Source organism: Pelmatolapia mariae, linkage group LG17 (genome assembly GCF_036321145.2).
Source record: "Pelmatolapia mariae isolate MD_Pm_ZW linkage group LG17, Pm_UMD_F_2, whole genome shotgun sequence".
Classification (NCBI taxonomy): domain Eukaryota; kingdom Metazoa; phylum Chordata; class Actinopteri; order Cichliformes; family Cichlidae; genus Pelmatolapia; species Pelmatolapia mariae.
In genome coordinates, this window is record NC_086242.1 from 39,156,744 (window position 1) to 39,217,691 (window position 60,948).

The window sequence follows — 60,948 nt, forward strand, 5'->3', positions numbered from 1 at the left end:
AAATAAATAACCTGGAAATCTGTCCCCTGAGTTCTTGTAATTCTCGTCCCTTCACTGTAGTCACATTATTACACAGAATATGTTTTTTTAAAACAGGAAGTTGCAGAATCACGGAGTCCAGGGAGGCCACCATCTGCAGCACACGCATTTTCTAAGGTTACACAGTATTTCTGTATGTTTCAGGCCAAAATATGTAAAAATAAAATATGTAACATCACCACAAGCCCAACACAGTTTTTAATGCTTTGGAGATAGAGCTTATCTCTGCTGTCATAGAGTGAGAGGTGGGGTACGGGACAGGTCTATCACAGAGACACACACACACACACAGCCAGTTTGGACGTGTGTTTTTAGACTGTGGTTTGAAGCAGACATCACTCACTTATGAAGAAGTCCAAAGTTAGCAGATGTCTGTTACATCGTCACAGCTGGATCTCATTATGACATACAGCATGGTCTCTTTATAATATCAACTATAAGATTATAAACTTACCATGAAAATGAACAGCTGCTTACTTTGAATCCTGCTCTACTCATGTAAGAGGCCCCGCAGTCCAAGGGCACACAGCTACACACAGTGTTGGGCAAGTTACTTGAAAAAATAATTAGTAACTAATTACTGATTACATCTCCAAAAAAAGTGATCCCGTTACTTTACTGATTACTTATTTTCAAAAGTAATTAGTTACTTAGTTACACAGATTTGAAGTTTAATTTTTTGCAGTAGAAAGATGTTTTCTTCCCACGCAGAGTGTACAGCGGACACTAATGTTTTTGTCTCTTTTTACGGACTAAAATTCAAAGTAATGTGAGTACTTCCAAGCTTTAAACGCTGCATGGTCGTACTCTCTCCTGTGCTCCATATTATCCATTGTTGGTCTGCACACGTCTGTTGCTGCCACGGGCATCGCACACTCGTGTCATGAGACACTCTCACAAACAAAATCCCAACGGTTTAGTAACACAGTGTGCTTACAAGAAAGCAACAGTAAGCTAATTACTTTTTTTGCAATAGTAATCCCTTACATTACTTGTTACTTGAAAAAAGTAATCAGATTACAGTAATGCGTTACTTGTAACGTGTTACTGCCCAGCTCTGGGTACAGACATATTGTTTAAAAAAGTTTTTTATTTCACTCCAAAATATTAAAAAAACGTTTCAAAAGTAAAGAGAAACGTGACCTAAATGTAACAAAACAAGAACAAATGAGCAGCATGTATGAGAGGAGCCAGTCACTGGGACCATAAGCAAACCTGCTCCGGGCCATTTACCCTCTCTTTTTCAACCAGCCTCAACCCCAGTGTCCACTCTTACTGACACAGGAAGGAAAGCGTGTGTCCTCCATCACTCCATGATCATTGCCAAATCTTTTTGTCAGTGGCACGGCTGTGAATATGACAATCCACCAAAGCAAAGGGGGCGGGGTGATTTGTTATCCTCTGTGGTTTGGAAAGAAATGTTTCATCATCACCAGAGCATCTGGATCGTCTCACTCTAGGAGTCCAGGAATGGTTTTTGCTTTGATTTTGTCATTGACTTGATTTATTTTAGGTAAAACTATGGATGGAAAATGTTACATAAAACAATTATCAGGAAAAATAAACTGGCTGTGAGGGGGTCGCTGCACTTTTCCAAGCCTGTGAAAGTGTTTCGTGTTGCCTACTTGCGCAATCAGGTGCTTCTGTGATTAATTTCCTTTTCCTCATATTTTTTACTGATTCAAATTTAGCTCGCACACCTTATCTGCTCAAGAAAAAGCAATGAGAAACATGTCCAGAGAGCACTGGTAAATGCTGAATGACAAAACGTTTGAGTGTATGCCACAACTAGAAACAATCAATCTGCTCAAAGGTGATGCAAAGAATGCCTTAAATTACGGGGAGGATCAGCACCTTATCTCCCTGTGAATGGTACCATGTCTCAAGAGAATGTCAGAAAGCTACATGATAGCCCTGGAGAGAAGCGAGCAGCACCGAGGTGGGAGGTTTGAGCCTGGTGAGAAGGGGGGCAAGAGGAGATGTGTGAGAGCGATGCTATGCAAGATGCAGGGGAGGGTGTACGTGTGTGAGGGGGGTGGATGGTAGGGTGGGGGTATGAATCAGACTGTGAGTGTTTGAAGGAGACTCAGAAGGTGCTAAGGAGGTTACTGGTGGGGAGTTGTGGGGATGAGAGCAAGGGGAGTGTAAGGAAAAATGTAGTCTCACATTCCTGGAATGCCCACCTCATTGTAGCAGGCTAATGAGGCAAGGGAGGGAGCGAATGGTGCTGCACCAAGCCCGGAGAGAGGACAAAACGTGGAGAGTGGCGAACGGCACAGGGCGTCTGAGCTCACGGCGAAGGAATTCCAAACACCGGACATGAGAGCGCGGGCTCCATGCCAGCATCTCTCACCCTGGGATTTAGCAAAGCTGGGCTGCTCTGCAAAATCACACATCATCACAAGCAAACAAACACATTTGATTCACAAGTGTTTCTTTTTCTCTTAGCAGAGCAGTAGAACATCCAGAGGCTGTCTGCACACTGAGGGAGGCAGGGATGGTGGAGACAGAGGGCTTTCACTGACACCGGAGAAAGTTAACACAGTGCACTAAAATGGGAATAACATCCGAGGAAAGTCTAATGTTTAATGAATTGTTAATAGGTAGCTCCTGTTCAACTCATACTGGGAGAGTTGATGCATCTTTAGGCGTGTTTCATCTTTTTAACCACATTGTTACATCAGCAGCAGCAGACTCTGAATGAGACGCCAGCGTGGACAGGACACCATCACAACCCTCCAAGACCATAAAACAGGTGAAACACAATAACTGGGCTGTGACGTATCAGTCACAAACAAGACAGGAACACAGACATAGAGAGGTCAGAAACTGTTCACATGATCCAGTCATGATCAGGTTGTAATTAAAGCTTAAAAGGGAATATTTAGATCAAGACCACAATTTATATAACTGAAGACTTTCTCTGCTCGTGTCCATCTGTTACGTAATAGCCTTAATTCAGCACAGCAGATTAAAAGAGTCAGTTTTGCTCAAATTTTTTTGGCAATATGTACGTGTTAATATCACAGTAAATATCACAGTTCTAATGAAGTTTAATGTCTGTCGCAGCGTAACAGAAACAACATGGTACCTGCAATGCTTTATCTGGTTTTTTGCAGTTCTCACACATCAGCAACAGTGTGCCCCCCCTCAATTTTAAATGGGTTATGATCAGCAGTCTGCAGGGAACTAAAGTGAACATCAAAGTGGATAAAGAACATCCTTTCAACTTTTAGATCACAGCAGGGAGAGTAGTGACAAGAGAACAGAACTTCATCACAGTCAGGAAACTGTGTGACACATCCTTCCCTTTCCCCCATCACTCAGTTTACTGAAGCATGAACGAGTGTCTCACTGAGGCCACACAGAGGTAATGCACAGTGATGTGGACCTATGTGGAATTCCAGATGCTGTGCAGAGGCTAAAGCTAACATCAAGCATGACTGCCAGCTGTATGTTACACCAGTGCTCATCTGATGTCAGACAGTGGAAATACAACTGTTTTCTATTCTATTCTGTTTTTAAGTCCGACTGCAGCATGAAGGGATGCAGGGGAGTGAGGGAAAGTGTAAGTTTTACTATATTCTGGCTAAATTAGACAGACATACCCAAATATGAAATAACCTCTTTAATCTGTTTGTTTTCAGTGTAACGACAGTTATTGTTGTTCCAATTCTTGGGGAAAAATCAACAATTTTCCTTCTAGTTGATGATTTCCTCTGAATATTTTTGCTCAAATCATTTTCATCATGGGAGAGAGGCTGCTATGCTTCATTTTTTGGTTCATTGCTGATGTGGTATCACCAGGTTGTCCACCAGGACATTAAGGAGTCAGGTTCAGCTCCTCCAGTCTGAGTCTGTGGTGCTCCATGAGTCAGTGAACGAGTTACTGACCCGATGTAAAATTACAGTGGACATTTTCTTTATTTATTAAATTCTACTTGCACAGCGCAGACCATTGTCTATAAGGTTCTCTATACAGGAAAAGTCTTCAGTTAATCCAAAATGCTGCAGCAAGAGTCCTGACAGGGACTAGAAAGAGAGAGCAGATTTCTCCTGTTTTGGCTTCCCTTCATTGGCTTCCTGTTAAATCCAGAATTCAAAATCCTGCTCCTCACATACAAGGTCTTAAATAATCAGGCCCCATCTTATCTTAATGACCTTGTAGTACCATATCACCCTATTAGAGCACTTCGCTCTCACACTGCAGGCTTACTTGTTGTTCCTAGAGTATTTAAAAGTAGAATGGGAGGCAGAGCCTTCAGTTTTCAGGTCCCTCTTCTGTGGAACCAGCTTCCAGTTTGGATTCAGGAGACAGACACTATCTCTACTTTCAAGATTAGGCTTCAAACTTTCCTTTTTGCTAAAGCATATAGTTAGGGCTGGACCAGGTGACCCTGAATCCTCCCTTAGTTATGCTGCAGTAGACGTAGGCTGCCGGGGATTCCCATGATGCACTGGGTGTTTCTCTTCACTCTCTGTTTGTTAATAGACCTCTCTGCATTGAATCTGCATGTCTTTATCCTGTCTTCCTTCTCTCACCCCAACCAATCACAGCAGATGGCCCCGCCCCTCCCTGAGCCTGGTTCTGCTGGAGGTTTCTTCCTGTTAAAAGGGAGTTTTTCCTTCCCACTGTCACCAAAGTGCTTGCTCATAGGGGGTCATATGATTGCTGAGTACGCAACAGCGTGAGCAGACGCTGTTGTAATTATTATGGACTACATCGTCCTGCAGCACTTGGCAATAAATCCATTCGAGCTGCCAGATTAACCATAACTTTAGTTCCCTCATCTTTTTCTTTCTCAGTGCCTCTCCACTTCCCTTCCTTGGTAGAGCAATGATAGACTGACAGATGAGACTAATGTACTTTGAATATGATATGGTGGAAAAAGGTACTCCTCTCATTCTGCATGGAAGTGGTAAGTTTTCCTTTCTACGTGCTTGATATCCTGTCGTCGGTAGATATAAACTGGATGTGCATGATGACCTTTGTCCCATAGAAGAGGGTGGGGAGTTTGTCCTTATTAGGGAGCACAGATGATAGACTCAAATCTAAAAAAAAGAAAATTGTCATATGATCTACTCACACTAACTTTGAGATCTACTGGTTGATCACAGTCGGTGTACGGGGAGCCTCTGCTGAAGTAGTTCAATGCCCCATCATACTGTGTGAACACCCTGGAAGAAATGACTCTACCAGCATGGAAACGTTTCATCGTAGGTGATCAGTCAGAGCAACTTTGTATCAACTAACAGGGACTTTTCACCCTGAGGGCACAACTCAGCCCAGAGTGTAACAGAGGCATCACACTGTCTTGTGTCATTGTAGCGTCTTCACCTAACATTATAAGGTGACTGCTGTTGTGATTTAGTGCTATATACATAAAACTGAACTGAATCTTCTACAGGGGTCAGGGGGGGTCGGGGTTGAGATTTCCCTCACTGACAGCTCTCTGTGTCTTTAGGTAAACATTCATGAAGAAACAGGCTAACAGCAGGATACACCACAGCTCACAGGAGTGATAGCAACACACACGTACTCACACAGTTGCAATCCTGACATCATTTAGTGTAATTTTCACTGTCTTGGAGTCCGAGCGTGACTCCTGATTGGTGACTATGTCTCTGATGCTCAGGCTTTTCATTAATGACTTCTAAATGTTCCGTGGTAGGAAACACCCTTGAGAACCTCCACACCCCTGATCTTATCTCTCCTGTCTATGTTTCCTTTTACAGACGCTTCCCATCAACAGGCGGCAGCTTTGTGGCCCCAGAAGGTTTACTTTGACTTCATTTTTATGTGTAAAGCAGTTTTCAGTTACAAAATGATGAACAATAATGAATGCAACAAATATGAGAAGTTAAAAATAAATACAAAGGACACGAAGAACTATTTAAAATGTGAACGACTAAGAAAAGAGAAGAAAAACAGCAGCATACTTATATTCGTGAGTGATAAAGGCACTAGCATTTATAGAAAGCCAAATAATAAAATGATGTGTCAGGAAGAGATTTTAAAAAACAGTTACAAAATTTGCATCTGAGATCGTCAGCCAGGAAAGAAAGATGAATGAATGTGCTCCCTGTGTACTATACAAATGGTAAATGGCCTGTATTTGTATAGCGCTTTACTAGTCCTTAAGGACCCCAAAGCGCTTTACACTACATTCAGTCATCCACACATTCACACACTGGTGATGGCAGCTACATTGTAGCCACAGCCACCCTGGGGCGCACTGACAGAGGCGAGGCTGCCGGACACCGGCGCCACCGGGCCCTCTGACCACCACCAGTAGGCAACGGGTGAAGTGTCTTGCCCAAGGACACAACGACCGAGACTGTCAGAGCCAGGGCTCGAACCGGCAACCTTCCGATTACAAGACAAACTGCCAACTCCCCCTGCGATACTGCGCTCAAGTAGAGTAAAAAAAGTGCTACATTAGAACCAGAGTCTTTGCCACGAGTGGCCAAAGGTTTGTCTAAAATGTTGGATAACAATCAGTTTGGAGATGAGCCTAAAATGACTTCAACATGAGCTAGACTATTGCATGTTTAAAACAGGAGGGAAAAACCAGGTGACGGGGAGTCATTTATGATATTCAGTAAATCAGAACCAACAAACTGAAAAAGAGCTTTAAAAACTTGGTGGGGAAACAGTCAGATGGGCAGATGAAAGTATGAGAGCATGCCACAGTGTGCAGTGGAGCTGTGCATATGTCCAAATGCCAATAATTTGATTATATTCAGGCTTGTCCACTCAAGATTCAACATGATGCAGTTGTGGGGTACCAATCACACTTTGTTAAAATAAAAAGTATTTTGAAATTGTGACAGGTTGTGAAAGAAAAGTGTTTCTTTCTTCCTGGAGTTTCAGCTCATGAGCAAACATCACAATCTTAAAAGCAGACAGGAAGCATTGACTTCGTTCTTTTTCCGTTTTGTCTCATTTTGTAAATGTCTTAAATGTCTCATTCAACCAAAGGAGAGCATTGGATTTTAATATTCTAGAGCTGACCGGGGCTGCAGAGCACAGAATACATCATGTTCACTGCTCAACACATCGTGGGAAATCAAAGATCAAAGTGTTCCCTTTAACATGCCGAGGTGCTTCACATGTGGAACCAGAGTGAAGGACTCGATCTGTGATCGGAAAGTTCTTACATTGTATGAAAGTCATCTTTTGGAAACTGCAGATTAAAGAACATAAGAGTGACAATTCACACTTCCACATAAAAGCGACACATTCAAAATGGAATAAGTCATCATTAACACCCGAGTGCACTGTCACAACAGTTACAGTCTCACTTAAAGAAGTGAAATGTGTTTATACTGTAGCAGTTTCATTTTGCATTCATAGAAGGTTCTGGATAAGATCCAGAGCCATTCAAGACAGATTTGGACTCTTATGAATGGAGGCATAGTAAAAGTGTACTCCAAGCAATTCCTGGAACCTTTGTAAATATCCGTCATCGTGGCTACTTGGGACCGAGTCGACTCCGGGGTTCCAGTAGGGCAAGAATCCAACAAGCTGCCAGAGTTGAATCCAAACTTCAAACACAGCACCAGCGGGACCAGTGTGACCCTTTCTAGAGTCAGTGCTATTAGAGGATAACACCAAGGGACCAAATAAATATTCTTTTAAAACTTCTGCTTCAACAAAAACAACTATAACGTGTTTAAAGATCCACAGTGGGAGAGAATGGCAGTGATAATGAGGGTCTGGTCTCAGTGACAGATGGGTGCTTTTGATTGAATGCTGAATAAGAATAAAGGCAAACAGTAGGCCGATCAGTGTTTGCAGTTTTTAAAGTCTGTTTTTTACTATTAGTATATATATATACATATACATATACATATATATATATATATATATATATATATATATATATATATATATATATATATGTGTGTGTGTGTGTGTGTGTGTGTGTGTGTGTGTGTGTGTGTGTGTGTGTGTGTGTGTGTATATATGCCTTGACCTTGCTAATATGCATGAGTTAGACTAAGATTAAGATTAGGCTTCAAACTTTCCTTTTTGCTAAAGCATATAGTTAGGGCTGGACCAGGTGACCCTGAATCCTCCCTTAGTTATGCTGCAGTAGGTGTAGGCTGCTGGGGGATTCCCATGATGCATTGGGTGTTTCTTCTTCACTTACATCTTTATGCACACCACTCTCCATTTAATCATTAGTTACTATTAATCTCTGGCTCTCTTCTTAAATCTGTCGTTTGTCCTGTCTTCCTCCCCTCACCCCCAACCAATCACAGCAGATGGCCCCGCCCCTCCCTGAGCCTGGTTCTGTCGGAGGTTTCTTCCTGTTAAAAGGGAGTTTTTCCTTCCCACTGTCGCCAAAGTGCTTGCTCATAAGGTTTTGTTGACTGTTGGGGTTTACTGTTACTGTTATTGTCTTGGAGCAACTGTAACCCATGTAATTATAAATTTTTAAAGCATTCTGATATTTCCCTATTAGAATCTTTACTTTACAACAAAGTGTCTCAACTATTGGTGTTATTTGGTGTTCAAAACAACTGTCAGTAAAGCAGGTTTATGTATACCTTTAATAAACCAACAAACAAAGTAATGTAATACATCAATATACTTTAAGCAGATAAACTGCTCTTTCTCTTTTATTAAAGCGAGCCTCAGTAGACACTCCAGGAATTGCAGTTCGTGTCACTTACACAGGTTTCACTTTTCAGTCCAAGAGGTGGCCAAATCTTTTCTGCTGGGCACACACACACACACACACACACACACACACACACACACACACACACACACACACACACACACACACACACACTGACAAGAATCAGGGTCCCTCAGTGAATATAAGCAGGCATTTCCTTTGATCCAGCTGCATGTGTGACTTCACCCCGCGGCCTCCAGTCAATTTTGATCATTTTAAGTAATGAATCAAAGCCAGTGGAACACATTGTCTCACTGCTTCCTATGTTATCCAAAGTGTCAGGAGAAGCAGTGAGTTGTGGGACTGGACCGGTCGGGATCTGCCCCTGTTTTCTCTTGATAAGGGAGGCAGAGCAGTGCTTCTGGTCTGCAAACAGCTGAACACTTTGCAGAAGAGTGAGAGCTGACATACAGCAGTGGGAGAGAGAGAGGGAGAGAGAGCCTGAGGAACAACGGTGCAGCCAAGGAGACCACAGAAACACTCTTCCCCCAAATCCCCGACTCTGTGGAGTGAGAGGGGAGAAAGACGCGGCGCACACAGACAAAGACATTCTTGGCTTTCAGTTTAAAAGAAGAAGAAAATTACAATACGCGGGGCGCGATCATTTGTTCTGAGATACAAATTCAAGAAGAAAGGCGTGACAGCCGGCTGCAGGACTCAGTTTTACCATTAGCGCAACATCTCCCGATACAAAGTGAGGGATTGTAGCGCAGCGCTGCATGAAGGATAAATCCATCCGGGAGAAGAGACCATCAGAGACAGGATGAGAGCGACTCTGCGGATCAAGTGGCTGATACTTTTACTCGGTGAGTAGCCCACGCTTTCACATCAGACAGCTAGACTGGTTTGTTTGTTCAGCCTTTCTGTCAGAATTCGGGCTTTTCGATCCTTTATGTCTCTTTATCTCTTCATTGTGCGTGAAAGAGTGCTGCAGCAACAGGTGCTCACGCAGAGCCCGATGGTCTGTGTGACACGTTTTTTCAAAGTTTTGCTGTCTTTTTGTTCAACCTCCTAAGACCCAAACTCTTTCACGGCATGCATTTTTAATTTCTCTTTGCTATTTGGCTGATTGGGACCTGACGAATGTAAAAAAAAAAAAAAAGAATGACCTTTTTACCTGATTTTGCTCTACAAGGGCCTGATATCCACGTATTAGGGCATTCATTTGAAATTTCGATAGAACAGGGGCAGTATAACGTCCTCGTAAGTGGATATCAGGCCCTTGTACATATGTGGACGCCAGGTCCTAGGAGGTTAAGTGCAGTGATGAACCAGTGAGCTTTTAAAGCGTTTAAAACTCTGCTCCTTTTACTTCTAACAGTCTGGTAAAATTAATAAAGCCATGCTTAAGTTATAGGAAACATAAATTGTAGATGATAACCAAACACAGAAGTCAAATGTAAAGTCGTCTGCATGTGCATAACGTGCTGGACTCTTTTACTGTAAATGAATACATCACGCCTTAACAGTGATGGAGCACATGAAGTACACAGTGCATTACAACTATGAGGTTAAGATGTGAAATCAGTGGAATAAACTTATTAGCATCAAAGCAGAAACACTAAAGTAATACTGGCTGTTTCATTAGCTTTCCATTCTGTTAGTTAAACCTCACTGTTTCTAATTTTCTGTCAGATCATAATTACTGACTGCAATCGTCTGTAGGTGCAAGTGTGCAGCATCTCCCTACAAAAGTCTTGTGTAACCTTTAAAATAGAAAACAGCATTGTCACTTGTAAAATCTAACATTTTATTTACTCATGTTGGCACTGCAGAGTTGTTTCTTTCCCCTCGTCGTGTAAATTCCCCCCAAAAAACATGTTCATATGTATGTGTGTGTGTGTCTGCGCGCGCGTGTGTGTGTGTGTATGTGTATGTGTGTGTGCGTGTGTCTGCGCGCGCGTGTGTGTGTGTGTGCGTGTGTGTGTGTGCGTGTGTGTGTCTGCGCATGTGTGTGTGTGTCTGCGCGCGCGTGTGTGTGTGTGTGCGTGTGTGTGTGTGCGTGTGTGTGTCTGCGCATGTGTGTGTGTGTGTGTGTGTGCGTGCGTGTGTGTGTACTGTAGCTACATAAATGCCAGTTCATTTCTAATCTTTCTTCTCATCCCCTCTGATATATTATTTGGGCATCCAGATCAATATCATATGTAAAACAACAAACTGAGCTCATATATAGGATGCAGGTTATGGTTAGGTAGTAATACTGTATCACACAAACACTGCAACACTCTAATGTAGAAACTAGAAAAGTGCAAACTGTACATGAGCTCAGGATCAATGAACCGAACAGTGACAGAAGTTTGGACTCACCAACACTTTAAGCTTTTTTTATAGACTGTTTTTTATTTCAAACTCAGATTCTGTCTCAGCATTAATAATAATAAGAGCTCTTTTCCTTTTTTGCTCCATTTATGTCTGAAACTTGCAGTAAAACAGTCACAAACACAGACCAAGTGGTGCACTCGGGCTCAGATCTGAAACATCTGCCCTCCACCCCCCACAGCCGAGGACTCACCACTGCTTCACCCTCCCTCCAAAAACACACAAAGTCCACTCAGAGCTTTGCAGAGAGACAGAAGGAGCCTGAATAATGAAGTGCAACCCCTGACCCCCCTCCAGGGCTGAAAGACGACAAAAGTGTTTTTCTTTAATTACGCACCTGCTGCTTTCTCACCACTGCAGTAGGTGATTTCAGACGGGAGGCTTTTATTTATTTATTTATTGTAAGCGTGTGAAAAAGAGTAAGCGACACAGCCCCAAAATTCCACCCGAAGGCTGTCAGCACCTTTTTTTTCTAAAGATAAATGCTGGCATGTTTTTGTGCTTGTGAACAGCCACCTGTGTCTATTTGTTTAACACTATGTGCATGTAAGTAAATGTTCCACACTTGTGCAAAGACCTATTGCTTTTGTCTCTACTCTATGAGATCACTTTAAAGTGAGCACTTCTGATGTCTTATTGTTTTTATACATATATGAGATTTCAGTGGTGCAGTGGTTTACACAAAATCCCTTTGGAGTTGTGTCACAAAGGACATCCGCTGTAAAACTCTGCCAAATCAAGCATGCAGAGCAGCCTGCTGTGGCCACACGTTGCAGGATGGGAGCGTCTACATGAATATGAATCACTGACCTTTAAGTGCAGGTCTGGACTTACAGACTGTATTACAGCACACAAGCCTTTGCCACTGACAAACACCGAGCATATAATATTTAAAAAGACCTGAATTAACAATGAAATGAATCAAAACTAAGCAAACTCTTTGAACACTAAGTGAAACTAAACTCCAGAATATGAACCACAATGAAAACTCTGTCCGGCCCAGTGATGTGAAAAAGAAACGTTTTCACAGGAGTCGCTAAATGGAATCTAAGAACTGGGAAAACCCTGAGATTCAGCAGCTTGTAGCACAATCTGTAGCAGAGATAACTTGAAGTAATCAGGTTTTTTTACAATATTGCTTCATTTCATGGAGCTTTGTGGGTAGTGATTAATGCACAGCTCTCTTGGGGTCCCGCTGCAGCATTTCAATCAGGTGGAGATCTGGACTTTGACTGGGGCGTTGCACCATCTTGATTCTTTTCTTTGTCAGTTGCAGATTTGAATTTAATGCTGGTGAATCATTGTCCTGTTTGTGCAGAGTGTTAGCTGTCGGACAGATGACGCTGTCCTACGGGACTGATAATAGACCTAGTGGAGTCTGCAGGGTGCCCGGGTCCTGTGGCTGCAAAACAAACATCACAAATCATCAGCTCTCCACCATCGAGCTTCACAGCTAGTATGAGGGGGTTTGTTCAAACGCAGCTTTGCCTGTAAAGTAATGCTGCCATGTTCTTTGTCCCTTTCACACCAACTGTATCATATTTGATGCGTGAGAAGATGTTGAAACCGTTACATCATCAGTGTGATTTCTCCCCTGAAAAATAACTTGCACAATACATTTTATCACTTGAAGATATCACTACTTACTCAATAAATAAGATGGAATTTAAGAAGAAGGTATCATTTCTTATCAGTTTGCTCCAGGACTTCCCAACTTCTTCTCAGACCATCTGTTTTTCCTTTATAACTTCCTACAAGAGAACAGTCAGGGTTCCAGGTTCAGTCATACACCAGCGCAGAAGCTGCCTGCCTGGCACACTCGTCTGATGTCTGCAGCAGCCAGTCGATGGGAGAAAACCGAGTAACAATAGAAGGGGAAAATACCTTATCAACATCCCAGTTCCCAAGGAGGGTGTGGTGACAGGAAATGACCTTGAGCACCCTGTTGCAATCAGGCCATTTTCTACAGAGCTGTTTTTAAGTCGCTGTGGTTTCGGTTCAGATGAATGTTGACATAAAGATGAACTGAAATTGGAGCGAAGAAGGTCCTGGGTTTGAATCTGGCCTTTCTATGTGAAGCATGTTCTCCTTGCATCTGTGTCGTGGGTTCTCTCAGGTACTCGGGCTTCCTCCCACAGTCCAAAGACATGCACTCAGTGGGGTGCTGTGGCTGTGGATGGCTACCTGTCTCTCTGTGTTAGCCCCGTGACGGCGACCTGTCCCGAGTGGACCTCACCGGCCGCCCTAAGGCTGCCGCCATAGCGTCCGGCCCGTCCACACCCCTCGGTTGGATTATGGAGGGAAATAGATGGGTGGGGCTCCACAATGTTGTGCACCCAGTTCCAAACCAGTGGAACCAGTGAATGCTAATTAAGTAGATAGGGACAATTTGTTGGTTTGATTTAAACTGGCTAACTAGTTCAGTTATGATCCTCGCGTTGCTGCATTCAAACACAATAAGAACTCTGATGTAGTGAATTCCATGCACTAAAAGAAGAGCGCTTTCCCAACATACCATCCGTGCCGTTTAAACATGTGAGCTCAAAGTTCACTCTCAGGTTTTTTCAGTATTGTCACACTGAATTTGTTCATTAGTGATAGACATATTTTAATATTTAGTTTTAAATGAATATATATTGTACATGCCTGTGCTTGCTGGAAATGGTCCCTGCTCACAAGAAATGAATGAGATGTCATCCCAGCATCATCCTGTGTGCTCGGCCCTGCGGTGTAAAGCCCACTGAGCCTGAAGGTAAAAGGCTGCTGGTGATAAAATGTGTAAAAAATGAGTTTTTTGTAGATATAAACTTGTATCACCATCAACGTAAACTCTCAGTCGTAACATTTACACCTCACAAATGAAATAGCTGAGAAACAACTAACCAGCGTCTGAAAGCACCTTCAATCTCCAGACGAGCTGATCCTGTGCTGATTTTAAAGGCCAGACATTTCTGGCAGCCACATGCAGGTTTTATCAGGGAGGAACTTTTACTCTCTGTAAAGCCAAGCCTCGCTGCAGCCTTCAGCTTCACCTCCAGAACACACTCCCTCCCTTCATGCTACGCTGGCACCCAGGTGTCCATTAATCATCCCTGTGGCTGGTACCATCAAGGACGTGAGCTTACCTCCTCCTCGTTCTTCGTCTTTCACTCCTTACTGTCTCAGCACTCTTCTCGTCTCATCAGTTTGCGAGCACTCCCCTCACGTCTCAGCTTTCAGAGCAAACACAAAATTGCTGTTGCTCCATTAGCTGTTTGTGATCTACCCTCCTAATAAAATATTTGCTCATATAATGAGAAACACTCTCACTTTGCTTTTCTGCTCAACAAGATCAAACTTTTGGTTTTAGCCTAGTTTGCTTGCCTGGGTTTAAATCATTAACAGTAAATGAAAAAGAACTGAAATAATAATATGCATTATTTCCCAAAACTAAGTTTATTTGATAATGGAAATATCTTTTTTAAATTACTACAACAAAACAAAAGGATATTGTGGATCAGGTCATTAGTGCAGGTCGGTGTCATTAATGACATAATAACTGTCACACCTGGACTAAACGTTTGGTTCCAAACTGGTCTGAGGATAAATAAACATGTAAGCATGTAAGCTAGTCTTCAATCATGTATGTTCTGACCTCAGACGAGGTTAGGCTTCAGACATGGTAACAGTCATGTTCCAGAGTCGCTGTAATGCAGGATCTGAGCTGTGTGTACTCACATGTGACAGGAGGAGCGAGCTGACGCATGTCTAACACTCAGCTTTTGCAATGAGAGCACCGACTTGTATAAACACACATACCAGTCTGTTTGCAAGGATAGGGAGTGTGCTGTTTGTGGAGAATGTGTTAGTGTGTGTGGTCAGTCATTACCATGTGGCTGGTGGATTTACCGCTCTTCATCTTATTCCTCTTTCTCACCATTTCCCTCCCTCCTCCCTTTTACTCGTCTCTGTCTTTTATTCTCACCGAGTGCTTTTAGATTCACAGCTTCTCGCCTCCTTTCAGTAACGTAAAGCAGAGGGACTCCCTTTGCTTCCTTACCCACGCACCACCAGCAGCCCACCCCAGACCCACAGAGAGCTGAAATACCTCTCTCAATAGGACACAGATGGGGGGCCCTAGCTGCAGCGGTGTGGAGCGAGGGGGTGGCTCATCCATGCACGACCGAACGAGGGGCCTTTGTGTGGACTGTCAACAAGCTAATAGGGTAGCACTGCCTTACCAGCATTTTGGAGTGACAGCTGCATTCATGTATTCCCTTGGCTCAGTTTGGCGTGTTCACATCAGGCGGAGTTTACAGTCAGAGTGCTCGGCATGATGGAGCGATAGCTGGCTTAACAACTGACGCTCACACAAAGGCCAGCCTGCTGGTTTCTCTAAGCCCACAGATGAAAGTGTACGTACTAAGTTCTGGCTCTCTTCCACTGTGTGTCTTTTGTCCCGCCTTCCTCCCCTCACAGCTGGTTGCCCTCCCCGAGCCTGCTTCTGCCAGAGGTTTCTACTTATTTGAAGGGAGTTTGTCCTTCCCACTGTCGCCAAGTGCTGGCTTGAGTGTTTTTCTGTATTATTGTCGAGTCTGTGCCCTACAACGTAACGCGCCCTGAAGCGACTGTTGTTTTCATTTGGTGCTATATAAATAAATACAAACTGAAGTGAAATCAGCGTTTTCTGAGGAGAAATGTTTTCAGGAATACAAACTTGAACAGCTGCTCAGGAGACACGTTTTCATAAATCATGGGAGCTGTGCCAAAGACTAAAGCACATTCAATGAAAAATGAACACCTGATACAGTCCATAATAACCTCGAACGAAAGCTTTTGGTTACTTTAAGAATAGAAAAAATGAATTCATATCATTAGTACAATAAACACACATTTTGGACTATCCATCCATTTTCTTCAGCTTATCGAATTCGATGACAGGGGAGGGCTGGAGCCAATCCCAGCTGCCGTAGGGTGAGAGGCGGAGACGCCCTGGCCACGGTGCCAGGCTAACACAGAGACACAGGCAACCACCCACAGACGATTTTAAGCCCCCAGTTTCATCTCCAACAGCTTTCGTCATAAACCTTCTTTTTGCGTCATCCTTTATATCACTGCTGGTTGTTTGTCGAGGCCAGAGGCCGGCAGCTTATTGTTTGCACATGCACACGGTGGCCAAACCTCTGATCTTTAACAGGAGAATGATGGGAGGCCATCATGGTGGACGAGCCAATGGTGGCTCTGCTGTCACTGGTCTGCTCAGTTACCATGTGTGCACCTGTGGAAACATCGAGGAAACTCTGAGATTTATGTTCGGACCCTCGGTTTATTAACTCCTTCCTGTCGTGATGACATCAGCGCTTCGAATGTTTGGGTCAGTAAAACAAGCAAACTGATTGAACTGATTTCTCTGATAAATCACTTGGTTAAATAAAGGCACAAAGTTTACTGTCCTGTTTTGTTACGTCACCTCAATCTTTCTCTTTATTTTTAATCCTTAAGATCAGAGTCTACTACTCTGAATCCACCTTTTAACCTATTAAGCCCCAACGCCTAACTGATCTCCTGCTTTTGCCCCCGTATGTGGGGGCGTTGGGGCTTAAGAGGTTAAAAACAACGTGTAGACTGTCTGAGCTCATTAAGAGCTGCTTTTAGACATGTGGTCCTTACAGGACAGCCAACAAACATGATCATATAGAATATTATACACTACTGGAAATTAAAGAGAATAAACAGCATTTATAATCAGTTCAGGTTTAAAAGTCTACAGCAGTAATACTGATCCATATAAGACTGTTTTTACCGTTAATATTTTATCTACACATCTGTGTGGTGAGGCGCTTTCATGCTGTTTTATTGCTTCATTTCTAAAAGAATGGCTCTAAAAAAATCCTCCACCACCCTTTAATGTTAGCTAATACTACTTATTTCATAAATAGTTATTTAACAATTAAATGTTTTACAATTCTCAGTGGAGAGAGATGAAGCACAGGCTGTGTTTATATCCAAGCTCATTGTTAGTCATGTGCTCGGATAATGTTCTCAAATGAAAACATCATAAGTAGCAAACGCTGCAGCGAACGACTGCTGCTGTAACCGGTTAGCCAAGTCATTTCCTTTCCTCACTTTAATGACATTTCATATTAAAATGACAAAAAAACTATGATGATGACTCGGCTGTTGGTTTTTTCTCATGTTGTCAGTTTGAAACAGAATTTTTATTTAAACAGAAGTAAAGACGGGCGGAGGTTTCTCTGCAGCTGTCAATCATGATGTTGCACCCAAATTTCAGAGTCACATTAATTGGTAAATAAAATAGTATTGTGGTAAAAATGACGCTTTGAGCCCAAAGCAGCACAGATGACCTGCTGACGGTTGAAGTGATGAGAACGTGGAGGGGACGGAGGTTTATTGGTTTAACCCAGCAAGGTGTTCGGTTCTTTGGTAACATCCCGGTTCTCAGGCAACACCTCAGGAAATAATGTGCTTCAGACTTCCCATTTCCTGGAACAGACTGAGGAAGAAGGAGCTTTTTACCCCACTGCATGAGACCGTTACATGTTTGTGTCCGAGTGCAAATGTTCTGGTGTTTCCTAAACTGATGCTAAATTAATATTGGCTGAGCTGTTTTGCCTCACTGAAGTGAGCCAGAAAGAAGAGCCAGGGAAAGGACAGCAGGTCATTTCCCACACAGGCTGCTGTCTGACGCCCAGTGATGTCTGACAGTGTGAGATCACTGAAGCATAGAGTCAGCTGGCTGATGGAAGTCATGACAAAATTAAGATCAGAAAGGTCAGACAGCTTTAGACAATGGAAGATGTCCCCAGGAAACACCAACAGATAGAGGTGATATTTTAAAATTCAGAGCCTGAGCTCTACAAGTGTCCAAGCACAGAAAAGGACTTCTGTTACTGAGAGCTGTGCTCTGTTCAGATGAAAGATTGTGACAGTTTGGCAACATTTTATTTATATAAATACAAAATTTGGCATTTAATACAAAACAATGTATTTATAGCTTCACTGTATGTGCTGTAAAGTCTACAGTCCTGAGGATGGACGTCTACGTTCTCTCAAAAAGAAACGTCAAACTTCAGCGACAGAATCGTTTTCAGTCCATTTTAAATAACCTTTAACAGAACAGACGGTTGCATTTATTAATATTAACATGTGGCTTCTTTTGTGGCTGGGCTGTCAAACTGTGCAACGATTTCCACGACAGAGTCGTGTTTTTATGTCTCCTGAATCCTGGAGATCACTGGTGTCCCACAATCATTTGTGGCCTTGTCTCGTGAGTCTTTAGATGACATTATGTGCTGTAGATGATGAGATATTCAAAGCCTTCACAGTTTTACACAGTTCCACAATTTGTAGATGCAGTTTAGTTTAGGTTCAGTGCGCATCTTTCTGTCTCCACGATGCCAGGAAACCCAATCAGGTCATCCTGCTGCTTTTTCAAGCACCACTTTCTCTCATCTTGTTTCTCCGTCTCAACTTTTTAGAGACGTGTGGCTGCCGTCAAATTCAAAATGAGTTAGTATTTATCATGAAATGACACAAAGTGTCCCACTTTAAATAGTGTTTTTGTACTATATTTAATAAAGTATGATGAATAAAATGAGCAGATCATTTCACATAGCGAGCTAGCTTTTGGGATTCATGGTTTCAGCTCTTTTTCTGGATGTTTAAATGTGATTAACAGGTAGTGTGTGTGGTGTGTGTGGTGAGGAATGTGTGGGTAAGGTAAACAGAGGCTTGGTGCTGATAACAGCAGGATTAGCTGCTGCCGTCACATGTTAAGAAGCAGATACATCAGTGACAGGTAGGGTCACCGGGGTCAAGACCAACAAGACAGCACATCTGGGGGAGGGTGTGGGGCAGTGACGTGAAGAGGAAAATACACAGATTATGACACAGTGCAGACAGGCCTCACCTCTGACTGCACTCATGTAACAGTGTTTCAGCTCGCTGTCAGGAGAAGAGTCCATCTCACCATTGATAGTTTTGTATTTGTGGATCAATTTCTGCCACACAAAGTAAGAAAACACACGAGCAACTATTAGGAGAGTCTCTAAACTCTGAAAGAAGAAGCAGGTTATCTGCTGTCAGGAGACTTAGCTCCAGATAACGCTGACACTCTTAGTCTCTTAGTAACAGTGTTGGGGCAGCGGGCTGATAGGAGACAGGCTTGGCTCTACCAGCCTCCGTCTGACCGAGAGGTCTCACTGACAGTTCGATGCAGCAGATTCGCTCACATGCTGAACACTGCAGAGTTCACATCTGCTTGATATTATAACACAAAATTATATGTTTAGCAATATTTCAGAATGAACCAAACAAACTGATCGTTAACGTGATGATGCGTTTGTCTGGGAAATGGGCCGTGCACTGTATGTAAAAGGCACTTTACTGGTTTGTCACCGTTTATGCACCAGTTTGGATTTCATCATTAGGTATTATTCATCTCTGGCTCTTTTCCTTTGTCCTGTCTCCCTCCTCTAACCCACAAGTTGAGCCTGGTTCTGGTTTCTTCCTGTTGAAAGGGAGTTTATCCTTCCCACCGTCGCCAAGTGCCGGCTCACTGGAGTCATCTGATCGATGGGGTTTTCAGGATTGTCTTTATCTCACAATATAAAGCATAAGAAGCTTGAAACACAGATGCAATATTGCAATATGAAAGAAATAGATCGCCTCTTCTCAGTTTCTATACAGTGACGATGCTAAAGAGGAGTGAATGAAATGAAAGCTGGATGTGAGAGTACACACGCCACAACCTTTCTGATCAAACATTAAATAATAAACACAGCCCCTCGTTTCATGTCTTATCTACTTAGGACAGTTTGGTCATTATCTCTCATTTAGCATGTCTGTGTGTGTTTGCACGTATCAGCAGAGATCTATGGTGAAAGTCCAGCGACTGAGCATGGATTGAAGGTGCCATGAGGTCATACGAGGGTGTAGAAGGCCATTGTTTTCTTGGTGCTGAGGGCACTCCAAACAGGCTGTGGTCAAGGGTGTGGTGCCTCCAAGTTTATTGTGTACAGCATCCTGTCCTTGTCACTATAAATAGACCAAGAGAAAAAGATAGCTTACAGTTGTCAGCACAGCAGGAAATCCAGGAGCAGCCGCTTCGAGCTCAGTAGAGCGGCTCTGAAATTAAAGCTGGTTTTTACAGTAAGGATCCACTCACTGTGAACAACGACAGCACAGAGAAGTAAATGTTCCATTTGAGCTTTTTTATGATGCATTCTTTCATTTTGCTTTACAGTTTCTCCCTTGTTGCCAGCAGCAACAGATAACGTTCATTAAATTAAAACCAGACCACGTGGTCAGTAGCAAAGAGCAGGCAGACAGCGAGCTCTGGATGTTTAGCAGGAAGTGGTCCAAACATTTATCTTCAGAGTAGGCGGAGACTAAAATAGACATACAGGTAAACAGTGCTTATTTGCTCTGCATTTTCTGGATACTCCAATATATTAGGTTACAGTTCTCTGCTATCTGCACTAATATGACTGTACTGCCCCCAAGTGACTATTACAAATACAGTCTTAGTGAGTCAGGTCTATAAGATGCTGTCTTTGCACTTGATGGGTTTGATACAGTGCCACTCATGCAGCTGTGCTGTGAAGGTAACGGCTTGTGTCTTTTCCTCCTCAGGCTTTCTGTGTCACAGCATCTATGCAAATACTGCTGCAGAGACAACCACTCTGACACCTGCTAATGACGCAAGTACTGTTGCCCCAACTGGGGATAAAACTACAAAGACTACAGCCACAACTGTGTCAGCAACAACAGCAAGACCAACAGAAACAACAACAGCAACCGTCACTACCAGTCAGAATAACATCGACAAACAGAGCACAGCAGTGCAGCCAACACAGACTATCCTAGTATCTACTCAGAACACACCAACTGTCAAAGCAGTAGCAACAGAAAAAGGAACAAGCCCCACAACAACTCTGACTTCTCCCACCAATACTGCTAAAGAGACTACGGCTGTGATCACCACTTCAACCTTGGCTGCTACACCCACGCCAGCCCCATCAAAAGCAGCCGCTACCCCCAGCACCGGATCAGTGCTGAGCACTAAGCCTTCCACAGTAACGGCATCGCCATCTTCTCTGTCCAATAAAACAACTGCACCACATAATGTGTCATCACAAAACAAGGAGCAACGCGAGAGCACAAAAAGCCCAACAGTACCAACATCCAAGGCTCCAGCTTTGACCACTGTACCCACGAGACAGCCGCTTTCCACAGGTAAGGACTTTTGTCCCCTGGATGTGAATCTGAAAATAAAACATTTAAAGTGAGAAGACACCACAACAAATACCTAAACCTGACCAAACTAGTATAAATAAGACTGTGATGGCCTCTAGAGCGTGGCTTTCAAACTGCACTCCAGTGAAATGAATACTTGGATGTGAACAACTGTGAAAAAGGGTTAAAGAAAGATCTCGTTTCCACGTGGAAGCACTGCGTGCGCAGGTTTAGGTACCATGTAAATGATTTTAAGGTCGTGTATTTTACAGGAAAGAAGACACAATTTGCACTGTACGTACTTTTAAGTACTTCATAATTTCTTAGTAATTTTGGGGAAAGCAGTATTACTTTCTTTGATGGTATGCATTTTTTATTATTATTATGCGAGTGTTCCTACCTTTAAGTATTTGTCACCTAATGTGACAGAGACCACACACAGTCCTGATCCTGTTAAACTTGGTGTTGTATAAGCGTTGGTCCATCTGCTCAGTTCTTCAGGTAGCTGGAAAATAAATTAAATGAGGGAGTGTTGACTGTGGTGTATTTTGTTCTTTTAATACTTTCTCCAAACCTTCAAATGTGACGTAGCTGTCACTGATTGGCTGGCTCAGAGGGATCTGCATCACTATGACGACGCTTCCTTATTCTTGTTGTTCTTGTTGTTATTTCTGGTGCAAGTTGCCACCAAAATCCCTGAATCTACAACAGTACCTGGAAAGGCCAGAGCGACCACTCAGCTTACAATCCCAGGGGTCTCCAGCACCTCCTCCAGCACCTCCTCCAGCACCTCCTCCAGCACCTCATTCACTGTGAAAAAAGGAGTTAATACAACAACTACAGATTCAGCCATGCAAGCCACCACGGCCACTATCAAGACTCCAACATCCACCCAGAAGTTTGTTGTAAGCACTGAAGTGGAGCACATATATGTTGTTATCATTATTACTTCCATCTAATAGAAATGTCAGTGCCTTTGAATGAGATGCTTATTGTTTTTCTCCGCAGTATTCCCACAAAGGCAAAGTGGAGGTAAGATTTTGTTTTGCTCTGAATATCCATTTAAACCCTGCAGACTGAACCTGTATCTATGCAGTGCAGTTTATTAAAGTCTGAGGAGTAAAAGATAATGAGTCACTGAGGGATCTGTGGATGCACAGTATGATGTCACATGCTGCTTTTCCTTTGCTGACACTCGTACTGTTCTAGGTGTTGAAGGCATTACTGAAACTTTTTACCTTTGAGCCTCAAACTTCACGAGATTTAACAGCTGATGACCCTTTGTGTTCATATGCCAGACAGGCGCTGGGTGGATCTGTTAGGCGTGCGAGCTTTGTCTGAGTGAAGCAGCGAAGCCTGCTATTAAAACAAAACAACCATTTCAGTCACTGGGTGGAAAAAGTGTCTTAGTGGGAACCCTTCCTGCCTTTCTCTAGTTTCCTTTGTTCCCACAACTCTTTTTGAAGCAGCTTTGACCCTCTGAGTCCCTCCGTTGTGCCCTTTAATAGTACACCAGAAATAAGCAACACATCACAACACAGGAAAATACGACCTTGGCTGTGGCCTCTGACCTTCCTGTCCTCCCACTGGCAGCACAGCAGCGCTTTCTGATTCATGAAACAAAAAAGGACATTGTGCTGCATGCATCAATATGTTTTTGTTTAACAGCATTTACAGACGTGTCATTTTTACGCAGCCCAAGGAAAAAGATGACGAGAAACATTTCAGGAAAGTGTGCAAGAGGCTGATGGAGAGCATGGACAACGGAACCTGCACTCTGAACTGGCTCGACCAAAACGGATCAGTGAAAATCGAATCTGTGGAGATAAATGGCAAAGGTAAAAAAATATCCTAGTCCGTTCAGAAAAGGGACATTCACTGAGTTTATAATGCATATTATTTTTCTCTGGAAATCAATCAATGTGATCCTGATCTTTCAGTGAACGAAAGCCTTGCGCAGCAGTATTATGACGAGCTCACCCAGGTGAGGATTCGGCTCCTTAGATCAGCCTCAGGACCCGCGGCCTCTACAGCAACTAGTTATTCCTCTGTTTGTTCCTCTCCTAGAAAGAACAGATAAAGACAGATAACAAAACCCTGATCGCTATCCTGGCCTCCTGTGGAGCCCTTCTTATCATGATCGTCATCCTTGGTGCCTGCGCCTCCCACCACCGCAAGCCTTACAATGAGAACCAAGTAAGAAGAGACATCAAATCCCACTATCCCCAGTATGCTTCCATTATAGTCTGAGTTTCAAGAACTAGTGAATGTATTAGCTGCTCGCTTTGTTTCTTCATTTATAATCTGACCTGTTTCAAAGTTTCTGTCCAAATATTTTGGAATAGAGATGATGAAACAGGAAAAGAGATATTTCAGACGCTTCACATTTCAAAGCTACATCAGCCAATCATATGTGCTTATTAGGTACTTATAAAATCTTTGATGAGTGCTGGCCTGGGTTGTTCCAGACATGGTGAGAGTATTATTTCAATGGCACCTTTCAAACTGAGGACGCGTTGAAGCTAGCAGGAAAGTAGAGCAGCCTCCACAAACACAGCGAACTATCTTCTATCTCATGAAGCTAACCGGTGATAGAAAACGATGATACATCGATTCATGTTTAACTTCTGCAGTGTTGAATCTATGTATTCTGTGTCTCTGCTGGTTTGGTTCATGGTTTAATACCACTAATGGGGATTTGATTCCCATCCTTTTCAGCTTATTTAGTACTATTTAACACATTTTGGGAGCTAAACAGCAGAGAGGTTAGAATTCTGGGCTTTTTGTTTCCCCTGATTTTTTACCCCCTCAAATTCACAATCTGTTTTTTTCCTTTTTTAAAATTTTGCATCGATATCGTGGGACTATTGTTTCAGTAGAAACCAATTTTACTTTTACTTTTAGCCACTGAACTACCAAATACCTGACAGGAGCTCCGGCAGCGGTGACCTACGGGGGTGCCTGACACTTTCAGAACTGTATCAGGATCAAAACTCAGTGTTTAATTGGTCTTCTGAATATTCGTTGGAGAAAACTTTCAGCAAACTTTCCAGGACATATGAGCGTGTGGGGACGATGACTGGGCAGGAACAAAGGTCTCCTTTTTATCTATGTTTTGATTCTGGCCTCTTCTTCTAGCCAAAATTCCTTCTGTGCTAAAATACTTTTCCAAAAGGAAAGTGTCGTATCGTGCAGTGCATTCATTAAAAAGCTGTGGTAGCCTGAATCCCTGATTCATCCACGGATAGTTGTTGGATTTGTGGACTTTGGAGTATGTTTAGAAGTTAAACAACAGAAGTGTGAGAGCAGTTAGATTCCACTCAGATTAATCATGCTGGCAGTTTATGAATTTTAAGACTGGGTCTGTGTAACAGGAAGTAACAGTGATGATTGCAATCTCCACAGCAACACCTAACAGAAGAGCTGCACACTGTGGAAAACGGTTACCATGACAACCCCACGCTGGAAGTGATGGAAGTGCAGCCCGAGATGCTGGAGAAGAAGATGGTGCTGAACGGAGAGTTCAATGACAGCTGGATGGTACCTTTGGACCACCTGTCGAAAGAGGACCACCCCGAAGAGGAGGACACCCACCTGTAAGGACGGGTGGGAGAGGGGCGGGTCACAGGGCGCGCAACGCCACAACAAATCGAACTATACCCACGCATCTTAAACTCTTGTCTCTCATGCCCTTGTAGCCATCAACACTTCCTCCAGAGCAGGTGACAGCGTGGCGTGTAGAAGCTGCTCGGTTCGATGTAGCAAACTGTAAACTTCATGAAACATGTTTGAAAAATGCACCAAATCAATCACTGTTGTGTTTATACTGCACTTTTCTATACGCGTGACTTCCTGTGGAGCACAACTTTTTCATATTCGTTTTTACACGTATTTCTGTGCCTGTTCGTTATCGTACTAACAAAGAGGTTGCACACTGGCACCTGTGAAGTGTTTTTGAGTGTTTTCTTGCATCTGACGAAGGAGCGGGCAATATTACAAACCAATCACTTTGCATTCGCTCTTGAGGAACAGAGGTCATCTGCGTTGACCATTCTAGAGTTACTAACATAGAAATGTGATCAGGGGATACTTTAAAGCCCCCAGTGATTTAAAGATAGAGGCTGTGCACTAACCCTACAGAAGAAAGGACATGGCCACAGAGATGCTGCTTATACTGGGCGGACAAAGGACCGGTTTGAATCCAAAGTGCCTCATATTGACTCTGTTGTGTATGGAAAGCCAGAGGAGACAAATTCTTGTCCTTTAAAGTCATTCTGATGCAAACAGGCATCATTTCTGTTCATCTGAAATCCTGTATTTGGGTTTGCATAGGAGAGCCATGAAGTCATTTCTAGGGCCAACAAGGCAAAGCCCACATCTTTTTATGTTAGTGTGTTTTAAGTTGTTACCCTGAAATCTAATTTCATTCTTCATGGTGACCTGCTCATGTTGGTCCCCTGTTGGACTGTACCATGTCAATATTGCTGATTGTGGTTGTTGTACAATAAACATAAGCTATAATCATGCCAAACTACTTTTTAACTACACGTAGAGAACCTTTTACATGTGTTAGTTGCATTATTAGTAAGCAGATGTGCGCCCATTCTCGGTCAGCTGAGCCACGCTGTAAATAGCTGCATGCTCTTTGAGTCGGGCTAAACCCTCACAGCAGAACCCCAGTTTAACACTTTTATTTTGAAATTCTCATCAGTCCAATAATTTTGATTAATATATATTTACTTTCACTTCAACCTATATTATGTACAAGTGACTCAATCACACTGGGCTCTCCAGTCCAGCCTGTATGTTTGTTTGTTTGCGTCTGCCACTGTTATCGTAGTTGTGTATAGTTTTTCACGTACATTACTGTACCAGGATTTTATGTATTTATGGTTTGTTTGCCGCAGAAGGCAAACAGCAGGGGTCTGACACACTGGAAGCTGTAAATGGTGGATGGTCTTGACTGTTATTCTGTTGTACCTGTTCAGGTTTGAAAATAAATCGTTTTTTCCCCACTTTGGAGACTTTCCTTTAAAATGAACCACACAAAGAAGGCAGTTAGGAAAACTTGAACAAAATACAATCTTTATTCATTATATACAGTACATACAATGCAATACTACAAGGCTTTCTACACATTCACTGTAATCCAGAGTAGTGCTCACTGATCATAGAGTACCAGCTTTAAAACTCCTGAGTCCCACCCAAAGAAAGACACAAAGAAAAGTCGTATTTGGCATTGTGTGTTCTTACAAAGGTGCTTTGAATTAGTCCTGAACACAAAACTAATGCTACAGCCAGTGTGGTGAGCCCTGCATGTTATCAAAATGTCATCATTTTCTTAGTTCTTCACATTTCTCCTCGTCCGAAACACATTAGCACACAAAAAGAACATTTAATAGTGTAGACTGTTACACTTCCTCAGTATGTGAATTTAGGCCACTTCTGCTGATCCCTGCTACCTGTCTGAGAGATTAGTCACACATGACTATCTGGAACAGAGCATCTCCATCCTGGGAAAGGTTCCATAGAAGGAATAAAAGGGTGAACAGTGAGGAGTCTTGGCTGAAATAACTGGATACAAATTCCACATTGAGATTTGTAGGTGGTGTGTTGATGTCAGAAACTCAAAGGATCACACCTGTTTGTTCATTAGCGTGACCACACACACAGTAGGCCATTTGTTACAAACCATACATAGTTAAAGAACAGCTGACACAAAGTGTGGAGGGAAGCAGCAGCTCGGCTGGTCTGTCCAAACGCTCAAAGACGAAATGATGAAAACTTTGTCTCTTTTGTTTAATCTGTAAAACCAAACATCAACTTTCAGGCCTGAAGCACCAAGTCCATGAAGAACTGCCAATAACATGTAGTTGTTTGGAGGCCGTCTCCACACACTCGCTATCGTTCATCTCTACAGCACTGAAAAGCTCTGGCCTTTATGGACACTTCCTCCTCCATGACAACATAGCTCATCCCAGGTGTGTACTGGTGGGTTAGGGGCTTAGCTGCTTGACAGGTGTCCTGACACCACCCAAAAAAAACAACAACAACAAAAAAAGACGTGGCACTAATGCTCCAAATAAATTTCCAAACTCATCTCTGTGTGGTGGCGTGGCGGCTATGTTCCTGTGGGCAAACACTTATTATGGTTGTACAGAAGCTATGTGCTCAGATTAATATTATTCATTTACTGCACCTTGTTGAAGTGTCTTACCATTATGGTTGCCAGGCAACCAGAAAACTATGCTGACTATGTTAACAGTTACACAAAGCTTGTAACAGTGTTGCTGCTAAGTGAAGCTAGCTTCCTGTTAGTGTATCACTCTATCAACATGTCAAATGTAGTGCACAGATATAGTGTGGTATCGATGCTCTGAGCCAAAGATACACTGCAGAAAATATTACTGTTTACTGACAGTAACATCGTCATAGCAGCAGGAACTCAATGGAAGCAGTTAGATGCAGCTCATGTTATCATCACGCTGTTTGGAGGTCGGGAACTTTATGGGGCAAAAACAGGTGGTGGTCGAGTGTGCTATAATTTTACTCACTACTCTCCTTTTAGGAATGAATTTGATTTGTTCATATTTTAAAACACATTTTGGAGCTACAAAAGAAATCGAGCAGGTGATGACAAATCCAGGTCTTTGTAAGTTTGAAGCATAAAGAGGAAGCAAGAACACGGCCGTGGATTTCTGATGCATCAGCTGACTAACAGGTCTGCAACACTAACACCACAGCTCAGAAAATTCAATTATGGAAGTTTATAAAAAAAATAAAAACAAACAAAAAAGTTCTTAAGGTTCTTTAATTTCAAAATAAGAGCATTATCTATAATTCATGTGTCCAATGAATGAAATTGATTCAGTTGGCATCTTTGATTCAAACTATGAGGAAAAGAGTGTGAAACATAAATTTGGCCTGTTGTTACACGACTGTAAAAGAATCCACTCTGTCGTTAAACTGTGCTGAATGTTCTTTGAATCTCCCAGGAAGAGGTCTGTTCAAGTATAGCACACACTGGACGAACGGTGCCCAAGAGTCCCAGCAGCTGTGTCGGGCTGACTGCGTCTGTAGTGTTCTAATGCATCACAGTTATCAGAAACAAAGCATTGGAAGAAATATAAGTGAACAAGTTTCCTGTGAAATACAATCAGTGAGAGTCTGACTCAGTCAGGGAAGACGGCAAACAGGAAAGCTAGTGGGGAGTAAGCACCTGCATGAAACACGGATCCCTCAGAGTAAGCAGGTGACAGAGAAACTGCAGCTACCACCGCCAAACTACTACAATCCATTTCAGCACTGCTACACATATCCAGCTAACCTGACCTTCAACATCCTCCAAAAGCATTTTATCCAAACTTCCCAGCTCAAGGTTTTCCTTCCTTATGTGAGGTTACAATCAGGTCTGTGTGTTAAACATGGTTGATAGGAAAGTCTCAGGTGTATAATAAAAATAAGCTGAAGCAGCTGAGGATCAACTTTTACAAACTGGAAATGTCTCCATGATCTGAAGATGCGCCTGTTTGTCCTCAGCGAGGGTAATCGCACAATGAGAAGCTCCCAAAGCTTCAGGATCTCTTTCTGTGTTTGGATGCACACACAAAGAGCTGATGTGTGATCAGGAGGTACAGCAGCACCTAAAACCACAGCAGCCGATGATCAGGAAGATTGTGTGTGTTCATGACAACAAAGGAGTTTAAAAGGTGGGAAAGTTGACCCCAGCAGGTAAACATTATTTTGCCACCTGACCAATCAGCATTTATGTCACAGACTCTACTGGAACCTGAAAGAGAAGTTATGAAGGCCCTAAAGAACAGGGTGCTGAATGGGATCGTTTCTAGCTGTCGTGTGCCCGATGAGTTTCTCAACAAACAGTTAATAACTGCAGCACATCCAGGTCAATCACAGGAATTCAATCAACAGAAGATTAATTAGCGATACCGGTTTGTGCTTCTTTTTTTTAAGTTGCTCTCCATTTTCTTGGGCTGAGCCAGCGGCTGATTGGTTACACGATGAGATTAGTCATGAAAATCATAACTGTAGCCCAGTTCAGTTATTATTAGTGCTGTGAGCGTTAATCCCGTTAAAAATCTCGTTAATGCCATAACCGTGTTGAAGCAGCAAATCTCCGTTAGCGAGTTAACGCGGATCGCCCCGTGCGTGGGGCTGCACGGCGCCAACGGGTTAGTGCCGTGCAGCCCCACGCCAACTCGCCAACGGAGATTTGCCGCGTTAATTCAGGAATTTTAATAAGATTAACGCTGACAGCACTAATTATTATCAGTACAGAAAAGTTGATAACCCAGACTTTTATATTCAACACAGATTACAAGCTGGATGCTCCATGATTGTATATGATGAAGGGGCTGACTGATAATAAGACCAGAGTTTCATCCACTACATCATCCCATTGAAAAAACATGCTGCCAAACTGAAAACACCTTTAGCTACTCTGCAAAGATCAAACTGGATAACTGGCACCAGCACCTCACTCACACGTCTCGTTTAAACTGTCCTTAATAAGTAAGTGCTAAATGTAGAGCCACAGAGTTACTGGACCCTGATGTTTTTTTGTTTTTTGATAAGGAGGGGGGAGAAAGAGCATGACCTGACACAAGTCCAGGACACTTGGAGCAAATTCCTATATGTATATTTACATATTCTGTACATCCACTCAGAATTAAATGACAGTCCAATAATTTCACTGTTATCAGCCAGTTCTACAGGGATAGCAACCAAAACCAATATACATATATATATGTATACTTAATATATATATTAAACTTTATCTCATAGAATCATTCCTCTATTGTTCCTACGATGCTTAAAACTGCTGACTTTTTTCAGCCTGTGCGGCCGTCACGCTCATAGAAAGGGGCGGGTGCTGCAGGAAAGCCAGCTTACCAAATCATTAAAAGTTGACATGTGGTTTTATAGGAGAAACAACAAAAAAACAACACAATTTAACTTTTTAACAACTGGCCTCAGATGTTTGATGTAAACATGTGAATGGACATGTGTGGTTGATTCTGAATGCACAGAGGAAGAGTCAGCAAGAAAAGACTGCAAACAAATGTGCAAATTTTTTTTGTTTAGCTTCAACAAAAACAAAAAAAACCCAAAACAAGTGATGCACTGGGCTTGGCATGCTCCTGCAATCTTCATCAGCAAGACAACAAAAGGAAAAAAAGCACGCGCACGCGCACACACACACACGCACGCACGCACGCACACGCACACGCACACACACAGGCTGTTGTAGAAATTTCACGTATTCAACAAGGACAGCAGTGTGTGTGTTTGCTGCCCTCATCGTCATGGTAATGCAGCCTGTGATAGCAGCAGATCAGTGGGGTGGAGGTGGATGAAGTGTAATCCCACCAGCAGGGGGCGTTCCAGAATAGAAAAATAACTGGTCTCTGTCTCCACACGGTGTGTGCGGGTGGGCGTTCAGTCAGTGCAGTGTGGTGAGCGGCAGGCTGGGAGGGGCTAGAGCGTAATAAGGTCTACCAAGTTGCCCTTAGGTGGAGTCATGCTGTCTGGGAAGAAGTTGACGAGCGTATCGAAGAGCTGTGTCCGCTGAGCGTACGTCTGGTCTATGTCTGAGAAACCTGAGGGGGAGAAAGAAAACGGAGGTGAGGAGAGACTCATCTGATCCACCTGCATGCACAGAGCAGAGCGCGGATGCTTTCTGCTCCTCAGGCCGGGTCTAGAAACGTCTGAATGCTGACTGTAAACCATCTGTGTAGACTCAATGCACAGAATCAGGCTTCAGCACACGACCTCTCAAAGTAATCATTTAGACACATATATGGGTTTACATTATCAGCTCTCTTCTGTTTATGTGATTTATTTTGTGAAACACAGACAGGAAGCAATAAAATATCATTTCAGCACCTTATTGATGACGTTTGTCACAAGCTGGTTTTAGCCAGTGTACAGCAAAGACAGACTGTACAGACATCTAGCAATCCTGCACGTTCATCAACCTGAAATACTGAGGTTTTGCAGACACATGACTAGTGACCATGTGACATTAACTTGTCCAGCATTTTGGACATGTGACAATCATGTAGGATAAATGAATAATTCTCCAGAAACACGGGAATAACGAGCACCAATGGGGGAAAAGAAAGATTATTATCCAACAGACTGTGAGTGGCTGCTGGAGGTGGATGGCAGCCGCTGGTAAAGGACTGGTAAAGCTTCAGTCTCACTGTAAACCAGTCAGTGATCCCATGGTCCCATCCCATGGTAACCACCCGTCTCAAGGGGAAAAATGCCTACCCCCAACAGGTTGGCAAATCCTCCTTGCCAAAGTCTTTTCTATAAACACTGGCACTCTGCGCAGTAGTGGAACTGTGAAACAGAGACCATTTGCCTTCAAAGTAAAAGTTGTGCCTCAGCGTTGCAACCAACATGTTTCATTAAGTGCAACTTTTACTCTGAAAACCTCTCCACTTGCAGTTTCTGTCACACTCTTTTCTTTGGGCAGAACTACTGTTGGTGAGTGTTTGCAGATGACCATGAACAACCATCGCAGCTGCGGCAGCCTGCCAACAACCAAGTCAGTCACTGGGAGTTTTTGGTGCAGCACCTTCTCTGCAGCCAGTTTCACCCAGCAACCTGTAGGAACTTACACCAGCCAGATGGGGAATCCACATTCGTGCCTAGTTTTCTACTCAAAGCATGGCACCGGAGACTATGAACCTGATGTTTCCCATGTGTGCAGAGCGTGTGCTTTTATGAACACTGAACAGGTTCTTACCAAGAGGGATGAAGTCAGAGCTGGACTTGAAGAGCGCCGAGGGCAGCAGCTGGAACTGAAGCACACAGAACAAGTGTCTGAGTCACGTTAACGTTCAACAGCAACGAACAAACAAACGGACTGATCGGAGCGAGCTCCTGCTGCAGCAGGTGCTGCGTCGGTCTGAATACAGAGGAGGGCAGGATACACCTGAGCTCACGTCTGTCTACACAGACTGAACCTACAAACTACAGCAGAGGCTTAACGTCTGCATTACTCACAAACCAGCATGTGTTTAAAATAGTGATGGAAATAGATTGAAAAAAAGATTATCTGATTAACTGATCTCACAATTTTCTGTAATTAATCGCGATTAATCGCAATTACTTGATCAATAGCCTGGCTGTAATTACTTTTTTCCAACTTTATATTTAAACTTGTAACTGACATTTATGCAATATAATGAAGTAAATGCAGAATAAACACAAAGAATGTTAAATGCTTAAATTCAAAGAGAATTTGAACAGTTTTCCTTTAGCACAGGCTCTCCTGTGAAATACAACTTAAAAAAACATCTATACACTAATAGGGAAGTATAGACTAATATATAATATATATATTAGTGCTGTCAAACTATTAAAATGTTTATGCAGATTGATCACAGGGTTACTGTGGATTAATTTTGATTAATGATTAAATATCATTTATTTTTATTCTATATTAATCACGTTTCATTTTGCATGAGCAAACAGACTCGAGAAAAAAGGGAAAATATCCGCACTTAACATGTTTATTGAACATCTTGAACATTCATGTTAACAAAAAACTCTGTAAACATGTATCCTCTCTCTCTGTCAGTCTTGGGGAGGCTTCAAGTCCTTGAACGAGGAACCAAAGCTCTGTAAAGGTTCTCAGTGATATTAACAGGTCTGCAGTTTGTTGCAATCCACTTGGCGTCAGTCGATATGTCCGAGGTCGACTTACTGAGTCCCCGATGCTCCGTGAGTGGTTTGTCCAAGCTGGGTGAGGCGTTAGCCAAAGTGCTAGCAGCATCCCCGACTAACGTATGCTTCGAGTCAGTGTGATACTTTAAGCTGGAAGTGCTTCGGTGAAAAGAAAATTCCTTCTTGCACAACGTGCAAAATACTTTATGTGGGTCGACTGTTCCATCTTGTTATTTTTTTAATGCTCAAATTTCCCATGGAGAGGGCCGATGTGCGTTTATCATCTTCCATATTGAGTTGATTGGTTCAGCTGCCCGTCACTACAGACCAGCTGCACCGTGCGCATGTGCGCAGGTAACTCTACTTGGACAAACTGCCCGAAATGTGTTTATAGAAACATTGCAGGGATTTTGAGTCATTCTGCACTCCAGGTGCGTTAAAAATTGTAATCCCGTTGACCGTGATGGCGGATTAATATTAACACGTTAATTTTGACAGCACTACTTTTAATATTTTCTTCAACCAGTTTTATTATATGCACATATATGAATGCATTAAAAGACTGGAACGTATACAAACGTAGACGTTTAAGGGAAATCCTGTACCTCTTTGGTCTCATCTGGGTCTGTGTGGTCTACAGTGAGAGACAGGTCATTCTGCAGATACTTCAGTGCACTCAGTGGCTCTGACTGGGCTTTTTCTTCAAACCTGTGAAACCAACACACAGTGATGGCATGAATACCAACAGAGGCGGCTGCAGTTACAGCTACTGGCAACTTGATGGCAACAGAAGCAAAGCAACTAACTGCATGCTAGATTCCCAAAGACGAGTCAAGTCAAAGGTCCTAGACAGGATGTACTCATCCCTTCTCACACAGATCAGCACCTCTGCATTGATCCTGCTACTAAAAACAGTTACACTTACTCTTTTTAACTTTAGGTATACACATCACGTCACCACAGTCACAAAAAACTGCCCCAATTTATAACTTTAGAACTATAAATGAAGCAATTAAACAAAAAAAAAAAAAAAATCTTATTTATTGTTATTTTATCCCGTCACCCTCTTGGTGACAGTGGGAAGAAAAACAAACTCTTTAACAAGAAGAACCCCCCAGGAGCGCTGGGCTCATGATGTTTAATAAAAAAATTAAACATGAGATTCTTAGATCGTGAGAGAAATCCAGAAGATTCCACGTTAAACTTGATAAACTGTTCACTTTAGAGATGGAGTACTTACTGAGCATTATTGCTCTAAGGTAAAGGGTTTAAGGTATAGACTACACTGATGGCTGCTGGTAGGTTTTAAAGGCACAGACCTGTATTTTCTGATGAGGTATCTGCAGTGGCGGAGCAGGTATTCCTTGGAGGGCCGACACAGTTTGAGGGACCAAAAGTCATCCAGGCGCATCTTAGGAGAACAAGACTTCCCGGGGTTTCCCCCAAACAAGTAATGCACCTGCAAACACACAAACAAGTATAAAATACATTTATCATTCACTCTTTAGTATGTTTTAGATATATGCATAAGATAAATCTGCCTGTTGGTGTCTGCAGTATGAATAAAACGCACCGCTCTCATGTTTTGCTGTTTGTTGAATTTAGCTTCTAAAATACATTTTGATCTTCTGATCAAGCTGCAGGCTCGATGCAAAAGCACCAGGCCTGTACTAGGCTTCATTCCACTCCACTGTTAATCCACACTTCCTTTACATTTACCTGCTGTCTGTTTACACAGGAAGTCTCACTTTTACAATAAAGGTTGAAGCATTTAAAATTAAAAGAAAGGTCAGAGTTCAGATTTGTTGGTAGTTTAACATCGGTCAGAATGTCAAAGGGAAAAATGCTGGACTTCAGTCAAGCTGCGTAAATCTAAATTTTGTTAGAACAAAAAAAAAATCATTCTGCAAGTGACACAGTTGTTTGTTCATAGTGATTCTCCGTTTTTATTAAGGAAAAGGGGAACGACCTACAAACAGTTTAAAGCATCATTAATTGAATTTTTGTTTTTTTACTGTAAACATTTCAACTTTGCAAGCACTGAAATTCTACGCGAGTGCTTCGTGTTGCCAGATGTGCTGTGTGTTTGTGTAATACACAAGTGTACATTACTTTGTGCATCTCATCGTAGACCAGCTGGTGAGCAAAGCGTGGACACGGCTCCTCCTCCTGCAGAGCCTTGCTTGGGTTTTCTTTCACCGCCTGATCATTCTTATACACACAAGACCTGAGCAGGAGCACACACACAATTTACATCAGCGGTAAAGATACACAACACTTCCTGAAGCCCTCAGGAACAACTGTTTGTTACAGCACAAACACACATTTGTGACAAAGTCACATTAACCTATAACTCCAACCTAAACCTTAATCATAAAACCAAGTGTGAAACCTCAAACAACCATTTGATCGAGTTTGGAAATTAAGAAAAAATGTTTACGCCCCAACGTTTAACCCTTTAAAGCCGGTTGGAACCGGAACCACGTAAGCTAGCGCAATAATTTTTTATGCATATGAAATCGGAGGAGTTGTACTTACATGTTATGCCATCAGCTTGTCCCAGGTCACGGTTTCCTTCCACATATAGCTTTGCAAAAATTGCATAAAAAGCACTTGCAGCAAAAACACCCCCACAATATTCCAGAAACACGCTTTGCCGATCCGATCAGCTGTTCATAACAGTTCCTACATTGAAATAGACGTCAGCGCGAACTATCGCATGTCCGCCATTACCTGCCTGAAACCAGAAGTGACGTCATTGTTGCGGAAAATGTAGTTTTTTACTTATAGGCCTTATAAACCTATACTGGTGTTTTTAAAAGTCATGTTTGCACTGCACTGTTTTAAATAGTTTATTTTGATGCACATGCTGTTTTCTTTGCAAATTTGCATTATAGGATTTATTTTCGTTTTTCTGCAGTATATAAAAATTGGTGTATCTGAAAAATAAAACTATGAAGACACTCAAAATAAATTTCCTGTTGTTGGAAACTATTTTTTGCAATTTTTTTGTATTTGAAGTTTTGAGGGATAAACCTCTTAAATTCCTCTAAGTAGAAATATATGTAAAAAAACACAAAAACGATTTTACATTTTTTTTGTAGTTTATTGCACTTTTTTGCAATTTATGTAGTTACTATGGACTTAATGCATACATATTATTAAATTTTGGGCTATAACAGTTGTATTGATGTATAGCAACTTGAAATGCTCCCAAAAATGGCACTACAGCATGTACAAATATAAAGTAAGCTCTGGCGGACTTGGTTCTATGGTAGGTATTAAAGGGTTAAAAGTTGGTTGTCTGAAATAAATGGGAGTCCCTCACATGATGCTGCAAGTGTCTCACTGAATGATTTCACTGGACACAGAGTACAAGAACATTTACTGAAATCAATGTTCTGGAACACAGAGGCCTGCAGCCTGTCCTTACGCACGCACGCACGCACGCACGCCTCTCAGGGATTACCAGCGCTGTGTGTGGAGAGGTCGTGAAATACTTTGACGCTCTGCAGTGCTGACATTTGTATAGAAATGCTGAGTGCGAAGCGCATGCGAGTAGTGTTTGCATGCATGCTCTGCTGTGTGTTGTGGTGAACATCTTGGCTACAAAGAGCTGGTGTGTGAAAGTACTTCCTGTGAGTGTTGTTGTGGTTATGATCAGAGGAAGTTTTTAGTAGGACGAAGCGAGTGTTTATCTCTCCGTCTCCTACCAGTTGTTGCGGGCGATGTCGTAGATCCAGAAGGAGTTGCGCACATTTTCCTCGCGTTTGTCCTTGTCTTTACTGAGGCCGGACAGGACATGGATCTCGTTGAGTTCAGGGTCGATGGTGGCTCTCTGGGTGAAGCCCGTCATTGGCACTGCACACACAAGAGGAGCAAACAGATGAATTGGGAGGCCTGCTCAAAGATAAACACATTTACTTCTCCTGCAGGTCTGATTTAGCTAAATCAGGTCAGGATTTCATGCTGATAATAGCAAAACTTCTGTCTCCACAAAATGAAAGAAAGCAGCAGCGTTAGGGGCTATCAAAGAAAACTACTCGATAACATAGCAACGAGCACCATGGCAACAAGGACTGACACAGAAAGAAAGAAAGAACAGCATGCAAATGCAGCTCGGTGTGATCAGACATGCCAACACACACACTGTTGTTCTTCTACGATTACAGCAGGCTAAAGGATAGAGCCACATTAAAAAAGCACAGGGGGGGCGGGGTCTCTGCAGATCAATGATTAGAGTGAAGCATGCACAGGAGGAACTGTGCACGAACACGGTTTTTGATATGAAATCCTAAAAGAGGAGCTCAAGTCTGCCTGCAGGCCTGGGTCAGCTATAACAACAAGTTCACACGTTATGACGTGTGAAGCTGGCAGGTCAGTCTAATGCAGCGCATGCTAAATGTCCAATATAAACAGTACCCACAGCTCAGCTCACAGCAGCAACATGTAATCGTGACTCCACTGTCAGCACGGCTGTTTTTCCCTCCCTGAACTGTTCACACGATGGACAGAGCATGAAATTTATAATAAGCTGCTGACAGCTCAGCACTCAGCTGACTCAGGATGAGATGCTGTGGTGATGTGCTGATTTCATTTCTGGAAAATTAGCAGTGCATTTAAATGTGTGAAATTCAAATCCAAATGTTGGATCGACTCAACAAATGTGTGTTTAATGAATTATTAATGATATTTCCGACAGAGCAACAGACTGTAAAGCTTTGTGAGAGGATCCAATACTGGGTCAATGAGTCGTAATAATATAAGTTATTTATACTTTTATTCCCTACATTTCTAAACACGTATCTGTACTTTGTACTCCTTAAACAGGCTCATATACTTTGGCTTTAACACATTTGACTGGACTTCTTTCAGGTCACTGGGCCTTGTGAAAGGCAGGTGTGTTCAGGTACCAATCACCAGGGGATGTCATTGTTTCAGCAATTAGATTCTGCAATCATGGACTACCATTTTGTGCTAGTCTTGGCTAGTCTCTGTTTTTTTCCACCTTTTTCGCCCGTGTTTGGGAACCCAGCACATGGATCCTTTGTTTACAGCAGGGATCAGCTGTTAGCGCTGCGTCCCGCAGCAGTGCTGCCGGCGGACAAACACGACATTCCCAGCGAGCTGAGGAGGAAAAGACATGGGTGTCGTGCTGGGAGGGAGCGCTGTCGCCTGAGAAGGAGACGCTATAGACCATCTCTCCCTTCTGTAATCATTGGAAACGTAAGATTTTTAGCCAATAAGATGGATGAGCTCATGTCGCTATCCTGGTCACAGAGGGAATACCGGCAATGTAGCATCATGATGCTAACGGAGTCCTGGCTAACACCGCTAACTCCGGACATGAGCGTGACGCTACCGGGATTCCAGCTGCTGCGGGCGGACAGGACGAGAGATAGCGGTAAGAGGAAAGGAGGGGGACTGGAAGCGTTTGTGAATGACAGATGGTGTAACCCTGGGCACATCACTGTGAAATAACAACTCTGCAGCAGAGACATTGAGCTGTTAGCCGTTAGCATGCGTCCGCACTACCTGCCCCGGGAATTCTCGCATGTTATTGCGATAACAGCGTATGTCCCCCCTCGGCCAACGCGGATGCAGCCTGTGACACTCTCCACTCTGTGGTCAGCAGACTGCAAACACAATCTCCGAGAGCCCTCCTCATAATATCAGGAGACTTTAATCATGTCTCACTGGACTCCACACTGCCCACCTTCACCCAGTATGTGACCTGCCCAACCAGAGACAATAAAACACTGGACTTACTGTACGCCAATGCTGAAGAGGCATACAGTTCATCACCTCTCCCTCCCCTGGGCAGATCTGATCACAACCTGGTGCACCTTGTCCCTGTGTATGAGCCCTTAGTGCGCAGGGAGCCACCAGAGAGCGAGGAGGCTCTTAAGAGCTGTGTCCCAAAACGTAGGCTGCATCCTTCGGAGGACCCGGCCTTCGTGGTCTACGTGGGCTGGGTTCTTCAAAGACCGAGAAAGCCGGAAGTGCGAGGCTGTGAAATGGGACGGTCTAGCCTTCAGATTTGCATCACCTCTGTCTCGGTGGTTTAATAAACTCGGCCGTCTGCTCCTTGCTATCTAAAATATAACAGGACACTGGAGTAAACTCTCGATCGTCTCACACTTCTGTTTAATCAGTTTTCTGTTTGACGTTTATTCAGCTTTGTGAAAATCCCAGAGGAACCCACCCGGGGGATTAATAAAGTTTTATTTAATCTAATAATTTTGACCTCAGCCAAACCGATTTACTCCGGAACAAATGAAATACCGAAAAAAGCCAAACAATAACATTTTTAAGTTATCCGAGTGATTTATATATCATGTTTAACCTGAGTAGCAAAAGACAGCGGGGGTCTGAAAACGATGAAGCCGGGAGTCTGCTGCTCTTGCCGGCTCAAGTGACGATTGAACCCCCCGGCTAACTATCGAGCGGGTGGGTAACAGCACTTTTGCAAATTTACTTGATAAACTGAGCAGATATTTGAAGTTTACACAGCTACATTCTCGCCTGAAAATATGTTAAAAGTTTATTTTGTGACTCTTAAAATTACTCTTATTAATCTTTCTAACTTAGTAGTGGCCGCCATTGTTGGAAACTGAAATTGGCTGGGCTGCGCTATGAATTCTGGGATATGGTGGGCCACGAAGGACACACCCGACCCATCCTTCAAATTTGGGGAAATGAAGGACGCATTTGTCGGCCGCATTTGAAGGAGTCGACGAATTGGGACAGCCTTCGTCGCCTGGCTGTGATGTAATCGGCCATTAAATGCAGCCGACGTTTTGGGACACAGCTAAGGACTGTTTTGAGTCTACTGTGTGGGAGGTGATCTGTGTGATCAGATGATGCTGTGATTCACCTCCTACATCGCTCCCTCTCTCACCTGGAGACCGCTGGGAGCACTGTGAGAATCATGTTCTTTGATTTCTCCAGTGCCTTCAACACTATTCTTCCCTCGGTTCTGAAGGACAAGCTGGAGAATTCAGGAGTGGACCATCACCTCACTACATGGATTTTGGACTACCTCACCGACCGACCACAGTATGTGAGGACTCAGGGTTGTGTGTCAGACAGGGTCATCTGCAGTACGGGGGCCCCACAGGGAACGGTTCTGGCTCCGTTCCTCTTCACCATCTACACTGCAGACTTCTCCCACAACTCCACCCAGTGCTTCCTGCAGAAGTTCTCTGGTGACTCTGCAATAGTCGGCCTCATCACTGATGGGGACGACAAGGAGTACAGAGAACTGACCCAAGGCTTTGTGGACTGGTGCCAGCTAGTGCTGGGCGATATGACGATATATATCGTGTGGACGATAGAAAAGTGTCTATCGTGCCATTTGTCTTCTATCGTTTATATCGTTTCTAACCCGAATTTTACAAATTATTACATAAAATATATCATTAACCCTTTACAACCGGTCGGAGCAGGCACACTCCGTTTTGCCTAACTATTTTTAAATCCCTGTAGAACTGTAACCACGTAAGGTAGCGCAATAATGTTTTTTTTGCATATGAAACCGTAGGAGTTGTACTTACATCTTATTCCATTAGCTTGTCCTAAGTCACGGTTTTCTTCCACATATAGCTTTGCAAAAAATTGCATAAAAAGCACTTCCAGCAACAAAAACATAATATTCCAGACTTGCAGCAACAAAAACACAATATTCCAGAAACAGGCTTTGCCGATCCGATCAGCTGTTCATAACACTTCCTATGTTGGAATATAAGTCAGCGCGAACTATCTTATGTCCGCCATTACCTGTCCGAAACCGGAAGTGACGTCATGTTCGCGGAAAATGTAGTTTTTTAAGCTTCAAAGTCTATGTTGGTATTTTTAAAAGTTATGTTTGACTTTATGCTCTTCTGTATCGTTTCTGGGATGCTTAGAAGTCAAATTACACTGTTGGAAATAGTTTATTTTGATGCACATGCTGTGTTTTTGCAAATTTGCATTTATTTATTTTCATTTTTCCTGTAGTATATTAAAATTAGTGTATCTCAAAAATAAAACTATGAAGACACTCAAAATAAATAAATGTAAAGATAAGCTCTGGTGGACTTGGTTCTATTGTAGGTCTTAAAGGGTTAAATAGCCTGTGCAAATATATTAGTGTTGTCTTCACACTATACATACTCTTAACTTTATGCAAGAGAAAATAAAGTGTAAAAAAATATTTTTTGCAAAGAAACTCTGTCTTGTGGTTTTGCGACATGGTGCTGCTTTACGTGCACCCGGATTTGCGACATGCTTTACAGTAACTCAAAACAAAGACTGCACCCTCTCCACTCGCTGTTTACAGACTGCATACTTTCCAGATGACCACAGGTCAGGTGGTATATCGTGATATATATCGTTATTGTGATATAAAATAATTCATATCGTGATAAATATTTTTTCCATATCGCCCAGCACTAGTGCCAGCAGAACTACCTCCAGGATCAACACTAATAAAACCAAGGAGCTGGTGGTAGACTTCCGCAGGCACAAACATCCTCCACTGCAACCACTGAACATCCAAGGTATGGACATTGAGGCTGTGGACAGCTACAGGTACCTTGGTGTTCATCTGAACAACAAACGCTCTCTACAGGAAAGGGCAGAGCAGGCTGTACCTGCTGTGGAGACTCAGGTCTTTTGGAGTGAAGGGCCCACTCCTGAAGACCTTCTATGACTCTGTGGTGGCCTCAGCCATCTTTTACGGTGTGGTCTGCTGGGGCGGCAGCATCTCTGCTGGGGACAGGAAGAGACTGAACAGGCTGATCCGAAGGGCCAGCTCTGTTCTAGGATGCCCTCTGGACCCAGTGGAGGTGGTGAGTGACAGGAGAATGGTGGCTAAGCTGTCATCCCTGTTGGACAACATCTCCCACCCCATGCAGGAGACTCTGACAGCACTGAGCAGCTCCTTCAGTGGGAGACTGCGGCACCCACGGTGTGGGACGGAGAGATTTCGCAGGTCTTTCCTCCCCACTGCTGTCAGACTCTATAACAAAGACTTTAACTGATCAAACACACACATCCACACATGTGCAATAACACTAAGTGCAATACTCTTTTCTGGCATCGTTGTATTGTACTCAATTGCATATAGCATTTGTATTCTATTTTATTCGATTGTATATAGTATTTTATTCTATTCTATTGTGTACAGTATCTCATAGATGTCTTATTCCAATTTTTCTATGCAACTTTGCACTGTCCACTGCTGTAACAAAACAAATTTCCCACACGTGGGACTAATAAAGGTTATCTTATCTGATGAAGAGTCATAGTCTGGGGTCGGCCGGTTTGGTGTTTTGGTATGTATTTTTGGCACAACACTGGAAAAAGTGCAGATGTGCATATGTTGTGACTGCAGTTCAGCATCTAGTTGGTGATACTGAAGAGGAGCGTGCATGAAGGGAGTGACGTTTTCTGTTTGTCAGGTCATTGTAAATGCAACGTTTCTATCAGCTCAACAAACATCAGCAAACACACAAACCAACACGACCTGCCTGGACCGCCCTAACCCCCCCCCCCCCCCCCAAAAAAAAACAAACAATCAAAAAACAACCCAACAACTTTAAGAACTGAATGCATTAGCTTCACCTTGCAGACTACATCTTTTCTATAGTCTACAGTTACAAGTCAGCACAACAGCACAAGCTGGTGTTTCAGTGCTGAGCTCACATCAACATGAGACGTGCTTGGCTTCATAATCAAATCCATTCTGTTCTTTCCTGCTCACATTTTTCTTCCCCGTGCATCATCAAATCATACAGATTCGTTCTTTGCCCCTAGCTCCAGCAGGGTAAGACAGAGGTAAGTGGTGGGTAGACAAAGGTCTATTTATACTGGGTTTGAGGTGAAGCTGAGACTGTGGCAGACATTTTAGTCAATCTGGCAGGAAGTGTCTGAAGAGCTCCTTAACCAGACAATCGTCATCTCTGTTCTGATAGCAGTGCAGGAACTCACAGAATCTATTAGCCTCGATCTATTTACCATATTATTAATGTAGCTGAGTCAAACAGACCCCACAAGACTACGAGGCAGCTACCACAAAGTGCAAATGAATATCTACCACGAGAGGAGCGCTCTCAAACAAAGCTGTAGGTTTTTAGCTTGAGTATGAATGCATCAATACGTTTCAGAACTGAAGCTAGTGAGCTAGTTAGCTCAATTTAATAAAAGGGTGATATTTGTTTTCAGGGATGTGTTCAGTAGCACCTCGTTTTCAGGGTTGGGACAAACCCTTAATATACAATTAAAGTAGAGCACTGCCCTGAATACAGGATCTGTGATTCCTCTAAAAGAAAACAGCTAATGCCCCTTTTCCAATGGTACCTGCTCGGCTCAACTTGGTTTTCAGGGTTTCTCATTAAGTGATAATACCTGGTACCAGGTACGTTGTTCAAGTGAACCGAGTCGAGCCGAAAATGTGACGTCCACTGACACTCGGTGACTGATGAGGGACGCCACTAAAATCTAAATCACCACTTTTGAAACCCGGCAGTGTAAAGAAATGATGAGGTCTGAAAATACGCTACAAAAAATGACTACGATTACAGGCTACCTGTATTTGTTGTTACTGATAGCTTAATCTGTGTCGCCTCTCCCTGTGTGCAGCTTTATAAACCAGTGGATCTCATCATCCAGTATTCAATATGAGATGTTCTTACCCATCCCAGAGTCTTTCTTGGTGCCATCAGATATGATTTCTACGTGATCTCCGTCCACATCGTAACTGAAGAAATCATTAAGGTACGTCTTTGACCTCTGACCACCAAACACGTAGAGGCAGCGGTTCCTCTGGTGAAGAAACAGAAATAATGGTCGACATTAAAGTCAGTCGCTGACGGGATTATCCTCAGAAATAGATCCAATGACGCACTCACAGTGTGGAAGAGCATGCAGTGCCCGATACGGGACTGAACATCCTCTGGGCCAGCGTTGCACGAGTCCTCCCGCAGGAGGCTCCACGTCCCCAGTTGGCAGTGGTAGGCGTACAGGCCGCTAAACTGCGGCTCCGACGTCCGGCTGTCATCCACGCTTCCATTACACGTCAGGATCCGACCCCCAAACGTGTAGATCATGTGCTTCTCAGAGTCCATGCACATCTGCAGGAAGTGCAGGGAGAAAAAAGCAGCACGAGTTTGTCACTGTTAATAAATACAAAATGCATCACTGAGCTGAAACAAATTTACTTTGATTTAAATGCTTGAGATTAAATCAAAGCTTCCTTCGTTACATTTTCTCCATTTGGATTTTTTGAGTTGTCGAATAGTTTGAAGAAGCTTTTTTAACTGCCTTGTGTTTTCTTGGACACGACTCAGCTTTAAAATCATTCTCCCTAACAAATGTCCGAAGTGGGGATGTGTGCGACTACACGACTAGTCAATTGCTCGTCACATAGATTTTTCGGATCTATATTTGGTATATTTTAATAATAAGTTAAGCTCTTTTGTAGTAACACACTTTCATATCATATTTTAGTATAACGTGATGTTGATAATGCAGGATGTGAGGTGCTGTGCAGTGAAGCAGCAAGAATGTGGAAAATGGTTTAAAATGCCCTTGGTATTAGTTTTTGACATTTTCCATTACAGCGGTTTTCAAGTTTAACTTGATGCCTGAATGTTTCTTGGTCACCAGCAACATCCCTGGTCCAAAGTGAAAAACATCTGTCATAGTTTCACCCCAACCCTAAGGTGACATCTTGGAACTGCTTTTGGACGATGTTAAAAATAGTTAAGCTGCAGCATCTAAACGCTGCCTCTCAAAGAGTGAGGAAAGCGCTCCGTCGGCAGTCACAGCACAGACAAGTCTCCACTGTCGCTGTGAGGTCACGTGTACGTCACAGTTTTGTCGATCAAACAAACATGAATGCCAGCAGTAGCTACAGACCGCACAAGTATGACCACAAAGAGATGTTCGTGTTTTTCAGGTTTGGCTTTGCCAGGTCTGAAGTTGACTTCTGCTGGAACTAAAAGTGGCAGCGAGACAAAGCCCTTTCAAACCAACGCAGCAGTGAAATGAAACCAATGTGTATTTAACATTAGCTGTGCCACTTTCCTTTCATCTGACACACACAAGGAAACTACACAAGGTGCACCTAACCCTTTTCCCCCTGTGGGCTTTATTTATGTACAGGTTTGATGAGAACATTTTTGAATCCTTTTGTCTCGTATGCAAGGAAACGATGCACCGAATACAAGATTTTGATTTATTTATATGTCACGAGGTAAACACCTAGTGTAAACCTACTTTTACTCCACTTACATGAAGGTTGGAAATGTTTAAAAATGTGTGAACAAAAATTAAAGACATTTAGAGCTAAAACAAAAGATTTGCAATTACTAATCAGCTAAGGTACTTGAGCTGTGAAACTTAAGCCAGGTTCAGACTACACATACGGGGCACATCGGCACACCCCAACAGAGATCAGCTTCCACTACAGGTCTGTCACTTCTCTGAGGTTTGCCAGTGTAAAAATGGAGAGCACCACCCTCCAAAGGTGTGTGGAACTGTCAAACTCACTAACACCAACCACACAGTGTCATCCTTGTGAAAATCACCAGCTCCTAACCAATAACTGGAAACATGTAGTCTACACTGAGAGTACAAAGTGGATGAGAACTGGAGAAAATCAGCAGAAGCATGACAGAATACTTGGGTTTGAATGAATGGCAGGCACTGAAGATGCAGTGAGTACACATATTTAAAGAACTGGAGTCAACAATCCTAAGCAACTGATGGGGGTGAGTGGAGCTGAGTGTCAGGTCTGATGCGTGACAGAAGGTTAGCAGCAAGAGTCAAAGGGAAGGCGCCCAAGATGATAGTGAGACCTGTTATGATGTTTGCTTTGGAGACGGTGGCACTAACAAAAAGAAGCTGGAGCTGACAGAGTTGAAGATTTTTGTTTTTGGAAGCGACAGGAAGGAACAGGATTGATAATGATTAACTCAGAGGGACAGGTCAGGTCTAGTCATCTGCAGACAGAGATAGAGGAGGACGGCTTAAAGGTTTAGGATATCTACAGAGGAAGAACGGTGAACGGACGGGACAAAGGATGTTGAATATGGAGGAAAAGTGGAGTGTAAGAGATCGGGTTGCCTTTGCAGCTACCTGGTGGTCAAACACCAACTTTGGCCCTCCGTCAGCCGACGTATCCTCGCTGAGTAGCGTCCAGGTGTTGGCGTCGATGTCATAGCGGTAAAAATCGCTCTTCAGCGACTTGCTGTTCCTGACACTGGAGTCCAGGTATCGGCCCAGCGTGTAGATCTGTCGCCGCTGTGAGTCAATGCACATCTTGTGGCATGAGCGAGCACTCGGACCACTCTGTTATACAGGAGACATGCTTACACGTGTGTCTAACATGCACAGCGTCACAGTGTCAGAACCAGACTCAGTGACTTTTGTTTTCTAGTCAAAAACAATCAGAAAACACTGGTGAGTGTTTTAATCACCTCTTTCTCTGTGTCTCTGGAGATGCAGGCCCACTGGTTCTCCTGCACACTGTAAGCCCAGAAGTCTGCCAAATCCTGTGTCCCATCCCAGCCTCCAAACAGGTACACCGTCTCTGTGGGTGAGAAATGACCAGCAAAGAGGCAACACTGAGCCTTTTGTAACCATGCTCCTGCAAAGAAGGTTGTTGTTTTTTCCCTTAAATAAGCATCGGTTTTCTTATTTTACATAAAATAAGAAAAAAAAACATTATGTTGGAGTTCACAGCACCCACCACCACAAGTCTCTGTTCAGAACTACGTTTTATCAATAACGCATGGGTGGTGGGGGCTCAAACGGTGGTCTACTCTGCACAGCGGACTCTTCGGTCACACGAGGTCAGCATGCAAACATGCAAAACTCTGGGGATGATTTATGCTTTCACTTACAGGTTAAAGCTAAAGCTACATTTTCCATGATTTGACAAGCAACCAAGAGATGGCGCATTGCAATGTAGCATGGCTCTTTAAAGCGCTGCTCTCTTTGTTGTGAAACTTTGTTTGGGTCAAATTCAGGCCAGTGTAGCTCAGGCAGATGGGAGATGTAGGAAGCTGCGAGAACGAGTTGTAAAGACACAAAGTATTATGAGTCACTGGAAACGACCAACAATCGGTTCATTTGTGTAAAGGATTAGCAGGAATTTGGGATTTAAAGTGCTTTCAGATCACATTCTCCCTTTGAAGTGACACACTGTGTGGAGGTAAACATGCAGCTCATGAGGCAACAGCTTTGTTAAATAGCCCGTTTTGTGCCAGAAGGGCGATTAAACTGTCAAAAACATAACAAAGGTGACGAGAGAGAAAAGGAACATATGAGCAGGGTGCTTATAAAACACTGGTTTCACCATGAGATCATGATGTATTTGCTTCATATAAAGTGGAAATCCCCTATTCAAGTTCCTTTTAAGCTGAACTCATATCAGCATCTCTGGCAGAGGGCCGACGTATATGACCGAGTGTACATAAGCCTGGAAATGGCTAGAAATGAGGCAAATATATGTAATTATATCCAATAATTAATAATTATGCCATAAAGCAACATTTGAAAGTCCATAACAAAAATGTTACTTTGTATCATCATCTAGAGGCCGAGCTAAAACCACAGAGCAAATCTGTCTCAACATTTCTGCAAAATCAGCCTCCATGCCTTCCTGCCAGTCATCTTTTAGCTGACTGCAGGTATTGTCAGATGAATGCAGCTAGCATGACATGAGTATGATTGGCTTCCTCTTTAGTTTGGTTGGCACCATGTTTGCAATGCAAACTTCGACCAGCTGGCGTGAGAGCTGCTGACATCCTCAGCTCAACATAAGACAAACTGGTTTCCGCTGACATGCTCTCTGTTTGTATTTTGTTAATCACATTACTATTAACTGCAGTTTTCCATGTGTCATGCCATAATAACTCCCACCATGTAGCAACTGTCTGAAAGGACTTGAGGTTCATGTGATAGAAATATAATTTTATATGGTATAGATTTATTGTTAAATTTCTGACAGAGTAAAATAAAATATATTCATTAACTTTGTAAGTGTATTGTTAAAAAATCTTGACCAACCACTGCATTCTTTCTATTTTGCCTCCAAGCAGCCAGACTGTCATTTTTTAAACTGTTGTCTTGTGCAAGCTTTCTAAAAGGTCTTTCAGAGTTTTTCTTTGTGTTTGTTTTGTTTCATGTAAATTGTTGTAATGACAACAAAATGGCCAAACCAACAGGCTTTACTGAAATATAATCAGTGCAGCCTCCCACACAACCACAACAAATGCTGCATATCATCCAGAAACCTTGGGAAAACCCTGGATAACTAAGTGTTCTGTCCCTTTGTCCCTTTCATGCCCTAAACATTTACCAGATAAGCCTTGTGTTAAAATAGAGAGCGGTTCATCATAACCAGAATGTCCAGTACAAATCCCAACAGCCAGTAAAGGGACTCAGATCAGGGGCTGTGACACCATAGCTTAACTGGTCCTTCCTTGTGTTTAAATAAATAAAACACAAACTCCTTGACAAGAAATTCTAAAAAATAAAACAATACTAATTACAAGAATGTAAACGATATCAGGGACTGGACAGAGAAATCACTGGGGATGTCCTGCACCAACTTCTGCTACCGACTCCTGTGGTGGGACACAGAGGTCAGTGTGTGCTGCCTGATGCAGAGCAGAGAGATGCTGCCTTCTCCCAGCTCATACACGAGCTGCAGACACTGCATCACTCAGTCTCACATACACACACTAACAATGCAGGCTTTTGTTTTTCCAGACAGCCAGCGGGGAAGTACACTACCAACAATGTTGTCAGATCCAAGGGTTAAAATTAATTAATTAATTAAAAAGTAGCGGTGTGTTTGTCTGTCGAAACAAAAGTCGTGACTAACGTGTTTTTACAAATAGAACGGTTTCTGGAAGGAGAACGTTCGAGGTGGAGGAACTGTGGAGGGTTAATTTGATTAAACGGCAAAAGAGCTTTGCGATCTCAGTGTGCGTAGGAGGACGTGAGTCATAGCCAAGTCATAACAGTGCGCTGTGTGGGTCTCACCAGTTTGGACGTCAATGACCATTTGATGTCCTCCCCTCATCCCCGGCCTGTTGTCGTCACCGTCACCTGCAAAGAAAAAAAGAGGATGGAAAAGACAAAGATGGAGTGTGAGCGTGGGGGGGGGGACAGACGACGAAGCAGAGAGGTGAGGCGTGGATTATGCAAATGGGGTGGAGCGAAGGGATGGGCGGGGCAGCAACAGACAACACAGACAGTGCTGCTTTAGACAGGTGGCAAAGTTGTCAGCATGTATTGAAATGTGTGATAAACGGGAACATTTCCCACTAGAAAGATGGGCTCACTGTTCATGTCGTCTCGGTTGATTTCTTGGGCGCTTGTACCTTTGTTGCATTTGGGGATGATCTGACTCCACCTGGGCTTGTACTCCTGCTGGCTGATATACTGGTTAAACAAGCCATCTAGCAAGAGGACACATGAATCAAATATGACAAAAATCATTATTAGAAAGACAGAAAACAAGCGTAACCCCATGAGCATTTCTCAAACTCTTCAGTCAGAACAAACACTATGGCTGCATACCTCTCACAGCTTTGTCTATCAGCTCCTCACAGGCATCAAAGTCTCCTTGCAGCACCAGTCGGTCGTGCAGGTGGGTTAGCATGGGGTGCTCCAGAGCTATTCGAGTCTTCTTCTGCAGCGACTCGAAGGCCTCTGTGTAGTTATGCTGTCGGAAGTGCTTGAGGCAAAGGCGGATGGCTTCCTGTTCTCGGTACTATAAGGACATGAGAGCAAACTGATAAGTTCAAATCGCCGCACAAATGCTTGGACCACACCTGACTCACAGCATCAGAAGGTCTATCAAACACATGTGAAACCAAGTGACACTGAAGGTTGAGTATTACGCCTCAAAGCTTTTTTTTAAAAAAACAAACAAAAACGCAACACAGCACATGATGCCACCAGTCTAGTATTTTACATTATACTGCCTTCACACGTATATGAACTCAAGGGACATTCGATTCTTAATCCATACGGTGGTTATGAGCATCTTGGACCATTGTTCCAGAAGCGCATTTGTGAAGTCAGACACTGTGATGTTGGACGAGGCCTGGCTCCCAGTCTCCACCCCAATTCATCCTAAGGGTGCTTTTTTTGGGGTCGAGGTCAGGATCTGTGTAGGCCAGTCAGGTTCTTCCACACCAAACTCCCTTATCCATGTTCCAACAGGACGGCGACATCCCCAACTGTTCCCACAAAGTAGAGAGCATGAAATTGTCTAGAGTGTCTTGATTTGCTGAAGCATTAAGAGTTCCTTTCACTAACGGGCTGAGCCAACAGTCCCACCCCACAATCCCCCTCCACCAAGCTTCATACTTGGCAAAATGCAGTCAGACAAGTACCATTCTCCTGGCAACCACCAACCCAGACTCATCCATCAGATTGCCAGATGGAGAAACCTGAATCATCACTCCAGAGAACACGTGTCCGCTGCTCTATAGCGTCTAGGGGTGAGTGCTTTGCACCACCGCACTGGATGCTTTACAGTTGGAGGACTAGATGCAGCCGCTTGGCCATGGAAACACCTGACAGGTGTAGCCTGCCAAAACCTGCAGGATACTGTTGTTCAGAGCAGCGGCTACTGTCGTCCTTAAGAATGTGCAGGACTGGTTCATATAGTTAGTTATTAAATGTTTCTGCCATTGTTAAGGGACCGGTGTAGCTGTGCGTTGGTCCTACACAAAGCGTATGCACTGAAATCTCCATGTTGTGGCTGTGTACTGTCACGAGGAGGCAGCATCAAAAATATATGGAACATCTAGTCTCTGGGAAATTATTTTTGTGTGTGATGTTGTTAGTCCTTCAGCCAACTCTGAACAAGACAGAACTAAGTTATAGCTTCTTTTTAGTGACATGAAACTGAACATTAAAAACAATCAAAACTAACTATTGGAGCTATTTTTTTGTGCTTTTGCTTCCTTTCCTGAGCTAGCTCCTGACCTACATGTCAGGTCATCACTGTCAGGCTGTGTGCTGTTGGTTTATCTGAGGACTGCACAAAAGTCTCTCCAAGTTGCATAAGCAGAATCATTCACTCTGTGTAGCCAAACAGAAATTAGTTAAACTAGCTGGCACGAAAAATACTAGTAACTGACTACTAGTAGTTCATTCATTCAAATAATTTGCAAGTTAATTTGGAGCCTTTCCCACTAGTCTGGGCTGCAGCCCTGATACACAACAGCACCTTTAAAGTAAGACAAATGATAGGTGTGCGATCCACAGCAGCTATGCAGTACTTAGAACTTCACAGCCACGTGAACAGGAATGTCTTCACAGGATTATATGTAGTCCTTTAAAAAAAAAACAATAAAATATATCAGCAAGTGTGAGAACTTCTATAACAGCATTCAGGTAAGTGTTAACACTACCACAATCAATCCAAGAGTGGACCAACTAGGGTTGGGCGATGTGTGAAAATTTTCCCACTGACAATCGTCAGTCCAGTAATCGACGCTGGGCGATATATTCACGCATGCGCAGACGGGTGATGTAATCATGCACGGACTGATTTGCACGTTATAACACAGAAGTCCAAACATGGACAAACTAATTTCCAAAAAAATTAGGGCTGTAAGCATTAACGCAATCATCACGATTAACGTGATTAAAATTTTTAACGCGCTCAACCGATCTGGAGCGCAGGATGAACAAACTTTGGACAAACTGCCTGAAATGTGTTGACAGAGACATTTGGGGGATTTTGACTCAGTCTGTGCTCCAGATGGGTTAATTATTAATCGCGTTAGTCGTGATGACGGCGCATTAACACTGACAGCACTAAAAAAAAATCTAAAGTCGTCAATTTGGGATGAAAGGGGTAAACCTAAGGATGCACTCAAAGCGGTGTGCTGCTTGTGCAGCCGTAAAGTGCGAGCAAAGTACTCAAACACGACTAACTTGCATGAGCATGTACACGTCCACCATCCGGCTGAGTATGCTAGGCTATCACCAGCTTCTGCAGCTCCATCAAGCATTTGGGCGCACTCTGAGATGTTTAAATAAACAGCTGTATATTGGCTGTAAATTGTAAACTAAAGTAAACTGGAAACTGCTGAACTTTAGCGAAGCAGCAACAAACCACATGCACAGATATATTGATGGTTACGGGTCAGGGAAGGAATGGCTTGTGTTAGTCACTAATCTGGCATCGCCCCAAAAGCACCACACATTTCAGCAGTTTGTAAACATTTGATTTGTGAAGAATATGAATAACTGCTTTTGTACACGTGTGTAATACTTACAGTAATAATCTGTAATCTCATCCATAAGGTAAATCTTAATTTTATGGTTTTCTGGGGTTTCCTGTTTTTAGATCAGGCAGCTGGATTAGACAGACTTTTATTCTCTCCTGTTTGAATCAATCTGCAGAAAGCTGCCAGTTAGTTCTTTGTTTCCAGGAACATCCCTGATCAGAACACGGCTGCTGCTGGTTAACTTGAACAGTAGCAGTTACAGTTTTTTTATATTCTTCATGCTGTAGCAAAATATACAAGAAATGATGGGGTTGTGAGGAGCACAGTGATAATGTCCCGGCTCCATCATATGCAAGTTAATCATTAAGCTAGCAACACATGTACAACAGAGACCACACGATACCACTTTACAGCAACATTAACTTATGTGAGCAGGTAGGCGGACGATGAGAATTGTCAGCAGTCTGGAGATATTTTAAGACAACAAAAGTAAAGGAGCCTGCCAGCTCGGCTCTGCTAAATCGTCAAAGGAGGAGGAGGACTGAGAAAAAGTTCATTTGTCTCATGTAAAATATCTAAAGTCCCAACAAAACGCAAACTGCAATGAGTCTGCTAATGTGCGTGGAAGGAAATGGTGACAACCGACACTGGAGACATCACGGGAAATGTCCAGAGACAGACAACCAGCAGGAAAAACCAAAAGTAACTGCAGCTCTTTCCCTTTACAGGATTTTGTACGATTATAACATAAATGTAAGCCTAAACTCTAATCAGCAGATAAAAGCAGGTTTTTTTCTTAGTTTACATTTGAAAGGCATGGCCTGAAATCCACAGAGGCCAAAGTGTCATTTGTAATTAAGTAATAAACTTTGATATTCATGAATTACATGGAATCCAACACATGAATTTAAGACAGAAGTGAAACTAGAAAAATGTGAATGCAATTAAAGAAACTGTCCAGAGACAAGCTGAGTTTGTGGTTTTCAAATGTACTTCATCTTGTAATCAGCACCTCTGACGTCCCAGAAGTTTTCATTCAAGCTGATATTACGCAGGAAGGCAAATCCACTCTTCCACCTCTGCCCCACCCCTCTAAAATCCAGGCTGAGGCCTACCTTGCTATACCAGTTAAGGCAGGGCTGCACCACATCTGGGTCTTCAATTCCATGCAGCTCAATGTACCAGATGCTGAAGTTGAAACTCGGACCCCAAGACATCAGAGGCACTGAAGTTGAAACAAACAAACAAACAAACAAACAAGTGGTAAGAAGTATTAACAGCAACAAACACATGATAACACAAAGTGTGCCAAACTGCTCTCACCTATTTTCACAAATCTGCAGGGGAACATCTGCTCGTCGATCTTGTGCTTTAAGGTGAACGTTTCCTTGTTGTAGTCATTCTTAAGGCCACTGGCAGATGGAGAAAGACAATCAAGATGACACAGCTGTTTCACAAATCCTGTTAGTGAGTTGAGATACCGACTGAATCCATTTGATGGTAACGTCTGGACAGCCCTCCACCTCTGGCAGCTAACTAGACTTCACGTGTGGCCTTGCAGCTGCAGTTCAGGCTGTTAACAAACATGCTGCCTGCTAATGCAGCTCATCAGCTGGATGGACTCATTTGCCAGTTGCAGGTTCTCCAGAAACAATTTGCAACAATTGAAGTTGCACATTTACAACTACAGCACTCCTCTGTTCTTTGAATTTGTATTTATTGAAGTTCAAATTCAACATAACACCTGAGACAGTTTATTACTTAAGCCAATTTAAAAAAAACAAAAATAAAAAAAAATAAAATCTGTTCAACCAGTGAATTTTTGTCAACTAGAAGTCGTCTCGACAGCCACAACTGAGAGCACTTCTGATGGCAGTGTCATTCTCCTGGTATTGTGTCTACCAATAAAGCCACTACAGGAACCAGACAAACACAGAAACATGTTTCCCTGAAGCTACAGGGGCATCTCACCTGGACAGAAGCTCAGTCATGTTTTCTTCACTCATCCCACCAAACACTTTGAACTTCTTCAAGTTGCACACATGAGTCTTCTCATATTTCCCAAAGGTGATGCTCTGAACAATTGCTGGCCTTTCCAATTTTAAGATTAAAAACTGTGGAAAGAGATCAAGACAGGTGAAACAAACTGAAAGCACAGAACAGAGTTACGATGTATTTAGTGCTTGTAGAGAGCTTCAGGAAATTGCCAGCAATTATGCCTGCCCAGTCGCTGTGAAGGGATTCACTCATTAAACGACTACAGCATCAGGTAAGTGGCAGTGCAACACACTATGAACTGCATCCACATGTCACTGGTGCTCTAACAAGCCAAGACATCAAATGACAATCCACCCATGGCCACAGGCCAGAGCACTGATTAAACAGGAAAGGTGAAAGCAGCCATTTAAATCCACAGAGACCAACATGTTCACATCCGCTGTAAAAGCATCGATATCAATCTGAAATGAAGCATTAATGAATCACACAAACTCCCCACCTTTACGGAAAATAAAAAAGTAGCAATACTGAGTTGACTTTCCATTTTGTGTTTGTAATGAGACAACATGTAATAAAACAATGGGCTCCTCCCATCACCCTCCCGTGATGACTCACATTCAAGGTTATAATTTACTCACCAGTAACTTGGCACACAGTTTTTTTAAATTAGTTAATGGAGGTGGGGGTACTCTACTGATTTGAACGTCATGTTTTGGACAATGACACCAGTTTGAATTTAAAAACGTGTCCCAACGCTGAAGGTTTCCCTATGGACGGTGAGCTACACGACCTGCTGCTGTCAGTGTGGATTCTATTTATTTCGTGTGAAAATACTTCCACTCTGGGATTGGATCATATGGTTTTCAGAAGCAGCACAAATGAACAATGTTAGTATTGTTTTCTTTATGAACAGATCCCATCAGCAAGGATGCAATCTCCCAGGGGGAGGACAGAATGCCCCCCAAGCCCCAAAGCTATTTAGTTTATGCTCCACTTCTTATAAAAAAATGGAAAGAAATGTTCTGCATCATTTCTCATGGGGGATTGTTACTTTAGATTGACAAATCAATTGTTTAACCAGCAGTTTTCTACCATCCAAACACCGCCTACTCTTACTCTAAATTACAGGCAGATTCCTGCAGTTTTCCTTCATTTAAAGCATAAAGGACATACCTGAGCTGCAGAGTTATTAGAATTTGTGAAGCCTGCGTAACACCCAGCTGCTGTACTAGAAACACAAAGTATTTTGAGTCTGGGGTGCTCAGTCCTCCAAGTGAGTGGTTAACCATTGTTTTGCAATGTTTCACTTCCTCTTGTCAGTCAATGCAAACTTTCAGATTTAACCTCAAAGTCGTGCAACACTATCTATGACAGTGTTGTCAAAGTCGGTCAATGAGTTCAAGAGGGAGGAAGGCAAACTTTTTGTTTTCCAGAAGTGTGAACGTAAACAGTTACATTTGCTACTTACTGCTAGGTGGAACCTCCTCATACAGCTGCAAGATAAAGTTAGTGAACTCTTTGGAATTACTACAATTTCTACAGAATTGAAGCCTTAAAGACAAAGTCTCCTGGAGTCGTGCTAGCGCGGTCCTAGTACCCGTCACAAACCTGGATAAATGGGAAGGTTGTATTTGGTGTCCCGCAGGACGCCGTGTAATAAATACAAAGACAATGGCGGCTGTTACAGTCAAAACACTCGACTCCAGGTACACGACGCCCAGCTGAAAACACTTTACACAAGTCGAGTTGCCCGGGATCCACAGAATTTACAGAAAATGTGAAATTTTGTGATATATATATATATCGTTGTCGGGACGATAAATGTCTTCTATCGGGATATGAGATTTTGGTCATAGCGCACAGCCCTAATTAAAATAGACCCAGACCATGATGCTTCACATGCGAAATTTAGATACTGGCATTCATTCTGCCCGAACATAGAATTGTTTTTGCCAAAAATGTCATATTTGTCTCATCTGGTATTAAAACATTGCTGTTTGGGTTTTTGTTTTTTAGGTTTTTCTTATATCAAGACAATTCTTATTCACTTTTTTATTATCATCTTATTTGTAATCGACAAAATAAACGTCCTTTTTTGATAACATTGTTACATTTGTTTGACCTAAAGTAAAAACTGATGACAGAGCTGCATCTCATCTCCTTACTATGAATTTAAAACATTCACTTAATTTTTCTTACCCAGATGTTTGTCCAACCTTTTGAATTATTATTTCAGTTAGTTTGTGTATAACTGTGACTTTTTTAAAATATCACATTTAGGCAAATTCACACTTGCCGAGAAGCTTTTAATCCACTCACTACTCTTACATCAACTTGAGTAACTGAGGCCTGACTTAAAACCATGTTACATTCAGGCAGATCAAGGTCAGCCTTGAGATATTCCATGTACTGAGCACTCAAATATAAACAAGCCCAGGAAGACACTGTAAGCGAGGCCAACCCCCCCAAACAACTGAAAGCGTAGATATGCTTTTCACATTACTTTACCATTCAGTTAGAAAACAACACTGTGTAAATAAACAATAATAGTTCTACTGAACAACATTGGATTCATTTTTATTAAACTGTAAAACACAAACGGCATAAACTGTTGAGAATTCACACCTGCAAGAAAAATAAGTCTAACAGCCTATAAGGAGGAAAAGTACCAGACATGATGAATGATGGTCTACCAGCAACAGCATGCCTCAAGAAACCCCGTAAAATTAAGTACCATCTATATTATATGGACTAATTCCATTTCAGCTGAGTATTCAACTCTGCTTTGCTTTCATTTCTCCACTCTGGGCACGTCCTCAAGGAGCAAGGTCGAGCCAAAGAACGTAAGTGTTCAAGTGGAGTTACAGAAGTTGATGAAAACCCATTAAGTTAAATGCAAAGGAAGAATTCCCACAAGTGTTACCTGTTTAAAAAAACAAAACAAAGGTGGGCACACAGGAAGAGAAGGCAAAGGTGAGGCAGCAGGCACAACACCCACACCTTCCACTTTCTTTTTCAGGTAGATTTTCCCTTACAAAACTTCCCAACACAGCTAAGCTTTATAATGTTGACTACATTACACTGTTATAATAATCATTTTTGGAATGTTTTACTTATTTTTACTTGACACGTTCAAGTACATGCCACACCGTTAAAGTTGTTGTGGTATGGTGACCTGACATGTAGTTACTTTTTTGGGGAGAAGGTTACAGAAAATGGGAAAATGGAGTACTGGTTATTGTATGAGTAATAACACAGACGTGACGCAGAAGTGTAATTGACGTGTTTCCAAATGCCCCATCTTAAAATGTCAAAATTTCCCCCAAAACTTAAGAGCATTCCCAGTAAAGCAAAGGGTTTCTCAATCCCATTGGCCTCTCTGTGCAGACTGCACAATTTCCTGTTTATGCAGCTTCACAAGATGTTCCCCTCTTTAAAATATTAATGTTAATTAATTAGCCAAGCCAATTACCCATGAACTGTGACCCTATGGACCTACACAAATCACGACTTTCATGGACAACTGCTGTTCCAGGTCAACAAAATTAAAGCTCATCTTAACCAGAAGTGAACCTACCTGTGGAGGATAGTTGCTCTCAGAAGACCACCTGGAGGACTGATCGTTAGGTTTATCCACCAAGATATTCCTAAACAAAATAAAGAGACAAGTATTTACCCACTGTGGAATATTATCCCACCAAGTCAGCAGAGAACGCGGAAAGACAGCAGTGCAAAGTTGGGCCGAATACAGGTCTGTGTGTCCTGGAAGCTTATGACGGTAGATTTATCACATAACAAAACTACTTTCTTGTAGTCACGCTGCATTCTGTGAGAAAGCTCATTTAGGTAACTGTTGTTGTTAGCCAACTAGCATTAAGTCAGCTACTGCTGAACTGTTTACTGAGTGCTGAACCAGCAACAGGCGAAAGCCGCGAAACTATGGGCGACTTCGTTTATATTAGATTATAACATGGGTGTTGGCGTGAGCGATAAGTAAGTTTTCCTTTCGTTGCAACAGTTTCAGATAGCCTATAACCAAGCTCATTAGCATAGCTGCTAAAGCAAAGCTCTATGGTTAGATAACAGCAGCTAGTTGCCTACTTCAGCTCTGGAGTCCAGTTAGCTAACGTGGACGTTCGTTTTTCACGTATTAAGATACCGAAGTGTACACTACGTAATGAAAGCGTAAAATATTATACAGCTGTGACAACGGAAGTAACAAAGAATAACCTGGGCGTGTTCCAATGCCAAGGTTTTGGGGTTGTCACTCTAGAATAATATAACTATAAGAGAAGAATACACCATTCAGTTGCTTTGTTTACGTTTTGAGATAACGCTCCAATTGATATCCTACACTGAAGTGTGAAACTGTCCCTTAGTTACCCACACATTTCACAGAAATTACTGAGCGTCATTTCATCACACATAAAGTACATCGTAAGCTATTGCTTCCAACAAACGTTTAGCGGAAAAACAACATTATCATCATCGGGCGGCTAAATATCCGAAACCAAACGCCCCACACGGTAGCTAGCGCTAGCTTGCTTGAATCGCAGACAAGCTAGGCCAGTCGGGCAGGGTGGAAGAAACACAAGTGCGCCGAGATGACAAAAGACCACCTTCCACCGCAAAACCTAATGCATACGCTGGGCCAGAGGATGGGAAATATACTCACTCAGGTAAATATGTAGACGAGTAAGAGCTCCATTTAAAAACGCTGAAAGTGAGGACTCTGCTCTCGGGAGCGACAGCCATCTTGTTGCAGAAAATAACAGACAGCGAGAGGTTAGCAAGGAGCGAATATTGACAGCTCTTAAAGAGACAGTACACATATTTGTATTGTTTACGAAGCCTCCTCGGTAGCATGAACACACTGCACGATACAGTTACCAAGTCAGCTCTTCATATTCATCGTAACAAAACTCGTATTTTTTAAATTATCTATCATTTCAGCTGAAACATGTTAACTTAAATTGATAAAACATAAAAAGCGAATGATAATAAAATAACAACAATATTGGGCCTCCATCACATTAATGTGCTTTGAGGCCACAGGCCAAAATGATCTTCTCCAGCCCCATTCCTCCCAATCTCTCGTCCGCATGTTCCTAAATATGTACATCAGCCCTAATAACTACACAGCTACTGGAAGTCGAGTTAACCAAAACTCTTTAAACCTGATCCAGAAGTAGGGGTTTCAAAATAAATACATAAATATAAATAGAATAAAATAACGACTCCCACAGAAATAATGAGGTGATCATACAGTTGACTGCAGTGTTTGCTTTCTGAAACAAAGACAGCAGTGTCCCTTTTCAAAAAGCACGTTTCAGGTTGAGCGTAGTGTTTTACTATATGTGAAGTCATTCTAGCTTAGAGAGTGGGTGAATCATCTGGTGACTAATGCGCTTTATTCCGGTTAGACAAAGCGTACTCAGCCTCCTAATTTACAGCATACACTTTGAAAGAAGATGACTCGACATTTTTGCATTTTGTCATTAAGCCAGTATGTAGTTGATTGTGCGTCTTGCTTTGAGCTAAACGCTATAAATTACCTCCACGAATTAACATACAAGTGGTCATAGCTGCCATAACGTCAAACACTGGTTTTCTTGACTGGTTATGTTGGATTACCACAAGCTGTGCTCTGCTGCAACTGGATATTTTACTGTCAGTTGACTGAAGACACACTGCTCACTCAAAAAGGTCACATGGCAGCTAAGTTCTGTAACCGGATGCTTGTTTTTAACAGATATGTGTGCCGACCTGAAAGCAACACTTTGTAAAAATGTAGAAAATAGTCTCTGAGATCAAAGTGATACCATCATAATACTCGCTTTGTACCAACTAACACTCCAGATCTATGAATGTTAGAATAGTTTGGGCTGGTTCGCTCTGCCCTATGCAAAGATTTTAATGATGAAGGCCACACCCCGAAAAGCGCTGGTCACTTGATAAAGCTGTTCCCTCTTCCTTTAAGTAACCTGGAGTCTTCACGTCATCAGTGTTTGTCTTCTCCTGCACCTTGGAAGTAGGTGAAGTTGTGCCAGAATAATTTGTTGCTATCGAAGATTTTTTTTAAGCAAAATCTCAGGCCTAACAGTGACTGGTAGGGGATAACACGGTACATGGGACTGTACATATAGAGTGCTTTTCTACTCTCGCTGAACACTGAACAGTGCTTTGCACTACGAGCCACATTCATCCATGGACACAGAAGCTTTTCTAACAATTACACACATACTGGAACACTTCAGTGGATGCATCGGGGATAATGTCAGTATCTTGCAAAGGACACTTTCAAGACATGGGCTGGAGAATGTCGGGGACTGAACCAGTGACCTTCAGACCAGTTGCTGACCTGTTCCAACTCCTGCCTGTTTAGAAGGAAAGCTGTAGCATTCATATGTGCCTCATCCGGCACATGGTTTTGTAGCAAACAGTTGGTGCAGTGAGTACTCTCGCCTCTGGCAGCCTAGCTAACCCTTTTGTGGATTAACCAACCCTGCATATATCAGTCAACTGTATCCTCTTCCCCATTTGTTCCCCATTCACTTCACGCGTTGTTTTATTGTCCGTATTAGTTTGAGTTGATATTCAGTTGTCGCAGAATGCACTTCCTATCATGCAATTCAAGTTTTTTCAGTCTATTTTCTTTCTTATAAAAGAAATCGAAGCTCATTTCCAGAGCGACAGTTAAATGGTGACTAAAACAATCA

At 42.7% G+C, this 60,948-nt stretch overlaps 2 protein-coding genes across 3 annotated transcripts; one reads left to right on the forward strand and one right to left on the reverse strand.

Annotated features, from left to right (window-relative positions):
• Positions 1–8,919: 8,919 nt before the first annotated feature.
• Positions 8,920–26,299, forward strand: podxl (podocalyxin-like). The gene is made up of 8 exons (XM_063460177.1): positions 8,920–9,535; positions 20,682–21,284; positions 21,966–22,189; positions 22,293–22,316; positions 22,981–23,122; positions 23,225–23,268; positions 23,352–23,480; positions 24,690–26,299. The coding sequence occupies exons 1-8, from the start codon at positions 9,493–9,495 to the stop codon at positions 24,882–24,884; spliced, it is 1,404 nt and encodes a 467-aa protein (XP_063316247.1). The 5' UTR covers positions 8,920–9,492; the 3' UTR covers positions 24,885–26,299.
• Positions 26,300–26,361: 62 nt separating this feature from the next.
• Positions 26,362–58,996, reverse strand: mkln1 (muskelin 1, intracellular mediator containing kelch motifs). 2 transcript variants are annotated; one of them, XM_063500478.1, is made up of 18 exons: positions 58,905–58,996; positions 57,807–57,876; positions 54,203–54,345; positions 53,555–53,643; positions 53,347–53,456; positions 49,560–49,752; positions 49,361–49,438; positions 49,020–49,085; positions 46,445–46,557; positions 46,104–46,316; positions 43,874–44,095; positions 43,658–43,787; positions 36,695–36,842; positions 35,094–35,208; positions 34,301–34,440; positions 33,587–33,689; positions 32,059–32,113; positions 26,362–30,901 (listed from the first exon to the last, which is right to left on the reverse strand). In XM_063500478.1, exons 1-18 carry the CDS (start codon positions 58,982–58,984, stop codon positions 30,780–30,782), a joined length of 2,190 nt encoding a protein of 729 aa, XP_063356548.1. In that variant the 5' UTR covers positions 58,985–58,996; the 3' UTR covers positions 26,362–30,779. The 2 variants fall into 2 exon arrangements, with proteins under 2 accessions (XP_063356548.1, XP_063356547.1); XM_063500477.1 differs by having other exon boundaries at positions 49,322–49,438.
• Positions 58,997–60,948: the final 1,952 nt, after the last annotated feature.

What these genes read in the sequence shown, in the direction of transcription:
- podxl (XM_063460177.1), top strand. Translation starts at nt 9,493, where the DNA reads ATGAGAGCGACTCTGCGGATCAAGTGGCTGATACTTTTACTCG. An exon ending in CCCACAAAGGCAAAGTGGAG is followed by an intron (nt 22,317 to 22,980) that starts GTAAGATTTTGT and finishes ATTTTTACGCAG; the next exon opens with CCCAAGGAAAAAGATGACGA. An exon ending in ATTATGACGAGCTCACCCAG is followed by an intron (nt 23,269 to 23,351) that starts GTGAGGATTCGG and finishes TTCCTCTCCTAG; the next exon opens with AAAGAACAGATAAAGACAGA.
- mkln1 (XM_063500477.1), bottom strand. Translation starts at nt 58,984, where the DNA reads ATGGCTGTCGCTCCCGAGAGCAGAGTCCTCACTTTCAGCGTTTTTAAA. An exon ending in AGAGCAACTATCCTCCACAG is followed by an intron (nt 54,346 to 57,806) that starts GTAGGTTCACTT and finishes CTCTTTCCACAG; the next exon opens with TTTTTAATCTTAAAATTGGA. An exon ending in CCAGAGACACAGAGAAAGAG is followed by an intron (nt 46,317 to 46,444) that starts GTGATTAAAACA and finishes CCTGTATAACAG; the next exon opens with AGTGGTCCGAGTGCTCGCTC.